Consider the following 72089-nt stretch of genomic DNA (forward strand, 5'->3'; position numbering starts at 1 on the left):
GGTCTGAGTGCCAAAGGATATAGTTCAGTAAAATCCTACATTGCCGTTTTTTCTCAGCCAAACCACCAACTAATAAAAGAGGGAAAAGAAATATTTGTTGTGTGCTACTATGTGTCAAACACTTTATGTACACTGGATTATTTAATACATAGAACATTCCTGGGAATAAGGAGGTACTATCATTTTACAGATGAGGAAGCTGACTGAGGTGCAAGCATGTAACTTACCCAGGGCCACACCATAAAAGAGAGAGTAGAGTCAATCCATTTCAGCCTGTTTTGAAAAACAGTAATATTTTTTTTCACTAATCTATAACTGAAAGTGAAAAAAATATGTAACATATTAAAAAAACAGAAAGATAACTTGCCCTGCTTTGTTCCCAATCCTCTGGTTCTTTGTTTGCCACCACTTAGAGTCAGAAGGGATACTTCAAATAAACACTCTGGATTGCTCTTCACATGAAAGTGCTTTATAGCTAAATCTGCCTCAAGTACAAGAGACAAGAGAAGGGAAGGAGAGTTAAGGGTATATGCAAGGAAGTGATTATGATTGATCATGCAATTTAAGGTGGATAAGAATAGAAGTTAAGGTATGAGGGGGTGAGAGACAATGAAAAGATTTTAGAATCAATGAATTGTAGCTTCTCATGGGGTCAGAGACTTGTTGGAATGCTGCAAATATAGGTTATTAAGCTAGAAAGATAGGAGATAGTGGTCAGAAAGTGGGATGCCTCAAATTGAGATGACTGAGAAGCTGTAGTTGTTAGGGATGACAAAGGTAGAGGTATGGTCATGTGAGTAAATAACTAGAGTAAGATGGAGGATAAAATCATTGGAAGAGAGGAGGTCAAGGCACTGAATTACAATGTATTGGGTGGATCATCTATGTAGACACTGAAGTCAACTGAAAATTATGACAGGAATAGGGCCTGAAAAAGTGTTGGGGAGTTAGGAACTAAAATCTCCAAGGAATAGGGTAGAGAAAGATAAGATTGTTCAAGTACCTACCTACCTGCAACTGCTGTCTTATAACTGAGTGAACTTGTTCATGATCCTGGCAAAGAGAAACCCCTCCATTTGTATACTACATCTTTTCCCATCTAGTCCAGGGAATTGTCTTGGCAATTCTTCCTTCTTTCTCCAATACCAATATTTTTCCCTCTTTCCTAGATTTTTTTTCCATTTGCTAACAAGCATGCTTTTTCTCTTTTCTTAAAACTTTTGCTTGATCTTGCTTCACTTTATAGCTACCACCCCATTTTTTCCCCTTCTCTTTGGCAAATCTCCTTGAAAAAGTTGTTAAAAATTGCTGTCACCACTTTCTTTCCCATTTTCTCTTGAGTCTACTATCAAGCTTTAATACTCACCACTCCATCCAACCATTCATCTTAATGTTATTAAATCCAGTAGTCAGGTCTCAATCCTCATCATATTAGACCATTTAGCAATATGTGATGCAGCTAATTGTTTTCTTCACATGGTTTCCAGGATACCATATTCTCTTGGTTTTCCTTCTATATGCTGTAGGTTCTTCAGAGTCTCTTTTGTTGTTTCCTTCTAGTCTTTTCCTTCTAGTCTTAATGTTGGAGTATACAGCTTAGAATGCTTTCTCTTCTAACCACACTAATTACTTTAGCAATCTCAATTACCCCACAGTGAGCAAATTAGAAATGCCAAACCTGGGGCGCCTGGGTGGCTCAGTTGTTAAGCATCTGCCTTTGGCTCAGGTCATGATCCTGAAGTCCTGGGATCAAGCCCCACATCAGGCTCCGTGCTCAGTGGGTTGCCTGCTTCTCCTTCTCCCACTCTCCCTGCCTGTGTTCCCTCTTTCACTGTTTCTCTGACAGAGACAAATGAATAAATAAAATCTTAAAAAAAGAAAGAAAGAAAGAAATGCCAAACCTGCCTTGCTTTAATGCAGAAGAAGAGATTCAAAGGCTTAGGGAGATTGGAATGTTAAAGTGGACTTGTCATTTAGTATCTACTTGCCCATACTGAGAGAGTCCATAGAACATATTTTTTACTACGGTGAGAAATAAATTTGAAAGGGGAGCCCCAACATCTTTGAAATGTTCAGTGATTGCTCTTCTCTATAGGCCAAACCTTACAATGTGCACTGTAGTCAGCAAATTAGAAAACCTAAATGCAATGAGAGTAATTGGATCCCAACGTAGCAGGAGTCAAGTGGCAGCCCTTAACTGCCAAAGTCAAGGTGTGGTTACCATAATGGATAGCAGAGTCAAAGCAGCAATCTGAATAGTCTGATTTGTGTAGACATATGGCATTGGCTAGTCAATCATAGTGTTCCTGGAAGTGAAATAGAGAAATAGATAGGAAGCCTACTAAATTCTTACTTGATCTATAAACAGGAAGATTCTAGGTCAGGTAAACAAAAGTCTAACTTGAGTCATAAAAATAGTCATGGTCCCTCAACTAGTTCTCAGATTTGAGCCAGTTTACAGACCCAAAACCCCTTGAAAGAACGGGAGGCTGGGTACCCTTGAGGAAGAACCCCAGCACACTGGCAAAAATTTATAGTTAATCTTTCTCTGAACCTTCCTCAAAGTGATTTACAGGCTTTTGCCATGGTTAACTGCATTGTGGGAAAAATAAATAATCAGTTTTCAGAGACTACTGGACACTGACTTAGAAGTGACACTAATTCCAGGAGATCCAAAACATCATTATGATCTACCAGAGTAGGAGTTTATGAAGGTCAAGTGATTAATGGAATTTTATCTCAAGTCTGTCTCACATTGGGCCCAATGAGTCTCCTAGCCCATTCTGTGGTTATTTATCCAGTTCTAGAATTCATAATTGGAATATATATACTCAACAACTAGCAGAATCCTCACATTGGTTCCCTGGCCTGTGAAGTGAGGGCTATTAGGGTGGAAAAGGCCAAATGAAATCCATTAGAACTGCCTTCTACCTGGGAAAACAGTAAACCAAAAGCAGTATCATATTCCTGAAAAGACTACAGAATCAGTGCCACAACCAAGGATTTGAAAGTTAACAGGAGTGTGATTCCCACCACATCCCCATTCAACTCACTTATTTAACCCATGCAGAAGACAGATGATCTTAGAGAACAACAGATTATCATAAGCTTAACCAGGTGGAGACTCCAATTGCTATTGCTCTACTAGATGTGGTTTCATTGCTTGAGCAAATTAACTCATCCCCTGGTCTCTGGTACGCAGCTTTTGATCTGGCAAATGTTTTTTTTTTTTTTTTTTCTCCGTACCGTTATTAAAGATCACCAAAAGTAGTTTGCTTCCATTAGCAAGGCCAGTAATACATTTCACTTTCCTACCTTGGGAGACTATTAACTCTCCAGTCCTAACTTAGAGGTCATAATGCAGTTCACAGGTATCTTGATCACCTTCCCCTTCCACAAGATACCACACTGGTCTATTACAATGATGACATTATGCTGATTGGACCTAGTGAGCAAAATGGACTTATTGGTAAGACATTTGCATGTCAGAGAGTGAGAAATAAATATGCCAAATATTCACTTCTACCTCAGTGAGTTCTAAGGATCCAGTGGTATGGGGCATGTTTAAATATCCCTTCTAAGGTAAAGGATGAGTTGTTGCATCTGGCCCCTTGGGCAAACAAAAAAGAGGCAGAACCCCTGGTGGGCCTCTTTGGTTTTGGGAGGCAACATATTCTTCATTTGGGCATTTTAGTCCACCCTATTTACTGAGTGACCTGAAAAACTGCTAGTTTTGACTGGGGTCTAGAACAGAAGGCTCTGCAAAGTCTAGGTGGCTGTGCAAGCAGCTCTGCTACTTGCGCCATATGATCCACCATATCCAATGAGCTTGAAAGCTTGAAATGTCAGTGGCAGATAGAGATGCTATTTGGAGCCTTTGGCAAGTCCTTAGAAGTGAACAACACAAGACCCTAGGATTTTTTTTTAATTTTTTATTGTTATGTTAATCACCGTACAGCATTAGTTTTTGATGTAGTGTTCCATGATTCATTGTTTGTGCATAACACCCAGGGCTCCATGCAGAACGTGCCCTCTTTAATACCCATCACCAGGCTAACCCATCCCCCCAGCCCCCTCCCCTCTAGAATCCTCAGTTTGTTTCTCAGAGTCCATAGTCTCATGGTTCATCTCCCCCTTCGATTTCCCCACATTCATTCTTCCCCTCCTGCTATCTTCTTTTTTCTTAACATATACTGCATTGTTTCAGAGATACAGATCTGTGATTCAACAGTCTTGCACAATTCACAGCTTTCACCATAGCACATACCCTCCCCAATGTCTATCACCCAGCCACCCCATCCCTCCCACCCACCCCCACTCCAGCTACCCTCAGTTTGTTTCCTGAGATTAAGAATTCCTCATATCTGTGAGGTCATATGATACATCTTTCTCTGATTGACTTATCTCACTCAGCATAACACCCTCCAGTTCCATCCATGTTGTTGCAAATGGCAAGATCTCATTCCTTTTGACAGCTGCATAATATTCCATTGTGGGTGTATATATATCTCACATCTTCTTTATCCATTCATCAGTCAAAGGCCCCTAGGATTCTAAAGCAAAATTCTGCCATCTTCTGTAGACATTCACTCTGAAAAACAGCTCCTGGCCTGCAACTGGGCCTTAGTAGAAATTGAATGTACAATCATGAGCCACCAGGATAACATGTGACCAGGGTTGCTCATCATGAACTAACTGGGTGTTATCTGACCCACCAAGGCACAAATGTGGCAGGCAAAGTAGGACCCTATTATCAAGTGAAAATGGTATATATGTGATTAGGCTCAAGTAGGCCCTGAGGGCACAAGTTACCTGTAAAAGTGGCCCAAATGCCCCTGGTCCTCACTCCTGCCACACTATCTTCTCTCTCCTAGCCTGCACCTATGGCCTCATGGGGAGCTCCCTACAATCAGTTGACAGAGGAAGATTCTGGACTGGTTTACCGATGATTTTGGACAATATGCAGACATCATCCAAAAATGGACAGCTGGAGCACTACATTCCCTTTTTCTGGGACATCCCTGAAGGACAGTGGTGAAGGGAAACCCTCCCAGTGGACAGAACTTTGAGCAGTGCACCTGACTGTTCACTTTGCTTGGAAGGAGAGATGGCCAGACATATTATTACATACTGATTCATAGACTGTGGCCAATCACTTTTTTCCCAGCCACTCCTGGCATCACCCAATGGGCTCATGAACAAAGTGGCCATGGTGACAAGGATGGAGGTTAACATGAGCTCAGCAACACAGATTTGCACTTACCAAGACTGACCTAGCTATGGCCACTGCTGTGTCCAATCTGTCAGTAGAAAAGACAATATTAATCCCTGATATGACACCATTCCCTGAGGTGGTAGCCAGCTACCAGGTGGCAGAATGATTACATTGGACTGCTTCCATCATGGAAGGGGCAATATTTTGTTCTTACTGGGAACAGACATTTTCTCTGGATATGGGTTTTCCTTCTCTGCATAAAATGCTTCTGCCTAAACTACCACCGTGAACTTAAAGAAACTTTACCCACCATCATAGTATTCTACATAGCATTATTTCTGATCAAGGAACTCATTTCACAGCAAACAAAGTGTAGCAATGCGCCCATACTCATGGAATTCATTGGTCTTATTTTGTTCCCCACCCCCCATCCTGAAGCAGCTGGCTTGACAGAACAGTGGAACAGCCTTTTGAAGACTCAGTTACAGTGCCAACTAGGTGACAACTTGCAGGGCCAAAGCAAAGTTCTCCAGAAGGTTGTGTATTCTCTGAATCAACATCTGATATATGATGCTATTTCTCTCACAACCAGGATTCACAGGTCCCAAAATCAAGGGGTAGAAGTAGGAGTGGCATCATTCATTACCCCTGGTGACCTACTAGCAAAATTTTTGTTCCCTCTTACTGAGATCTTATGCTCTGCTAGTTTAGAAGTCTTGGATCCAAACAGAGGAATGCTTCCACAAGGAAACACAACAATGATTCCAATGAACTAAGAGTTAAGAATGCCACTAGGCCACATTGGACAACTCATACCTATGAATCAACAGGCAAAAAAAAGGGTTGCTCTGCTGGATATGGTGACTGATCCTGGCCATCAGTGACAAATCAGACTGCTAGTCTACCCTAGAGATAAGGAATGTACTCTGTCCAGAATATAAGAGATACTTTAAGGCATCTCTCACTACATGCCCTAAGTGATTGAAGTCAGTCTATAAGAATCCAATCAAAACAGGACTACAAATGGACCAAGACTCTTCGGGAATAAAGGTTTGAGTCACTCTACCAAGCAAAAAACCACAACCAGCTAAAGTGCTTGCTGAAGGCAAAAGGAATAAAGATAGTGAGAAAAAGGTTCTTATAAATACCAGCTATTTATAACATATTTATAACATGACCAGTTACAGAAATAAGGACCATAAAAATCCTAAGTATTTTTTCCTGATTTTGTTATATGTTTGTGTATGTAATATACTTGCATGGTATGTATAACAAAAGTATTTGCTTAGTATATATATTAATATATGCAGCAAATATTTTCTTTCCTCTTATTCCCTTAAGTAACATAAGATGGAACATCTAGTATGCAAGTATTATTAATTTTACATCATTTGGTATTTAAGTTATAAAGTTATTAAGATATAAAGAAGAGAGAACATCATTCAAAACTTTATCTTCTCTTCTGGGGAAGCAGGGAAACCGTATTTCAGGATATTTGGTAAAATTATGATCTTGTCATTGTCTTTATTTGGAGATTAAATATGGTTTAAGGAGATGTGTGTGGGTGCCAAATGGACAAAGGATAGACCTGTGTAGTTAATTTTGTATCACCTTGATGGAGCCACAGATTGCCCAGATATTTGGTCAAATAGTATTCTCTGGTGTGTCTGTAAAGACATTTCTGAATGCTATTAACATCTGATTCACTAGACTGTGTAAAGCAAATTGCTCTACCCAGTGTGGGTGAGCCTCATCCAATCCAGTAAAGGCCTGAATAGAAGAAAAAGGCAGAGTAAGAGAAAATTCATTTTCTCTGCCTGCCTTCAGATTTAGACTAGAACTATAGCATTGACTCTCCTGGAACGCTAGCTTATCAACTTTAGATCCTAGTACTTCTGTTTCCATAACTGTGTGAGAAAATTCCTTATAATAAATCTCAATAGAGTTCTGTTTCTATTCGTTCTGTTTCTCTGGAGAACCCACACTAATACACTACAAAACTATTTCACCACCACGAAAATCACCCTCAAGCTATCCCTTTATATTCATACCCACCCTCCTCTTCCCCAACCCTACCATCCCTAACTTCTGGCAACCACTAATCCATTCTTCATCTCTAAATTTTGTTTTCATTTTGAGAATGTTATATAAATAGAATCACATTTATCACAGCAGGGTCCTGGGATCGAGCCCCCTAACAGGCTCCCTGCTCAGGCAGGAAGCCTGCTTCTCCCTCTCCCACTCCCCCTGCCTGTGTTCCCTCTTTCACTGTGTCTGTCTCTGTCAAATAAATAAATAAAATCTTTAAAAAAATTTTTTTTAATGGAATCACATTATATAACTTTTGAAATTGGCTTTTTTCACTTAACATAATGTCCTTAAGACCCATCCAAGTGGTATGTCTATCAAGAGTTTGTTCCTTTCTACTTTGATTAGTATTCCATGGTATGGATGTACCACAATTTGATTAGTCATTCACCTACTGACAAACATTTTGGTTGTTTCTAGTTATTGCCTATTAGAAATAAAGCTGCTCTGAACATTTGTGTATATGTTTTTCTATGAACATAGTTCTCATTTCTCTGGAATAAAAACCCAGTTTGATGACTCAGTCATATGGTAGTTGCATACTTAATTTCTAAAAAACTGCCAAATAATTTTCCAGAGTAGCTGAATGATTTTGCATTCCTACCAGCATGTATGAGAGATCCAGTTTCTCTGCATCCTTGCCAACATTAGTATAGTCACTATTTTTTACTCTAGCTGTTCTAAGAGGTGTGTAATGATACCTCATGGTCTTAATTTGTATTTCCCTAGCGACTACTGATGTTGAACATCTTTTCCTGTGCTTATTTCCCATCTGTGTATACTCTTCAGTGCAATGTCTGCATGTTTTCTTGCTTTTCAATTGGATTGCTTAATTTTTTTACTGCCCATTTTTTTAATAATTTTTTATTGTTATGTTAATCACCATACATTACATCATTAGTTTGTGATGTAGTGTTCCATGATTCATTGTTTGTGCGTAACACCCAATGCTCCACGCAGAATGTGCCCTCTTTAATACCCATCACCAGCTACTGCCCATTTTCTAAAACCTTTTTACTATGGTGAAACATACATAAAACTTACCATTTTAACCATTTGTAAGTGTACAGTTCAATATTAAGTACATGTTGTGAAATCATCACCACTATCCAATTCCAAACACTTTTGTCCTCCCAAACAGAAATTCTGTACCCATTAAGCAGTAACTCCCAAATTCCTCTTTCCCCTAACCTCTGGTAACTTCTATTCAACTGTCTCTGAATTTGACTTTTCTAGGTACCTCACGTAAGTGGAATCATTTAATTTTTGTTCTTTTGTGTCTGGTTTATTTCATTTAGCATAATGTTTTCAAGGTCGATCCGTGTTGTAGTATTTCACTCCCTTTTAAGGCTGAATAATATTGTGTAGATATACCTTGTTTATCCACTCATCTATTAATGAATATTTAGGTTCTTTCCACCTTTTGGATATTGTGAATAATGCTGCTACAAACACCGGTGTTCAAGTATCCATTTGAGTCCCTGCTTTCAATTCTTTTGGGCATATAACTCCAAGTGGAATTGCTGGACTGGATCACATGGTAATTCTATGTTTAACCTGAGGAATCATCGTTTCCCACAGCAGCTACACCATTTTACATTCTCATTAGCAATGCACAACTTCTACACATCCTCACCAACTCTGATTAGCCCCCCTTTTTAAATAATACCCATCCTAATGGGTATAAAGTGGTATCTCATTGTGGCTTTGATTTGCATCTCCCTACTGGCTATTGATGTTAAGCATCTTCTCATGTGCTTATTGGCCATTTGTATATCCGTAATATCTTCTTTGCAGACGTATCTATTCACATCCTTTGCCCATTTTTTTTTTTTTTAATTTGAGAGCTAGTGAGAGCACAAGCCTGGTGGGTAGAGGGTGAAGGAGAAGCAGACTCCTTGCTGAGCAGGGAGCCCTGACACAGAACACACAGGGCTGAATCCCAGGACCCTTGGGATCATGACCTCATGCTTAACTGACTGAGCCACCCAGGCACCCCTCCTTTGCCCATTTTTGAATTGTTTTGTTATTGTTGAGTTGCAGTTCTGTATATATTCTGGATATTATTCACTTATCAGATGTAAGCTTTGCAAATATTTTCTCCCATACCATGTTTAGTCTTTTCACTCTCTTGATAGTGTCACTGGATACACAAAAGCCTTTCACTGTTGAATTCTGAGAGTTCTTTATTCTAGATATGTCTTTGTCAGATACCTGGTTTACAAATACTTTCTCCCAGTCTGTAGCTTGTTTTTTCATTCTCTTAACAGGGTCTTTCGCTGGGGAAAAGTTTTTAATTTTGATGAAGTCCAATGTATTAATTTGCTTTTAAGTATTATGTCAAAGTACTCTTATCAAGCCCTAGGTCCCAAGTATTTTTTTCTATGTCTTCTTCTAAAAGTGTTATGATTTTATGTTTTACATTTAAATCTATGATCCATTTTGAATTAATTTTTATATAAGGTGTAATGCTTAAGTCAAGGTTTTTTCTTTGCCTATAAATATCCAGTTGCTCCAGCACCATTTGTTGAAAAGGCTATCCTTTCTCCACTGAATGGCTTTTGCATCTCTGCCAAAATTCAGTTGAGCATATTTGTGTGTGTCTATTTCTGGGTAGTCTAACCTGTTTAATTGATCTATGTGTCTATCCTTCTGCCAGTACCACATTGTGTTGATTATTGTAATATATAATAAGTGTTAAATTTGGATAGAGTGATTCCTCCCACTTAATTCTTCTTTTCCAAAATTATTGTTATTATTCCAGTTTGCCTTTCCATATAAATTTTAAAATACTCTTGTATCTACAAAAAAAAAATCTTGCTGGGATTATAAGAGGAATTATGTTAAACCTGTATGTCAGTTTGGTAATAATTAACATCTTTACTATGAGTTTCCCAATCCATGAACCCAATATGTATCTTCATATATTTATATTTTCTTTGATTTCTTTCATGAGTGTTTTGTCAATTTCAGTACAAGTCCTGCCCATGTTTTATAAGATTTATACCTAAGTTGTTTTGTTATGATTGTAAATAGTATTACATTTTTTATTTTGGTTTCCATGTGTTCATTGCTAGTATATAAAAGTATAATTGATTTTTGTCTATTATCTTGTATCCTGAGACCTTGCTGAACTCACTTTTCTAGAATTTATTTTGTTGATTTCTAGGAATTTCAAAACTAATTCCTTTATTTTGTTAAAAATAATAAGTTCATTTGTTCAATAAATTATTAGATTGTTTACTTTGTGCCAGATACTGTTCTAACTACTAGATATGGAGGTTACTAAGAAAATTAGGGTTTCTTGACCTCATGGAGCTTAGATTCTAGAGGAAAAAAAAAGGACTGCAATTAATTAACAAGTTAATTTCACATGATGCCTAAGTACTATAAAGAAATACACAGAATAACATAATAGAGTGGTAGATAATCTAGAACTGACCCTATGAGGAGATGACTTCTGAGCAGACTTAAATTATAGTAGCCAGAGAAGAAAGTTTCAATAAGTACAAAAGCCCAGAGACCTGGAAGAGTTTGACCTAAGGAAGAACCATAAGAAGGCCACTGTGGCTCACATAGTAAGGAGGAGAGTGGTAGGAAAAGCCTCAAGAGCTGCTTCAGGTAAAGTCTTGCAGTTAATGGTAGGCACTTGAATTTTATTCTAAATAAGATGGGAAGCACTGAAGGTTTTAAAACTAAGTTGTTAGGTAAGTGTGGTGTGCATTACTTCAACCATAAAAAATATTATCCCACCATACCATATTTCTTTCCATCTTTTTAAAATTTAAAAAATGTATACGAACATAAACTGCATGAAGTGATTATTAGCAACTATTCACAAAATGATTTATTAATCACAGCTCTTTCTAGTCTACACAATGAGTTTGCTTTTGATTCTATAAGGAAATATAAATATCCTGGGTAAAGATAACCTCATAGTAGTGCTGTTGCAGTTGGCCAACTCTAGCCACTGCCTTTGAAAATGTCTTTCCTCTTTGCCTATTACAAACATATAAACACAGATACATTTTTCACCTAATAGCTATTTATTTAATCTCTCGTGCTTTCATAACCTTATCTGTAAAATGTAGCCACTAATGTCTACTTCCAAAGTCTGTTCTGAGAACTAAGAATAAAGTATACTATATTGAGTTCCAGGCAAATAGAGGGTGTTTAATAAATGATAATTCCCTATCCTGAGCTTTTTCTCATTCACCCCCATCACTTAGCTCCTACTTCCAGATCTAAGATAGTTATAAAACCATTTAATTCATAACTGGGGCCTTAGAGCAAATTTTTATACAAAATTTTAAAGCCTGTAGCAATAGCACCTATTAATTCAATGATTAGTGGCATAACACCCTTCAACAAAATCTTTCCATAGACTTTTGGAAAATATTTTAAGATATTGAACAAGAACATGGTACTATATGTAACTTTTAGTTGTGGGATAAAATCAATTATGTAAAGCCAGCCACTTTTAACTGAAATCTTATAACAACAGAAGAGCATATTGTGTACATTCCTTTTTTTAACCAATGGCAAAACAGAAAAACATGCTTTGACTATTTTAGCATAAAAACCTACTAAATATGCTATTTCATGCATCTATCACTCAAGAAGTACTTTAAAAATACTGAGTCATGGGCTTTTGGAAGCCTGACAGTATGAAACTACGTTATCTGTATTAGGCAGACTGAGAACAACTTGCATTATGTTCTCTCAGACACCTTATTTTACAACATTCAATTTCTCAAGACAGAATATTAACAGAAAGAAAGGTTATTAATGATTTGTTAAGTTTTTAACTAACCAGTATTTTTTTCCTGCCTATTTTGGAGTAATTACTTCACTCCCGTTATTCAGCAATCTTCAATCATCTTCAAGTGGCTCCCTTAGCAAACACTCCACTAAGGCTAATTCCAAATCTCTGCTACTCCACAAATCCACAGTCCTACCATTCATTCCTCTTAATGTTTTACTTTCTACATTATTTTTGTCTTCCAATATGGCACCATTTCCAGTAAATTCCAACTTTTCTCTGTAGTTTTACCCTCTAGTTGAAAAGGAAAAGTTCCAAAGCTATTCCTGTGCTCTAGCATGATTGTCTTTTAGACTGATCGGTTGCCTTAGTTCTCTTTTATCTTCAATTTCTTCCTGCAAACTCAGTCTCAAGTTTCCTCTACTTGGCTCCTTTCTCATCTAAACTGCTATTCTTAAGATTACCCTAATTGACATGTTAAATATATTGGTATAATCATTTTGTAAATTGGTAGAAGCAAAACAATATTTAGCAAAGTAAAAAATGTACAATTTTGTTCATTTTTCTATTGGAAAATATTTCTATCTATTCTATTTCTATTCTATATTAAACCATTTCTTTTAAGTTTTGGCATTATTGGAGGCCGTTTATGCCTAATTTCACAACTATATTACCCAAACCTGAACGGGGCTATAATTACCCAATTTTTTCCAATTTAAAGGCCTCTGATTAAAGCCTATATTCTTATTGTAAATCTTTGGAATTTAACTTGAAAGAAGTACAAAGCATGATGACTGCAGCTGTTTACTGTAAATCGTCTTCAATGTCAGCATGCATGCATACAGGCAAACCTCAGAGATACTGCAGGTTCAGTTCCAGACCACTGTAGTATGAAGTGAATATCACAAGAGTCAAATGAATTCTGGGGTTTCCCAGGTCATATAAAAGCTACGTTTACACAATATTGTCTATTAAGTGTGCAAGAGCTTTATGACTAAAAAAATACATACCTTAATTTAAAAATACTGTATTGCTAAAAGATGCTAACCATCATCTGAGCTTCCAGTAAATCATAATCACTGCTCACAGATTACTGTAACAAGTAATGATTAAAAAGTTTAAAATATTACAATAACCAAAATGTGACAGAGCCACAAAGTTAGCAAATGCAGTTTGAAAAACAGCGCCAATAGACTTGCTTAACACAGGGTTGCCACAAGCCTTCAATTTATAAACCAGTATCTGCAAACCACCATTTACTCTAGTGCATGAAGTGCCACAAAATGAGGAACTAAACACTGTGCAATTTTCACCTGGTTTTCTATTTTTCAAAGTACACTTTAAGATGACATAGGCAAATATCTACCTGTCATTCTTTCTCACCTGCCACCTTTTCCTTACTCTTCCACCATTTGTTGGGCAGCTTTTAGTTTTTCAGCATGCCCCAAAAGCTCACTAAAAAGATACTTAGAGGCTGGATAAAACAAATCTCTACCAATACTGACCCTCACTAGATGCACGCAGCTGCCAGTACAGTTCTTATTTTAATAACCACAGGAGAAGGCACTCACATTTAGGAGTCCTAGCTCATTTCTCGATGAACGAGCCAAAACCTAAACCATTTCTCCTCAATCACAGTTTTGAGTTCTCTTCCTTACTTTCTCCCCGAATGTTTTTCTCTCGTTTCCAAAACTTTCTCATTCACAAAATTTTACATAAACAGCATTTCCTCAGGCTTTCACGAGTAACCTGACCTGCACAGAACCTACAGAGGTCGGAACGTGGGAATACTAAAGTCGTGGCCACTTCCTCAGCGTCCACTCCCGGCCGCGCCTCCCAGAAAACCGCCTGTGACTCGACACACGCTCCCCAATGACGCGAGCGTCGCCGCGCGACTCGACTGGAAGCGGCCGCACCTGCGCAGCAGCGGTGGAGAGGGGCGAGGCGGGGCGGGGAGGGGGCCAGAGCATAGCCTGGAGGGTGGCCGCGAGTTGGGGAGGAGAAGGGGGAGAGGGGGCGAGGTGGTTAAGAGAGTTGGAGGGCCGGAGGGCCGGAGGGCGGGTCTTTCCGGAGGGACCTCCGTCCTTCACTTCCTGTTTGCGGGAACTTCTGAATCCGGGTCAAGGGGGTTCACCTCCTTATCTTCTCCGGGGCTGACCCGGCACTTTCAGTGACAGCGGCTTCTGACTCAAGCCAGGGCTGGTTTCATCTTAACGACCTGCTGAGCCCGGACGTCCACACCTGCCTCGGGACACTAAGGCGCGCTTCCTCCAAGTACTGGCTGGCAGCCACGGGCCTTGAGTGACCGCCGCCGCCGGGGGTCCTCGCCGTCCCCTTCGCGCTGATGCTGAGAGGGAGCGCGGGCCCGGGGCGGCGGCGGAGTGCGAGCCTTTGGCTCCCTAGGCCCGCCGCGGGCGGTGCCGGTTCCGACGCTCCCCAAGCTTGCCACCTCCCGCCCGGGCTTGGATGGGCCCCTCTGCCCGATAAATGTGGCTGCTGAGACTGCGGTGGCGGTGGTCGGTGCCGCTGCTGCTGCTGCTCTCCAAGTTCACCTTTGCCGCGGGACTCTCCTGCCCCACGTCGGGACTGTCGCCCCCCGCTCCTAACCCCCTGGCCCTGGCCTTGCAGTTTGGCGACGATGGACAAGATCCTGGAGGGCCTGGTGAGTTCTTCGCACCCCCTGCCCCTAAAGCGGGTGATTGTGAGGAAGGTGGTGGAATCGGCGGAACATTGGCTAGACGAGGCGCAGTGTGAAGCCATGTTTGACCTGACCACCCGGCTCATCCTGGAGGGCCAAGACCCCTTTCAGCGGCAGGTGGGGCACCAAGTGCTGGAGGCCTATGCGCGTTACCACCGGCCAGAGTTCGAGTCCTTCTTCAACAAGACATTCGTGTTGGGCCTCCTTCAGCAGGGCTACCACTCGCTGGACAGGAAGGACGTAGCCATTCTGGACTACATTCACAACGGCCTGAAGCTGATCATGAGCTGCCCATCGGTGCTGGACCTCTTCAGCCTGCTGCAGGTGGAGGTGTTACGCATGGTGTGTGAGAGGCCGGAGCCGCAGCTCTGTGCCCGATTGAGCGACCTCCTGACCGACTTCGTGCAGTGCATCCCCAAGGGGAAATTGTCGATCACCTTCTGTCAACAGCTTGTTCGAACGATAGGCCATTTCCAGTGCGTGTCCACCCAGGAGAAGGAGCTGCGGGAATATGTCTCTCAGGTGACAAAAGTGAGTAACTTGCTGCAGAACATCTGGAAGGCCGAGCCCTCCACACTCCTGCCTTCCCTGCAAGAAGTTTTTGCAAGCATTTCTTCCACAGGTAAGTGTCATTATATTCCAGAAAAATCTCTCTTGGAAATTCAGTGTGTCTATTGGACACTCATCATATTTGCTTCTCTGCCCTGAAAACATCCTTAATGGAGAACAAATCTTAATACCCTCATCCAAAGTTTAATTCCCATCCACTTACGTATTTAGGCTGTCCCTTTGTACCTTTGGAAAAAAAAAAAAAGTAGTGTTCCTATTCTAAATGTTGAAAACTTTGAGGTCTAAGACCTTTGGCACTAAATAAGTTGCTTAATTACCCAGCCTCTGCTGAAGTTATGGAATGCTTTGAGGATGATAGCTACTAAATAAAGCTTCTATTCATTAGTGACTAATGAGAGCATAATAATGTTTACCATATTATTATTGTACTGTGACTCTGTCATTTTGTCATTATAATTTTCTCCCCTGTTTTTTAATTTTCCCACTTTTTTATTCATGGGCTGGGTGGTTTTATTACTGGATTATCACAGTTAACTATGTAGTTTTTGAATATTGACATTTTTTTCTACAATAGTTTACAGGTAGAGAGGGTACAGGAGAATGAGGGAAAGGAAAGAGTATGAGGACTTAAATAGGTGTTTTTGTGCTCAGTGTATAGCCCATGAACTACATCCTTAGAAAGTGGCAAGGAATCAAGTGATAATTGGCAAGAAAATATTTCTCACCCGGAATTTTACCTTGCATTTACATTCCTTGTTTGGACTTGGAGCTTTCAGCTCTGTAAATTGTGAAAGAATAGACCCAAAATTGTGTCCGCTTCCTCTCTACTTGGCACAACCATTCTCCTTTTCTATTGTTTGAAATTGAGCTTGTGAAGGAGGTGTCTTTTATCTTGGGAACCAGAAATAAGAACAGAGTTTTAACAAGCTCCATGTCTTCTGATGAATTAAATGTGTTTAGGAAAGAATTACCAACTATATATTTGCAGTATCTGAATTGTTTTAATTTTTTAATTGTAATTTTTCTTGTATTGCCTGTGTTGCTAGGACTGTTAGAATTCCCCACAGCTTGATTTCAACAGTGGTAGTAAAGGTGCTTACCTTGAATTTGCTTAATTATTATATAGTTTAAGCAAAGTCCCCTCAAAATTCACCTTAATTTTTACTTTTTTAAGAGATTTTTTTTTTAAATCTTCCTTAGAACAATGTAATGACTACTGTAATTAATAGTTACAAGTTACTTTGGAAGATCTAAAGTGGGCATTTAAATGATACCTTGAATTCTTCTCTGACTGCTGACTTACAGATGAATATTTTAACACAACAGTGACTTAATATTAATAATGCAGGAAAATAAGGTAACTTATGAACTAAATATGGTGTAGTGAACAGTAGTTTTTATATTGCAGTAGTTATCTCTATAATGAGCAATCATTGCTACTCACCCTTCATCTCTCATTTCTGTAATTTAACATTCCTTGTATGTTAGAGTTCTACCCATGAGGTAGAGCCTAACAACTGCTTCCAGAGTAACACCTTTGCCACAAGTACATTTTTTTGTAAATTGTTGTTTCTCTCTAAATACTTCACTTGAACCTTCTTGCCATATTCCTTTTTCTTTTTAATTAAAAAAATAGATACATCATTTGAACCTTCTGTAGCATTGGCAAGCCTTGTGCAGCATATTCCTCTTCAGATGATTACAGTTCTCATCAGGAGCCTAACTACGGATCCAAATGTAAAAGATGCAAGTATGACCCAAGCTCTTTGCAGGTACTTCTTCATGACACTGTAGACGGTGGTGTAGATTTGGGAGGAGGAGATATTTTGTTGTATTTTGTGGGTAATCAAAAACTTAGATGTTTAAAACTGAAATCATAGAATGAAATACATATTCTCCAAACTAATTGGAATGAATTATTTACCTTACTATATAGGTTTGACAGGCCTCCTGGTAATTCGAAGTCCATTTTCAGTTCAGCTTTTTTTAATTCCAAAAATATACACGTGTATATACTTACTGTACAGTAAGGAGTTGGTTGGATTATCAATATGTTTTACTAATTTCCTTACTCATTATGGTTTCCTGCAACCTGTTTCTTCTCCCTGGGTTTTTTAATTTTTGTTTTTTTTAAGCTAAGTACATACTTTTACTTTCTCTTTCAATCAGAATCTCTATATAATACACTCTATCTTTGTTTAAAATATGTTTTTTCTTCCTTATTCTTAAATAGATGATTTGGTAAGATGCAGAATTCTAATTTGCTAGTCATTTTCTCTGCATTTTGAAAATAATACTGCATTGTCTTCTGGCATTTATGGTTGCTGATATGGAGTCTGCTGTCAGTCCAATTGTCATTCCTTTGTGAGTAGTTAGGCTTTTTCTGGTACTGTTTATGTCTCTTTCTTCTTGATGTCTTTCAGTTTATTCTTATATTTCTAGGTGTAAACTTAATATTTAGACTCAGCATTTTCATGCTTTTATTAATTCATTCGTTCATTTATTCAAACCGTATTTACTGGACACTTACTTACCATGAGTGCTAGGCAGTGCTTCAAAACCTTGAACAAATGGATAAAAAAAAATCTGTATTCACGAACTTGCTTTCTAGATGGAGAGGAAGACAGTAAATTAGTAACATATAAGATGTATCTTGATTTCAGAGATGTCAAAATGTGGAAATACATAGTCACTTGATATTCTAGTTTAATTGGCATGACTTTTCCTTCCTTAGTGGTACATAAACTAATTATACAACCTAAAATTGATTTTGTTTTAGATTTTATTAAATATGATCATTAAAATTATAATTTAGTATTTGAATAGTGATGAGTGTTTTGGAAAAAAAGTAGATAGGAAGGACATAAAGTATGAGGGAGTGGTTTGCAATTTTAAATAAGATGGGTTAGGAAGACCTCAATGAGAACATGAAGATGAAGTAAAGACATAAAGGAAATGAGGGAGCAAAGCCTGTGGAGATCTAAGGGGAAGAACATCAATACTGTCTTACAACTCACTAATTTTTTCTTCAAAGGTACTCATTTGTAGAGCTTGTTCCAGCTATTGAGTTTCTTTATTTCAATGACTCTATTTTTCTAATTGAGCTTTTCCTCTCTACCTATTTTTGTTTCACATCTGCCTGGGTTTTTTTGTAATTTTTTTCTACAGTATGCACGCACATGTGTGTGTATGTATGTGGCACATCTAAATAAAATACAAGGATTTGGAACAAAATGGTTTCTGTGTACCTGTTATAAAATTGCAGTCATGACATATAAACTTAAGTATTTATGTTGGATTTTCTGAAAGCTACATGTATAAATTTTACTATCTGTAACACAAACTTTGGGAACTTGGATTTTTTCCACCTTTTCCCCCTTTTTATGTAGTGTTTGAAAAGACCCTTCTCTTCTAGCTTTCCTTCTTTTTTCCTTGCAGTCTTAAATTTAACTGAATCAATTTAGCTGTAACTATTACTTTCAGTTTCTTGTTGCTCATTCTCTCAAAGTTCCACAGATCTATATAAATATTGTTCCTGCTGTATGGCCTCTATCTCTACTACTTTCAATTTATGGTTATCTCCTTGCCATATTTAGTGGTCTGTATTTTTGTTTTCATCTTCTTGGTATCTTTGTATTCATAGTTAAAATTCTAGAAATCCTGTGATGCCATGCTGTTAGGATTTTCTTCATATTGTCTGTTCTTTTTATTTTTCCTTTTCCCTTTATTCTTACCACTTTTTCAATTCTCTTCTATATGTGGTTAATTTCCAAGTCTTTATGTAAAGTTCTCATTGTTCATTTACTTTTAATTTTAAGAAATGCTCTTACAGGGCACCTGGGTGGCTTAGTCACTTGAGCCTCTGACTCTTGATCTCAGCTTAGGTTTTCATCTCAGAGTTGTGAGTTCAAGCCCCACATTGGGCTCCACGCTGGGCATGGAGCCTACTTAAAAAAAAAAAAAAAGAAAGGGCACCTGGGTGGCTCCATCCGTTAAGCATCTGCCTTCACTCGGGTCATGATCTCAGGGTCCTGGGATCGAGCCCCACATTGGGCTCCCTGCTCGGCAGGGAGCCTGCTTCTCCCTCTGCCTCTGCTGCTCCCCCTACTTGTGCTCTCTCTCTAATAAAAAAAATAAAAATCGTTTGAAAAAAAGACTCATATCCCACCCATCTCTCCATAATGAAATTCCTTCTATGTCCTATTTAGCAGTAACACTCCTTTATCAGCATGACCTCAACAGCACTAAAATTTCTTTCTCTTTGAGATGAATATATCATAAATTATGTTGTCCTTAAACAAAATAGAAAGATTCAGAGAATTACATATTTCATAGCTGAAAGTGAAATTAGAAATCAGTTTGTCACCTTCATTGCCTAGGTAATAATATCTAACATTTTTCATTACATGCCATAAGTCATTGCAGCAGAGTCTTCTAGTTGGTCTTTTTGCCAGCATGACTTACACTTACTACTCTCTCTAAGTCATCCTGATCTATTCAATTTTCCCTTCTGATCAGCAAACTGCAGTGACTTCCACCCCTTATTAAAGCAAGTGCAAATTCCAATTCTTGGTATTTAGCAATCTTCATCTTAATTTTTCAACCTTTTCAAAACAGCCATGGTATCCAGCTTCTGAATTTGTTTTGTTTTTAAAATATATTTGGTAATTAATTTTTACCTATTTGTTTCTATGGGAAGTTGTGATCCAGTTTTTGTATTGCATTTCTAATTTATTCTGCATGATCCTGTTTCACCCATAGTCTATCTGGAGTAATTATTCTTATATTGCATATGTAACTGAACAGGATAGCAGTGTTTATTTTTATCATACTCCCACCTTCTATTTCCCCATAGTCTATATTTCCCCACACATAGTACTTACCATACTTGAACTGTTATTTTCTGTAAACCAAAGAAATGCAAATACCATACCAGGAACAAATAAATAACATTAAAGTATGAAATTGGCCAGATCTAACTGAAATAATAAGGAATGGGGTACACAAGCACCTTCTAAAAGAGAATGCTGATCCTCAACTCCAGTTTCAAAATTCAAAGAAATTTGAATTCAGTGTTGCTGATCTGATTTTTCAAAAGAAGCCTGTAATCCAGTTTTTCATGTGAAATTTCCCAATTTTTAAAACAATGGAACAAGGTAAACTGAGGCTGGATCTAGCCATGAAGGTGCCATCTAAAAGTGAAAATTGATTTTATTCTGTACAAATTAAGAATAAATCTATTTTTTTGTCTTTTATAATATTGCCAATTTTAATGTTAAGATTTTCAAGTTGTATTTTTTTGCAACTTGAATGGTTTCATTTATTCAACAAATTTGAACTCCTTCTCAGTGCCAAGCACTATGCTAAGTACTGGGGATCCACAGATTAAAGATTAAAAAAAAACAATAAGAAGAAGATCACTGCTCTTAAGCTCATGGTCTAATGGAGGAAAGAAGATTTTTTTTTTAAATTTTATTTATTTATTTGAGAGAATGAGAGAGAGAGAGAGAGAGCATGAGAGGGGGTTGGGTCAGAGGGAGAAGCAGACTCCCCACCGAGCAGGGAGCCCGATGCGGGACTCGATCCCAGGACTCCAGGATCATGACCTGAGCCGAAGGCAGTCGCTTAACCAACTGAGCCACCCAGGCGCCCGGAAAGAAGATTTCAAAGTACATAAATTACAACTATAGTTAAATGTTCTTTAGTAAGAAATTAACTCAGTATATCAGGGTTAAGTGTCCTTAAAATTCATGTAGTAACCAATACATGGTGGACAAGATTAGTGTAGTTAACCATAAAAATAACTCATCCTACAATGCCTGTGCCTGAAAGGATTTGGGTATATATATGCAAGTCCAATCAAATTGAAGCAGAACTGGAATATAATTAAAGTGTAGCTGAAAGCATTGCATTTATACACTAGCAGAGCTTAGTTCAAACACTAGTGCTTCTGTTTATTAATTGTGTAACTGTTGACAAATTTCCTAACTTTTCTTACCAATTTGAAAGCAGAAATTGTAACTATTATGTTTTCAGCACTTAACAGAGTAACTGTTATATAATTGGCACTCAAATATTTGTTGAGTGAATGGCTTCTAATTCATGTTACTTCTGACTTGAAGTTTCTTTAGGATGGTCAGGAGATGGTCAGCTAGAAATACGGAGGAGAGGAAAAAGCTGATTGGGTGATTAGGTATAATGAAGAACCATGGCCAAGTGGAATTTTCTACTCTGCTCTTAGACCTGAGCTAAGGGAGTTCTGGCCCAGGGCCCCGTGTTCTGGAGAGCCCAGTTTCCTTCTGCTCTGGAGGTACCATTCCCCATGGGGCAGAGTCCACAGAGCCAAGGAGATGTGCTCACATATATTTCTTCTCTTTGAACCACATCTTTATTTGTGTGCATATTTGTACTAAAAAAATATAAAATGTGTCCTAACATGATTTTTTTAAACAAGAACAGTTTTTAAAAGACTTATTGGCACTTTTTTTCTTCTTTAATTGAACAAAATCTCAGATCTTTCCATGTTAGATCCTCACGGATAGATTCATATAGATCCATCTCATTCTTTAAAACTCTGCATGATGTTCCATAGTATATTTTGCCATTCCCTTATTGATGCACATTTAGATTGTTAGCATTTTTCCATATCCTAAATACAGTGCTACAGTGAACTTACTCTTTATACACAAATGCAAGTGTCTCTCTACTTCCTGTATGTAGAGTGGCTACAAACTTTTATGAAAATCAACTTAACAACAGTTAGAATATGTGGAACAGCTGTCAGAGGCTATTTTAATGCTTTGTAACCATCATTATTTGCAGAAGATGGCCAGAAAAACAAAAGGAAATAAAATATGTGTAGGCAACATAAGGAACATACAGATAACTTGTAGTTAACATAAGCATTTGGACTTTGGGCCACTCTGGTTCCATCTGATGGAACATTTTAATCTTAAGAGCAAAAACTTTAAAAAAAGATAGCACTCTAGTGTTAATGTAGATAGTTATAGCATAGCTATTGTGAAAATAACTATCAATTTTGAAGTCAATTTTTTTAACATGTTAGTTGCTCTTTGGGGCATGTGCTTTTGTACTTAGCATTTATGTTTGACATTTTGTTCAATTATTTATTTATTGCCACATATGTTGATATTTGGTAGAAGAGAGGCATTCACAATGAGTATTTCCAGTGTCATATATTAACTCATGTAGTCTTCAAATCAACCCTGTAAAATAAACATGTTTATCTATAATCTACAGTTAAGGAAACTGAGACACAGAGTTTAAATAACTTACATAGGTATTAGGGCCCCCCAACTAATAAATGGTAAGTTGAGATTTTGAAACCAGATCACTCTGATTTTAAAAACCTTTTTTTTTCCCCACTACTATTTCTTATTGTGTAATCCCCAAAACTGGATTATTGGATCAAATACTATGAACATTTGACCCAAATGCTTTCCAAAAGGATTGTACCACTCTTCATTGTGATTGATATTTAACATTAAGGACAGTCTCCATCACATCCCATATTACTTTGTCTTTATTTCCATTAAACTGAGTTGATATTCAAGAAGAACACTCACTAATTCAGTATGAGGCCATTTGGTGTATTTACACATTCAGTGCCCTTTTATCTATGTAAAGCTTCCTTTCTTGTCTTGGTATAGTAGGATAATGAAAGGGATGAAAAGACCTGTTTCACAATTCAAAATAGTCATTTTTAACAGTGCATTTCATATTTGGACTGCAATCACCAGAAAGGAGAAATTTTATTTCCATGTATCTTAGCCCAATAGCTACATTTGAACTGTTCTTTTTTGAGTAAATTTGCCTAATAAATTCTAGATAGCACTGTGTAGAATCAACTTAAAAGTGCATGTATGTGAAATGACGCTTTATCAGAAATTCTTGTTATTGAAATATGTAAGAAACTGTCAGCTTACAAGATTGGAAACTCCTTGAGTACAAGCACCTTTATACTCATTTCTGCATCTTGAACAGTGCTTTTCACAAGCAAGCTCAGTAAATTTTGAGTCACAAAGGAAGGGGTTATCTACTGTAACTCTTGTTATTCCCAACTAAAAGACATTGAAAATATTTTCAAGACTGATAGTTTTGTTTTTGAATCTTCAGAATGATTGACTGGCTCTCCTGGCCATTGGCTCAGCATGTGGATACATGGGTGATTGCACTCCTAAAAGGACTGGCAGCTGTCCAGAAGTTTACTATTTTGATAGATGTTACTTTACTGAAAATAGAACTGGTAAGTGGGAGTATATAAATCTCTTAGAATGAATGGTCTCAATCTTTTAATCTTTGGGTAGTCCCCTATAAAGCATCTAATGTTGAATATGTTCTTGTTTTTGGTTTGGTTTTGAATCATAATTTTAAAATAGAAATTAAGAATGGTATTTAAGTATAGGTAATCAGAATAATTTTGCTGTTTTCAAGTGTCTAATATGAAAACCTATTCCTCCCCTTATCTCTTAAACCCAACTAATCAAGCTTTTACCACCATTAGTCTACCAAAACTATCTTTGACACCAGTGCTTTCCAGTACTGCTAACCTCAGGAGTTATTTCTCAGGCCTCCTCTCATTTGACCGATCAGCAGCATTTGACACAGCATTTGATCACTCCCTCTTGAAACACTTGCCTCACTTCGTTTTTGTCCTAGTTCTCTTGGCTTTTGTCCTAGTTTACTGGCACCTCAGTCTCCCATAATGGATCTTTCTAACTTTAGAGTGCTTTGGAGTTTCATTTTTGAGCCATTTTCTTCTCAGTCCATTCTCACAGCATATGTGTCCCATGGTTTTAAATAATGTTTCTAAGTTAATGACTGCCAGGTATATATTTCTTGTTCATTATTTTCCCATGAACTCCATAGTCATGTATCCAAGTGTCTATACTTGAATCTCAAATTCAACTTATCCATGATCTAATTTCTGATTTTTGCCTCCCAGACCTGGTCTTCCCCATCTTAATAGCGACTCCACTCAGGACAAAACCTGAAAGCTATCATTCTTTCTTTTCATTCTGTCTCAGCCCTTATCCTACAAATCCTATCAACTCCACCTTTAAAATGTCCGGAATCCTACCACTTTTAACCAGCTTCATCAATACCACCTTGGTCCAAAGCCCTCATCATCCCTAGCTGTACAGATTGCAGTAGTCTCCCTGCTCCTGCCCTTGGGCTCCTATAGGTGTCACACAAGACCTACAAGATCTTGCCCACTGCTGCTTCTCTCCTCGAGTCTCCCACTATTATTGCCTCAGTCTCTGTACTTTGCTTACACTGCTCTCTTTGCTCTGTCTCTAGTACACCAGGCTGGAGACCTCAGGGCCTTTGTAGTACTTGGCCTTTGCCTTGCTTATTATGCTCTTCTCCCAGGTATCTGCAGGCTTACTTTCATTTCCTTCAGTATTTTATAGTCAGATGTCACCTTTTAAATGACACATTTTTTTAATACCCTAATAAAATAACAGACCCCTTTGCTACTCAGCAGTCCCCATTCTTCATACCCTATTTTCATAGTACTTATCTCCATGTTACTTTTTATTGTCTACCCACCCTGGAGACAGTAAGCCCTATCAAATTAGAAATTTTTTTTAATCCACTGTTATATCCTCAGTGCCTAGAACAATGCCAAGCCATAGTAGGTACTGAATCAGTGTTGGTTGAATGAAATCAAATGAAGCGTGGGCCAAGGAACAGTCACTTTGTGGGTAAGGCTTGACAGATTTGTATTTGATCAAGGGGTTTTAAGAGTTGTTTAGGCCATTGTATTCCCTTGATCTCTGTCATGTTGTTATTTCCCAACTTTCTCTCCCAAAGTGACATGTTATGGTAGAACTTTCCAGGAAGGGGAATAGTCACATAAATATTTTTGGTCCAAGGATAATAACCACTGATTGGGTTAATGATTTCCCTACAAACTCATAAGGTGGATGTCTTATCTTTTTTGAAGGTTTTTAATCGACTTTGGTTTCCTCTTGTGAGACCTGGTGCTCTTGCAGTTCTTTCTCACATGCTGCTCAGTTTTCAGCATTCTCCAGAGGCATTCCATCTGGTAAGTTAGGACACAAGCTTTCTGCTCTGAAGAACTTTGCGTTAAAATTTAGTTTAATATGGAGTCACATTTGTATATAGTGAAAAAGATTGTAGGTTAGTCCTGAATCTATTTTCTTGTAGCTTTATGATTTCTTAGAAAATTGAGGTTGTGGGATTTCCCTCCAAAGAATGTATTTTCAGAATGTTTTGAGTCTCACCAAAACTGCTGCACTTGCAACCACTATCAGCAGTTGAATATTGCTCTACATGAGAGATGTCACGTGTCAGTGTCACTGATGGTTGTCTATTGCACGTAGAACAGTGTAGAAGAAAAATGCTTTAGAATTTCAGAGACGTGAAAACATCAGGTGTTGTTTTATTGCCCCAGAATTAAGACTTCATTCTCTTCCAACCCATAGTGTACAAATGCTATTAACTCTACCTTTAAAATATATCCAGAACCCTACCACTTTTAATGAGCTACATCACTGGTTTTGATCTGATTTGATTTGACTTCATTTCTTTGATTATCAGTCATTACATGTGGAAATGACAAAATGTTATTTTGAGAACCTGTCCATTTATCTATCTAGCGCATCACAGGAAAGCAGTGCTTTATGTGGTTATTTGCTTCTCCTAGGGTCTGATCCCCAGGTTTACAGGACTAAACTCTCATTATTAGTACACCTACAAGGTAAATACCTTAGGAATGCTGACCCAGTACAAGCAAATTCAAGGGAGACTGATGAAGAAGTGCGAACTCCAGTTGTTGATTATTAGCTAGAAGTAGAACTAGCCTCAAAGAACCATATACATACTTAGGCTGCTTAGTGCCTCACTACTACTGAAGGAAAATCTGCAGTCTTTATAGAAAGTAATCCTTATCAACAAGTAGTTATATTATACGTTGTCACTTAGAATAGGTTTTTCTGAGAATTTCTACAGTTAATTGCATAATTGATGATCTTGACCATCAACCAATAACCTTATATCTGTTACATAAACAAAACTCAAAACTTGAGCTAAGATAGCATGTGTACTAGCTAAGTCTAACAAGATATAGAACATCAATCATTTGTGTCTGTCTTCAGGCACAATCATGTGTGGGCCGTTTGAGAAAAGGTTTATTTTCAGATTTTCTGAGAAGGAGATTCTTAATATAACTTACTCATCCATTCTAATGTTTATTGCTCTCACACTGAGGACATTTCTTAATCTCTCTGATGAGCCGTTTATGCCATACTCTAAATCTTTTTCTTGGCTCCCAGTTTTTTAAAAGATGGAGGATATCTCCATATGTTGTATTGCTTCTTTTTCTGAAGAACATAGTTAAAATAAAAATGGTTGACTCTGAAATATTTGGCTTATTGAAATATTGATATGAAACCGTTTATTTAAGGATTAGTTAGATCTGAAATTGAAAATTGTCATCTGGCTCAGTAAATTCTAAAAACTAAGATCTAATTATTGCCTACATACTGTGCATAGCTTGACTGGCTACTCAACTAAGGTGAACTTGGGCATCTAGTGGTGTGTCATGTAGTAGTTAAGTCAACTATAACTCTAACTCAGTGAAGGACACAGGTTTAGAAGTTGTTAAATATGAGCAATAACCTGGAATCACCAACATCGTTACTCATAGCATTTTAGAGCAAACCAAGATTGATGTTATAATATATGTTATTATAGACCAAATTGCTTTTTATATGCTTCTTAAAAGTGGAAAGAAACTTATTTTAAACAAAAGGAAAACATCCAAGTTTCTAATAAGTTATACACATTTTGTCAAATAGTAACTTAAGTTTAGTGAGTATTACAGTAAATGTCCACAAATATTTAGATTTGCTCACTCAAAAAAAATCAACTTTCAAGCAGTTAGAAGGTAATAGCCTGCTTGGACATATATTTATATGCCTGTGAAGAACTTAGTCTCATTTCTATGTCAGTGATAATTCTGACCATATAGGATATAATAGTAGACAACTATATTACCTGATTGCAAAGACCAGATCTACACTAGGAAGGCTTTTGGAAGATTTGGAATTGTAAATTAAATAATCATTTTCTCTTCTCTTTCATTTCTCTCTCTCATTTCACCTGTGAGGAAACAAAATAACTTTGGATTTCTGCTACGTTAGCAAGAGTATCTGATAGATATGGCTTTATGGAGCAGAACTATAATTCAGCTTTGTTTAGAAATGAGAGATGAGAGTAGTAGAGTGAACTTATTAGGAACTGATGGTTTCATGGTCAAATTAATACCTTTGATGGAAGTAAGATCAAAGAAGGTAGTGCAAAAGTTAAAATGTGATTTTAAGACCTCAAGCATAAAATCAGAGCAAAATGAGAATAGCACTGTTAATTTAAGAATATGGTTGTTCCTTTTAGGAGGAAGGAAAGGGAGTCGATTATGATGCTACTATAATTGTTGTTCATTGCCATTTGGTGATAAGACAATAAGCCGTAACTTCACTTTTATCACAAGTTAGCAACCAAAAAAACGTTCTACAAATAAAACATAATATTATTAGAAGCCTTTTACATATGAAGTGTAAATGTGTATTATTAGATTGTGATTAATAATTAATTCGATACCACTGCACTAATGGAATGAGCCATTTCTGCAAAACCAAGTTTATCTTGTTAATAACCTCTTGAATATGTGATGACTCTGTATTGACTTTAGTCTAATTTTATAAAGAAAGGACACTGTTATGTTTATTATCAATACTAAGTTTTCTACATGTTTTGAACAATGAGCATTTTAAATGTCCCTTTTATTTTTAACTCCAGTTTCTTAAAAATAATAGAAATTTCTGATCCCATTTATTTTAGAACCATCTCCTTTTGGAGGTGGAGAATTGGAGGCTTTAATAAGGATAACCATGCTAACATAAGACATCTTCCCTATACTTACCTAAAAGAAGAGCCTGAGCTGTAATTTTAGTGACTTTCTTGAAGTAGACTTTAATGTGCAATGTACAGTGTTTAATTCTTTCAAGTGAAAAATCTAAAATTCACACTAGATGGAGCTCTTAAGCTAATTTTAGGTTTATATTTTAAAAGTTTGTTCCTACTGAACAATCTGGTAAATATAAAATAGTCCTAACATTTTTCAGAATGGCAGAGGTGACTAAGACTTCTATTTTGTACCTTAGTTTGTGTTTTAGATGGAGTATAAGGGTAAGGAGAGGGGTCTTATATGGAATTAAAATTATATGTGACTTTGAAACTCAATTTACCTTGATATTCTAGAAATTTTAACTTCATAACTTTTTTAGAAAAAGACTGTGACTGAACGTACAGAAAAGTACTTGCTGATCATGTAACATTTGCATTCCATTTGTAGGCTAGGGAATTTGTTGCCATTTGTATAAATAGAGGAACGTTTGTCTTTTTTCTCTTCAGATTATTCCTTACATAGTTAATTTGGTTCACTCCTTCAAAAGTGATGGTCTGCCTTCCAGTACAGCTTTCTTAGTGCAGTTAACAGAACTGATACACTGTATGATGTATCATTATTCTGGATTTCCAGATCTCTACGAACCTATTTTGGAAGCAATAAAGGTATGATGGTAGTTGTACCAATATTTGCACAGCTGCAGACCATAATGTGATAGATTAATGTAGTGGAAGATTTCTATAACTATTCAATTTACTATTCTATGGTAATATGCTTTTTATTTGAAAAAAAATCAGGGTTCATTAATATTTAGGGAGTAATCTCTTTCTTATTATAATTAATCTAAATAACCATATTTCTTCAGTTCTACAATGCCATCAATTATAAGGCAGTATCTTTAAATTTATAACAGCTGTTGGGGAAATTTATTTAAAAAGAAATGCCACATTAAGTGAATACACACAATGTCAGAATTGTTAAGATATTTTCTTTAAAGATATTTATTTATCTTAGAGAGAGAGAGAGAGAAGGAGCAGCAGACTCCCCACTAAGCAGGAAGCCCAACATGGAGCTTGATCCCAGGACTCCTGGATCATGACCTGAGCAGACGCTTAACAGACTGAGCCACCCAGGCTCCTATAGTAGTGTTAAAATATTTAAAAACATCTTAGAATCAAGAAAAGGCAATTCAATAAAAGATTTGACTTTGTTTCCATTCCATTTTTGCTATGGACTGTTCATGAAGATCCATATTTTATAGAATCTTTACTTGAGTTCTTTGTGAACTTACCCTGTTTTTCAACTTTGTATAGATAGTAGACCTAAAAAGCACTGATTCTGTTTGTCTTAAAGAATGGGTCACAATATACATACTTCACTCTTAAATTTACTGCATAATCAGGGTGTCGCAAAAGAATTGGAAAATTTGCCTCAGGCAGACCTAATCAGAAGTTATTAGAAATCAATTCTATTAATAGTGTTCCTTTTTGAGATCTGAAATACAAGATAAGTCTTATTATCTTTATTACCTCTTCTGTATCTGAAATGAATACAAAGCTTATTCTTTTTACTATGTAGCTAGCTAAATCAAACTGATTTTGGTTGAACCCAAAACAAGACTGTTGAGCAATTAATGTATTCCAGTAGTGTGACATTTGACCCTCCAGAAATAAATGTTTTTATGTATAGGAGCATTTTATCATGGACTTAATAGTAATGTTAATATCTTTCTACGGTGTCTCTCTGTGAAGATAGATGAAATAGTATGTTAATCTCTTTCTATGGTTAATCTCTGTCTCTCTGTGAAGATAGATGAAATAGTATGTTAATCTCTTTCTACGGTGTCTCTCTGTGAAGATAGATGAAACCTCTTCCTGTTAATTGCCGTTTTTCAGTGCTTTACATGTTGAGAACTCTGATAACTGAAATAGGCTCAGAAGAAGCAAGGTTCTCACTCCTAGTCCAAGAGCAACACTTTTCTATTAGCTGCCAACATCAAGAAAATTAAGAGATTAAAATTCCTTCAGAAAATATTTTCTGAGGTCTAAGTACCAGTAGTAGCAGTCAAAAAAAAGACTTAATGATGTTACCAACTTTCATTATTCTCCATTGCTCTATTCATGCTTGAAATCACTTAGATTTAAAATTATATCTCAGGGCACCTGGGTGGTTCAGTCCATTAAGCTTCTGCCTTTGGTTCAGGTCATGATCCCAGAGTCCAGGGATCGAGCCCTGCGTCAGGCTCCCTGCTCACTGGGGAGCCTGCTTCTCCCTCTCCCTCTGCCGTTCCCCCTGCTTTTGCCTGCTCTCTCTCTCTCTCTCAAATAAATAAATAAAATCTTTAAAATAAATTATAAAATAAAATTGTATCTCAAATATCATAGAGCAGATAAAAGAATCTCTATCTTTTAATAATTTTCTATATTGTTAAACATGAGACTGAGTTTTATTTTTCGAAGTCAGAGGTCATTGTGCTTAGGTGCTTCCATTTTTCATCCCCTGATTACTTTGAGCTTTTATTTCTAAGGGTTAATATTGAGTAAATAGTAGTAGTGAATGAAAAGGAGATTTTCTTACTTTCACTAGAGAATTTGAAAGCAAATTATCTAGGTTATTCAGTTGTGTGCTAATTTAAGTCCTCATTCTAGTCCCTTTGAGTAGCACTGCAGTATACTCTATGACCTCAAAGTTTTATTCTGAAACATTTTCCTGGCACATTGGAAACATAAATAGTTCAAGTGTGACTTGAATTCCTCGTTCTTGAATATTTCTTAACTTGATAAACTCGACTTTTAGGATGTACTTACTAATTTTAGGACATAATTTATTTTTTCCATGTAATATAATGTAACTTTTTCTGATGACTGGTCAAGTATTAGGGGTGATTTCAAAACCAAGTGGAAGAAAAGAAAAGTTAAATGTCAGTGGAAGAATCTTTATGGTGTTAATTAATTTAATAACAAAAATAGTTTAAATTTTTTAAGCTATTTCTGTTCTTGATGATCTACAGGATTTTCCTAAGCCCAGTGAAGAGAAGATTAAATTGATTCTCAATCAAAGTGCCTGGACTTCTCAATCCAATTCTTTGGCCTCTTGCTTGTCTAGACTTTCTGGAAAATCTGAAACTGGGAAAACTGGTCTTATTAATCTAGGAAATACATGTTATATGAACAGTGTTATACAAGCATTGTTTATGGCTACAGAGTAAGTTTAAAATTGAACCTTTTTTGTTAACTGTAGAAATTGATGCATACTGATGAAATGTAAGATGGTGGGATTGTCTTCACATTATTTCTTATAAATGGCAGAAATATTAATATTTGTATATAATTGCCTTATTTAGAAATGAAATTGCTTTCAGTGCTCAGGAACTATTAAAATGTTAACTTACATAAATTCTACTTTATGTTTATATTATATATTGCATTGAGACTCTTGAATTATTCTGGCTGGATATTTATTAGTTTAACAGAAGGATTAAGTGGGCTTATTCCAAAGAGTTTAAGTGTCCTCAAATACTAATTTATTATTATCCTATAAGACAGTGTATTTTTTTTAACCTATATATCTTTTAAGGGAGTTACAGTTTTTTCTGCTTGTAGGTATTTTGCTGTTTATCAGATTGATAACTTCTTTGTTACTGTGAAAGAAGCTTAAGCTCTGTTTCCCTCCACAAGTCATAGACACTGAACAAATTTATAAACATATGTTCCTTTGTCCTCTTACAGATTTACTTTCAAATTCATTTTCTTTTGCAGCCAAGCAAATATAAAATCAGAAGTTGTTAGCTATGTGATTGCTGTCTGTAAAAGTACAAAATAATGATAAACTTTTCCTAAGGACAACAACATGGTTGGATTTTTCTCTTCATCGCCAGTAGAGTATTTATGGAACTTGACCAAAGGTCTTTACAAATTGAGTTCCATGCCTTTGTAAGTTTTTATGCCTACCTAGAAGAATCATAAACTAAAAGATGAAGAGTTAGGTTTATTTTATTTTTTGGACCCAGAATATACTATCAACACTAAGGTGTTTTTTGTTTGGCACGGTGTTTTATTTTTTTTTTATTTGTATTTGAGATTTTTAATTTTTTTTAAAAAATGTGTACACTTAGACACAAGTGATACTAAGCATGAAACTAAATTCAGATCTGTATGTCACCACCAGATGTCATCTAGTCCAGCCAGATGATAGTGAAAGGAGAGACCCAAAGCAATTTTATCCAGCAACAGCAATTCAAAGAGTCATCTTATTGAATAAGCCAACGATACTATCTAAGAAAACGCACAGAGCATATTTTATTTCTTTGGTAATATGTGAATTCTTTGTGGTTTAAAAAAACAAATTTAGAAATATACGACATAAAAATCAGACATAAAAAATTTTTTTAATCAGACATCCCCATTCACAAAAGTAATTTGTTAACAGTTTTGCGTGCCTTGTTTCAGATCATTTTTTTGACAGGTATAAGATTTTATCTAGAACAAGAAAAAATACATTGTTTTAAAAAAATATTTATAGTCTTATTTATATGTTTTTTTCCAGCACTTGCTTTTATCTTTTAATGATTCATGTTGGAAGTATTCCCATGATAGGGTAGTGACAGAACTGTCATTCTGAATAAATAGATGTACTATATTTTATTTAACCATATACCTGTTGATGAACATTAGGTTATTTTGCTCATAATTAACATCTCTGCCCCTATGCGGATGTAGAGGTTTTGCTTTGAAAGGGGTATGCCAAATTGCTCTCCAGAAAGACTGTAGCATTTGAACTTGTGTACTAATATATAATTGTACCTGTGACCCCATACCTTTAGCAGTCTTGAAAATTTTTTCTAATTGGGGGAAAAACATCTTTTTGCTTTAATTTGCAATATTGCTGACCATTACAGTTTTCTATGTTTTTCTTTGTTCATTTGTGTTTGTTTTCTAAATAACCTATTCTTTCTTTTGTGCACCTTTCTATTGAGTTTTTTTCTTTTTCATACTGATTTTATATACTCTGGATGATAATCCTTCATTACATGCTCTCTTCCTGTTAGTGTGATTCAAATTTGTAGAGTGTTTCATTTGTAATTTTTTATTTTATGTAGTGAAATCTGCTATTTCTCATTTGTAGTGTCTGAATTGTAGGAAGGCTTCCCCCCTCGACATTTCCCCCCTCTTTTTTCTTTTAAATACTTCAGTAGTTTTCTATTTTACATTATCTCATTACTCCTCTGTGGCATTTGTAATAATGTAAAATTTTATTTAATTCCATATTTTTCCAAGTGGATACTGAATTGTTCCTATTCTCTTATTTGAATAATTTATCCTTTTCCCATCCTGTACTTGTACCATAGTCTTTAAATCACTCTAACGTTATAGTATGTTTTGTTGACAATATATTTTTTATTTCATGCAGGTGTGTGAAAGAATTTAAAAGTTGCTTATTTAAGTCATTAATTAATAGCTTAATCCATTTCTGTTTGCTAATCCAGAAAATAGGAATAATATGTGACAGCACATAGGCCATTACCTGGTCCCATAGTAACTGTTTTGTTTATCGTCATTCTTCCCTTCCTTCTTCACTACGTTGTAAGTAGTAACTCTGCTAGGTAAAGGGCCATCAGGTGAGTGACATTTTGCTTTGAAGATAAGTTCTTGAACTAACTTCCTTTTAGCTTTTAAAAAATGCTTGTGTGTATGTATGTACATGTATACAAGACTCACTGTTTTATTCTCTTTCAGTTTCAGGAGACAAGTATTATCTTTAAATCTAAATGGGTGCAATTCATTAATGAAAAAATTACAGCATCTCTTTGCCTTTTTGGCTCATACACAGGTGAGTGTAAGTGTGTGTAGTATGTATATGTTAAGTTCATTGATAATATTCTTTAAACTTCACATTATACCAAACTTGGTGAATCTTTTTTAAATAATACATATTTGACGCAGCACAACAAATCCATTTAGATATGCTTAAAGAGATCCTGCCTAAAATCAGGATATGCGCTAAGTTTTTATTTCTTCCCCGTTTTCCATTCTTGTAGATGAATATTATGCTGACCCTTTGTTCTAATTATTATAGATAAAAGCTGATTTTCTCCCCCGATAAATAAGTGCATCTTTAATAGCTTATAGATAGTAAATTGATAGATTTTTCACAATAATAATAAAATAATCTTGTGGCACATTGGCTTCTTTTTTCTCCTATTTCTTATATATGTGCCCTCTCATTCTCATTGTGACCAAAATTTTAAGCTCTAGAACTTAATAAACAACTTATCTGTTAAGTTCTAAGGCTTAAAATTTTATGATGATCTTTTATGTCCACAAATTAATCCAAGAAAATGAATTTGTGCTGCTGGCAAGAAAGTCATATATAGTAAATATTCATTTAAGAGACATTTATTGAGAGATACAATATGGAGTCTGATAAACATTCAAAGGGGAAGGGAATTCTTATGCTCAAGGAACTCTTAAGTTTTGAGCAGTACATATGAATAATATAAATATCACTTATAAATAATGTATGTTACTATTTTCTGGTTTTACTCTGATTGTCTTACTTTTACAGAGTTCTAAAGGAGTAGGTGGGAGAGTCAGAAGAGAAGATAGCTTTAATGGGATTGAGTTGATAAGAATGCCTTGTTTCTATCTATAAGCTGTGAAATAGCTCAAGTATAACTTCTTAAATGGAAAAAATTAACATGAGTGATAGCCTATAAGTAGTAATATACTCAACGATATAATTTTCTCTTTCTGAAGATAAATTAAAAAGAGATAATTATTCTCTTTCTGAGGAAAATATGTTTACAAATTAAATTTAACATCTCAGGACCAAGGGAGATGAAATCTTTTCCCTCCAACTGCCAAACATTATTTTCCTAGTAAATTGATTTCTGTACTTGCTTTATCACTAGTCTATATTTACCATACACTGTATAAAATGTATATGTATCTATGTGTGTATATGTAGATATAAATACATTATATATACTATATTACCTTACTGAATCAGAACTGTTAGAAAAAAACTATAGGAGGGTTCCATGCTCCCAAGGAAAGAAGAAAGGAATTCACAAGAGAACCTAATGAAAGTTATGTCACAGTAGAGACCTTGTCTGATAGCAAGCCAACAAGGATTGTTTTAGGTAGATAGATTTCCCTATGTAATTGAAAAGGCTTTTCTTATAATTGAGAAAGCTAACACTTCCTGAGCATTTAAATTTGCCTAGCTTCTATCCTAAGTAGTTTACATGTATTATTTCTTAATCCTCAAAAACAATCTATGAACTAATAAGGTAGTATCCCCATTTTACAGATGAAGAAACTGGGTTTACATTACCTGCTTTTCAGGGTCATGCAAACAAGTGGCAAATTGGGGTATGAACCAAATGACTCTAGAGCTCATGCTCAACTGGTATGTTAAAGTTCCTTCCTTCAGAATGCTATCAACACCCCTATTTTGATGATATTTTTCTTAACTGAGGACTCTGTTATATACCAAAAATATTCAAAATGTCAGGAGAATTCTAAGTTTTCAAGTTATAATCACATCTTTTCAGATGCCTTTTCAGTTCCTTTTTGTTGTTGCAAAATCTAGGATTTGAACCAAGATTGCTTCGAAGTCAGTGAGCAACCACTTCACTAAGCGTCCTCCACACCAAAAAAAAAATCAGCAAGGACCCTAAACAATATACTTACATTCTGTGCATTTATGAAATGTGTACCTAGTCAAAGAAATTTTCACTTAAAGTAGATAGGCATGGCCCTATACAGTACTCCCCCTTATCATTTTATCTAAAATATATATTCTTCAGTTTGTCTTTTTCTTATAATTTCCAAAATATTATGGATGCAAGCATATGACTGTCATAGAGAGATAATGCCAGTAGCATTATATTAAGTGTTCAAGAGACCTAGGTTCTAATGTGGACTCCCTCTGGCACTACTTCAGCTGTCTAACCTCGGGCAAGTCACATGTTTCTCTAGATGTTAATTCTTACCTGCAGAATGAGAAGTTATGACTGAAGATTACCTAAATTTATTTCTAATTTTATCTGTCCCCATTTCTGGCACTCTGTAGTAGGGTTAAGTGCAATGTAATTTTAATTAATCTTTACTAAACACTGTAAATGAAGATTTCAGTTATTTGATTCATGGTGTGAGAATCACTTCCTTGTATTTTCTCTACTGATACCAAGAGAGAAGCATATGCACCTCGGGTATTCTTTGAAGCTTCTAGACCTCCATGGTTTACCCCCAGATCACAGCAAGACTGTTCTGAATACCTCAGGTTTCTGCTAGACAGGTAAAAAGTATTTTGAAAGTTATGATTTGAATTGTTTTCTTTCATAACACTGTGGCATATTGTTTTTGCCTTTAAAAACATATTTCAAATGTTAATCTTTAAAGTACCTTGCATTTACTGTATATATTTAAGTGTTCTTTGTTTTTAATTTGGTGTCTTTTTTTTTTATTTTTTTACTTTGGACCAGCTGTTCTCAGAGTGTGGTACAAAGACCCCCTAGGAGTTCCAAAAACATTTTCAGGGGTCTTCCCTTTTCTAACTATATATCTGTGTATATGTAATCAAAGCCAGATTTTCTTCATATGCTTCATCCAGAACAACATATCACAATAGATTGAATGGAGAACAGCTATGAGGATCCAGCTGTCTTCCGTTAAGCCAGATACTTGAAATATTTGCAAAATGTAAAACAATACCATTCTTCTCACTAAATTTTTTGGTTTTAGAAAATATAACTTTTTCATAATGAATATTATTAATATTAACACATAGTGGGTTTATTATTGTTTTCAAATGTATTATTTTATTCTCAGTTTTTGAATACAGTAAATATGCGTGGATATAACCACATGAATGAAAGCTGTTGGGTTCCTCAATTTTCCTCAGTTACTTTTTTTTTTCTTTGAGAAAGAAGTTATCTTATTGGTAGAGTTCATTTGCCAACTTTAAAAGCTTAAGGTTTTAGGTTGGGGTGGAAGCCAGACTGTGAAGGCACAAGAAATGGGAAAGAAGTGGAACACCACCCACAGCTCATTCTTTCAAGAAGCTAGATCTCAAAGAAGTTATGTAGAAGTTAAAGGCCATGAGATAGATGAAGACAGTTTGCTGTAAGTTATAACTTACACAATTTGCTGCTATTGATCATGCATTAAATCTACTCTCTTCTTAAAGCATTAAACTCCCAGTTACTGTCTCAGTACATGTGTACTGGTCCAAACTCTGTAAACAAAGATGAAGGCAGAACCTAGAGTCCTAGGAGCTTCACAGGTTCCTTGAATTATTTTTCGTCAGGGAACTTTTGCTTTTCCTGGTCTTTTTTATTAGCTGGTTTCTTCATCGTGAGAGTGATTTTTCTTTTTGTTTTCACAAGGCACTCCATTCTTTTTGATCACAATTTTTTTTTTTTGACAGATTTTTCATTGGATCCAAATTTGCAGCCCAGGCCCTGAGGATCTAATTTATGTGTTTATTGTAGCAGTTCTCAAAGATTTTAGTCTCAGGGCTGCTCTATACTATTTGTTTTGTTTTCTTTTCTTTTTCCTTTAAATTTTTTTGTTATGTTAATCACCATACATTACATCATTGGTTTTTGATGTAGTGTTCCATGATTCATTGTATGTGCACAACACCCAGTGCTCCACGCAGAACGTGCCCTCCTCAATACCCATCACCAGGCTAACCCATCCCCCCACCCCCCTCCCCTCTAGAACCCTCAGTTTCTTTTTCAGAGTCCATCATCTCTCATGGTTCGTCTCCCCCTCCGATTTCCCTCCCTTCATTCTTCCGCTCCTGATATCTTCTTTTTTTTTTCTTAACATATATTGCATTGTTTGTTTCAGAGGCACAGATCTGTGATTCAACAGTCTTGCACAATTCACAGCGCTCACCATAGCACATACCCTCCCCAATGTCTATCACCCAGCCACCCCATCCCTCCCACCCCACCCCCACTCCAGCAACCCTCAGTTTGTTTCCTGAGATTAAGAATTCCTCATGTCTTTCTCCAGTTGACTTATTTCACTCAGCATAACAACCTCCAGTTCCATCCACGTTGTTGCAAATGGCAAGATCTCATTCCTTTTGATGGCTGCATAATATTCCATTGTATATATATACCACATCTTCTTTGTCCATTCATCTGTCAATGGACATCTTGGCTCTTTCCACAATTTGGCTATTGTGGACATTGCAGTTAAAAACATTGGGGTATACATACCGCTTCGAATCCCTACATTTGTATCTTTGGGGTAAATACCCAGCAGTGCAATTGCTGGATCGTATGGCAGCTCTATTTTCAACTTTTTGAGGAACGTCCATACTGTTTTCCAAAGTGGTTGCACCAGCTTGCATTCCCACCAACAGTGTAGGAGGGTTCCCCTTTCTCCACATCCCCGCCAACATCTGTCGTTCCCTGACTTGTTAATTTTAGCCATTCTGACGGGTGTGAGGTGGTATCTCATTGAGGTTTTGATTTGGATTTCCCTGATGCCGAGCGATGTTGAGCACTTTTTCATGTGTCTGTTGGCCATTTGGATGTCTTCTTTGGAAAAATGTCTATTCATGTCTTCTGCCCATTTCTTGATTGGATTATTTGTTCTTTGGGTGTTGAGTTTGATAAGTTCTTTATAGATTTTGGATACTAGCCCTTTATCGATATGTCATTTGCAAATATCTTCTCCCATTCGGTTGGTTGTCTTTTGGTTTTGTGGAGTGTTTCTTTTGCTGTGCAAAAGCTTTTTCTCTTGATGAAATCCCAATAGTTGATTTTTGCCCTTGCTTCCCTTGCATTTGGCGATGTTTCTAGAAAGAAGTTGCTGCAGCTGAGATCGAAGAGGTTGCTGCCTGTGTTCTCTTTTAGGATTTTGATGGACTCCTGTCTCACGTTTAGATCTTTCAGCCATTTGGAGTCTATTTTTGTGTGTGGTGTAAGGAAATGGTCCAGTTTCATTCTTCTGCATTTGGCTGTCCAATTTTCCCAACATCATTTGTTGAAGAGACTGTCTTTTTTCCATTGGACATTCTTTCCTGCTTTGTCAAAGATGAGTTGACCATAGAGTTGAGGGTCCATTTCTGGGCTCTCTATTCTGTTCCATTGCTCTGTGTGTCTGTTTTTGTGCCAGTACCATACCGTCTTGATGATGACAGCTTTGTAATAGAGCTGGAAGTCCGGAATTCTGATGCTGCCAGCTTTGCTTTCCTTTCCTTTTGAACATTCCTCTGGCTATTCGGGGTCTTTTCTGGTTCCATACAACTGTTAGGATTATTTGTTCCATTTCTTTAAAAAAGGGGATGGTATTTTGATGGGGGTTGCATTGAATGTGTAGATTGCTCTAGGTAGCATTGACATCTTCACAATATTTGTTCTTCCAATCCATGAGCATGGAACGTTTTTCCATTTCTTTGTGTCTTCCTCAGTTTCTTTCATGAGTAGTTTACAGTTTTCTGAGTACAGATCCTTTGCCTCTTTGGTTAGATTTATTCCTAGGTATCTTATGGTTTTGTGTGCGGTTGTAAATGGGATAGACTCCTTGATTTGTCTCTCTTCTGTCTTGTTGTTGCTGTATAGGAATGCCACTGATTTCTGTGCATTGATTTTATATCCTGCCACTTTACTGAATTTCTGTATGAGTTCTAGCAGTTTCGGGGTGGAGTCTTGGGTTTTCTACACAAAGTATCATATCATCTGTAAACAGAGTTTGACTTCTTCTTTGCCGATTTGGATGCCTTTGATTTCTTTTTGTTGTCTGATTGCTGTGGCTAGGACTTCTAATACTGTGTTGAATACAGTGGTGATAGTGGACATCCCTGATGCGTTCCTGACCTTAGGGGGAAAATTTTCCCCATTGAGAATGATATTCGCTGTAGGTTTTTCATAGATGGCTTTTATGATATTGAGGTATGTACCCTTTATCCCAATACTGTGAAGAGTTTTGATCAAGAAAGGATGCTGTACTTTGTCAAATGCTTTTTCTGCATCTATTGAGAGGATCTTATGGTTCTTGTTCTTTCTTTTGTTAATGTATTGTATCACGTTGATTGATTTGCGGATGTTGAACCAGCCTTGCAGCCCAGGGATAAATCCCACTTGGTCTTGGTGAATAATCCTTTTAATGTACTGTTGGATCCTGTTGGCTAGTATGTTGGTGAGTATTTTTGCATCCGTGTTCATCAAGGATATTGGTCTGTAATTCTCCTTTTTGATGGGGTCTTTGTCTGGTTTTGGGATCAAGGTAATGCTGGCCTCATAAAATGAGTTTGGAAGTTTTCCTTCCATTTCTATTTTTTGGAACAGTTTCAGGAGAATAGGTATTAATTCTTCTTTAAATGTCTGATAGAATTCCCCTGGGAAGCCATCTGGCCCTGGGCTTTTGTTTGTTGGGAGATTTTTGATGACTGCTTCAATTTCCTTAGTGGTTATAGGTCTGTTCAGGTTTTCTATTTCTTCCTGGTTCAGTTTTGGTAGTTGATATATCTCTAGGAATGTATCCATTTCTTCCAGGTTAACTAATTTGCTGGCATAGAGTTGCTCATAATACGTTCTTATAATTGTTTGTATTTCTTTGGTGTTGCTTGTGATCTCTCCTCTTTCATTCATGATTTTGTTGATTTGGGTCATTTCTCTTTTCTTTTTGATCAGTCTGGCCAGGGGTTTATCAATCTTGTTCATTCTTTCAAAGAACCAGCTCCTAGTTTCGTTGATCTGTTCTACTGTTCTTTTGGTTTCTAGTTCATTGATTTCTGCTCTAATCTTTATTATTTCTTTTCTCTTGCTGGGTTTAGGCTTTATTTGCTGTTCTTTCTCCAGCTCCTTTAGGTGTAGGGTTAGGTTGTGTATTTGAGACCTTTCTTGTTTCTTGAGAAAGGCTTGTATTGCTATAGACTTTCCTCTCAGGACTGCCTTTGCTGTATCCCAAAGATTTTGAACAGTTGTGTTTTCATTTTCATTGGTTTCCATGAATTTTTTAAAATTCTTCTTTAATTTCCTGGTTGACCCATTCATTCTTTAGTAGGATGCTCTTTAGCCTCCATGTATTTGAGTTCTTTCCGACTTTCCTCTTGTGATTGAGTTCTAGTTTCAAAGCATTGTGGTCTGAAAATATGCAGGGAATAATCCCAGTCTTTTGGTACCGGTTGAGACCTGATTTGTGACCTAGTATGTGATCTATTCTGGAGAATGTTTCATGGGCACTAGAGAAGAATGTGTATTCTGTTGCTGTGGGATGGAATGTTCTGAATATGTCTGTGAAGTCCATTTGGTCCAGTGTGTCATTTAAAGTCTTTATTTCTTTGTTGATTTTTTGCTTAGATGATCTGTCCATTTCAGTCAGGGGGCTGTTAAAGTCCCCCACTATTATTGTATTGTTGTCAATGTGTTTCTTTGTTTTTGTTATTAATTGCCTTATATAATTGGCTGCTCCCATGTTAGGGGCATAGATATTTACAATTGTTAGATCTTCTTGTTGGATCGACCCTTTAAGTAGGATATAGTGTCCTTCCTTATCTCTTATTACACTCTTTAGTTTAAAATCTAATTTGTCTGATATAAGGATTGCCACCCCAGCTTTCTTTTGGTGTCCATTAGCATGGTAAATGGTTTTCCACCCCCTCACTTTCAATCTGGGGGTATCTTCAGGTCTAAAATGAGTCTCTTGCAGACAGCATATGGATGGGTCTTGTTTTTTAATCCAATCTGATAGCCTGTGTCTTTTGATTGGGGCATTAGGCCATTTACATTTAGGGTAACTATTGAAAGGTATGAATTTAGTGCCATTGTATTGCCTGTAAGGTGACTGTTACTGTATATTTTCTCTGTTCCTTTCTGATCTATGCTGCTTTTAGGCTCTCTCTTTGCTTAGAGGACCCCTTTCAATATTTCTTGGAGGGCTGGTTTCGTGTTTGCAAATTCCTTTAGTTTTTGTTTATCCTGGAAGCTTTTTATCTCTCCTATTTTCAATGACAGCCTAGCTGGATATAGTATTCTTGGCTGCATATTTTTCTCGTTTAGTCCTCTGAATATATCATGCCAGTCCTTTCTGGCCTGCCAGGTCTCTGTGGATAGGTCTGTTGCCAGTCTAATGTTTCTACCATTATAGGTTACAGAGCTGCTTGCAGGATTTTTCTCTTTGTCTCTGAGACTCATAAGTTTTACTATTAGATGTCAGGGTGTTGACCTATTTTTATTGATTTTGAGAGGGGTTCTCTGTGCCTCCTGGATTTTGATGCCTGTTTCCTTCCCCACATTAGGGAAGTTCTCTGCTATAATTTGCTCCAGTATACCTTCTGCCCCTCTCTCTCTTTCTTCTTCTTCTGGGATTCCAATTATTCTAATGTTGTTTCGTCTTATCGTATTGCTTATCTCTCGAATTCTGCCCTCGTGATCCAGTAGTTGTTTCTCTCTCTTTTTCTCAGCTTCTTTATTGTCCATCATTTGGTCTTCTATATCGCTGATTCTCTCTTCTGCCTCATTTATCCTAGCAGTTAGTGCCCCCATTTTTTATTGCACCTCATTAATAGCCTTTTTGATTTTGATTTGGTTAGATTTTAGTTCTTTTATTTCTCCAGAAAGGGTTTCTCTAATAACTTCCATGCTTTTTTCAAGCCCAGCTAGTATATTTAAAATCATGATTCTGAACTCTATGTCCAACATCGTACTAACGTCCGTATTGAGTAAGTCCCTGGCAAACGGTACTACCTCTTGTTCTTTTTGTTGAGGTGATTTTTTTCTGTCTTGTCATTTTGTCCAGAGGAGAATAGATGAATGAGAGAACAAAATGCTAACAGGGTAACAACGTCCCCAGAAAATATACTCTAAACAAATCAGAAAATACTTGAAACCAGGGGAAAAGAAAGGGAAAGAAAGAAAAAGAAAGAGAGAAAAAAAAAAGAAAAAGATAAAAATAAACAAAAACAGAACAAAACAAAACAAAAAAAAACAGAATATGATCAAGAACGATCAGGCTGGTGCATAGATCAGTGCCACACACTAGATTTTGGGTATATTTTGGTCTGTTAGAAGAAAGTGCCTCCCAAAATTTTAAAGAAAGAAAGACTTATATATGTACAAAATAAGGGTTGATACGATGAAGGGATGGAATATGACTGTAAAGATGAAAGTTATAAAAAATTTTATAAAAGGAACCGATAAGGTAAGTTATTTGAAAAAAGAAAGAAGAGGATTAAAAAAAAAGAAAGAAAGAAAAAAAAGGGGGGAGAGAATGTGATCAGGCAGGAGACTAGAACAAAGCCATACACTAGAGATTTAGGGTATATTTTGATCTGTTAGAAGAAACTGTATCTCAAAATTTTAAAGAGAGAACAACTTATATATATATGCCAAAATAAGGGTAACTACTATGAAGGGATAGAATATGAAAATGAAAAATAAAAATGTTTTTTTTTAAAAAGGGATTGATAAGATGTTGGTTGAAAAAGGGAAAAAGAAAAATTAAAAAAAAGTTAAAAAATTAACTTTGAAAGACTAAAGAATCATGGTAAAAAAGCCATGAATTTTATGTGCAGTATTCCCTAGTGCTGGAGTTCTGCAGTTCTCATTGATGGGTAAACTTGGTCTTGGCTGGCTGTTCTTGCTGATCTTCTGGGGGAGGGGCCTGTTGCCGTGGTTCCCACATGTCTTTGCGGGAGGTGGAATTGCCCCACCCTTGTCAGTCCGGCTAAGTAATCTGCTTGGGTTTGCTCTCGGGAGCTTTTGTTCCCTGCAAGCCTTCAGTACAGCTTTGGAGGACAAGAGTGAAAATGGCGGTCTCCTAATATCCGCCCGGGAGGAGCCGAGAAGTCGGGGCCCCGCTCCTCAGTGCGCCCCCAGAGAAAAGCAGTCAATCACTCCCGTGTCCCCGGTCTCCGGCCGCACTCCACGCTCACCCGGCCTGTGACCAAGCGTTGCTATCTCTGGCTCCCGACCTCGTGTGGAGTCTCCAAACCCAGCAGATCCCTGCGGTGCGTTCCCGCGCCGCTCCCCCCCGGGAAGGAAGGGGAGTCTCCCGGATCTGCCGCCTGTTGGGTCCCTGCTGGAGGAGCAGTGGCCCGACTGTGCCGCAGATCACAGTTTATGGCAACCTGGAGCTGAGAGCCCGTGCCTAGGCTCTGTCTCTGTAGCCGGCTTCCCTGCTCCGATACCTGGGAGCTCTGCCTCACTCAGGCTCCCCCGGTCTTTCTGTGACCCCGAGGGTCCTGAGACCACACTGTCCCGTGAGGGTTCCACCCCCCGCTTAGCCATTGGAGCGACGTCCCTCAGCGGAGCAGACTTCTCAAGTTCTGATTTTGTGCTCCGCGGCTCTATCACTTGCCAGAAGCGGCGGACAGAGGCCCCCTCCCCCGCCGTCTATCCTCCCGAATATCGCCTTGGATTCACTTCTCCGCAGGTCTTACCTTCCAGAAAGTGGTCGCTTTTCTGTTCAGAGTTGTTGCTATTCTTTTCTTCGATCTCCTGTTGAGTTCGTAGGTGTTCAGAATGGTTTGATCCCTATCCCTCTGAATTCCTGACACCAGACTAAATCCAGGTCTCCTACTCCTCCGCCATCTTGCTCCGCCCCCTCCTCAGTTACTGTTAAAGAGTATAACGGGGTCCAGAGACCAAAAAATTTAATAGTTTCTCCTTTAGATCAGTGCATAATTAGATGAGTTTCATATATTTTATTGTGTCCTTACCACTTAATTAATAAAACCTGTATCTTCTCCAGATCGTTGCCTCCCTTCTTTTACATGGATGACTAGTAAAGTTAGTTGAACTTAACATGTGCAATCAGCTAAGGACATGTCGAGTAGCTTCTTTGTACCAGTCTTTCTATGAGATGTCTTTGTACCAGGCTTTCTATGAGAAAATAAAAAGATATATAAGATTATTAGCAGACATAAGATAATCACTTAGTATCATGTAGTAAGTGCTATAAAATAGCAGTATGAAGAAGGAATGAGTCTATAGAGTCGTGATAGCCCCTCACTTCTAATTTACATTCTCAAATTGTTCGATATTCCTCTTATTTTAAAAGAGGAAAAACTGGGTGCCTGGGTGGCTCAGATGGTTAAGCGTCTGCCTTCGGCTCAGGTCATGATCCCAGGGTCCTGGGATCGAGTCCCGCATCGGGCTCCCTGCTCAGTGGGAAGCCTGCTTCTCCCTCTGCCTCTCTCTCTCTCTCTCTCTCTGTCTCTCATGAATAAATAAAAATTTAAAAAATAAATAAATAAAAGAGGAAAAACTGGATTTTTTAAAATTAAGTCATATTTGATAAAAATAATTTGGCTGTTTATATAAGCCACCAGTATTTTTAAATAGCAGTGACATTGAAGCTTAAGTGAAGTAGCGATATAATGGTATATATACTCTCCTGCAGGCTACATGAAGAAGAAAAGATCTTGAAAGTTCAGTCCGCACACAAGCCTTCTGAAAGTCTGGGGTGCAATGAAACTTCTTTGCAGGAAGTAGCCAGTAAGGCAGCTGTACTAACAGAGAGCCCTTGCACAAGTGATGGTGAGAAGACTTTAATAGAAAAAATGTTTGGAGGAAAACTACGAACTCACATATGTTGTCTGAACTGCAGGAGTACCTCACAAAAAGTGGAAGCCTTTACTGATCTTTCACTGGCCTTTTGTCCTTCCTCTTCTATCGAAAACTTGTCCTTTCAAGATCCAGCATCATCACCCAATACACAAGATGGTGGTCTAATGCAAGCCGATGAACCCGGTCCTTCAGAAGAACCAGGAGTTTATAATCCAGCAAGAGGTGCATTTGTTTGTGACTCAGCTATGAATGAAAGAATGTTAGGCAGTCCTTCTGATGAGTTTTGCTGTACTGAAAACACCTGTGTCCCCAGTGAATCTAGCAGGATTCTTGTTAATAAAGATGTACCTCAGAAACCAGGAGGTGGAAGCACGCCTTCAGTAACTGACTTACTAAATTATTTTTTGGCTCCAGAGATTCTTACTGGCGACAACCAGTATTATTGTGAAAACTGTGCCTCTTTGCAGAATGCAGAGAAAACTATGCAAATCACGGAGGAGCCTGAGTACCTTATTCTTACTCTCCTGAGATTTTCATATGATCAAAAGTATCACGTGAGAAGAAAAATTTTAGACAACGTGTCACTGCCACTGGTTTTGGAGTTGCCAGTTAAAAGAACTACTTCTTTCTCTTCATTGTCAGAAAGCTGGTCTATAGATGTTGACTTCACTGATATTAGTGAGAACCTAGCTAAAAAATTAAAGCCTTCTGGAACTGAAGAAACTTGCTGCTCCAGATTGGTGCCATATCTATTAAGTTCTGTTGTCGTTCACTCTGGTATATCCTCTGAAAGTGGGCATTACTATTCTTATGCCAGAAACATCACAGGTACAGAGTCCTCATACCAGATGTGCCATCAGTCTGAAACTCTGGCGTTAGCATCCTCCCAGAGTCATTTACTGGGGAGAAATAGTCCCGGTGCAGTTATTGAACAGGATTTAGAAAATAAGGAAATGTCAAAAGAATGGTTTTTATTTAATGACAGCAGAGTGACATTTACTTCATTTCAGTCAGTCCAGAAAATTACGAGTAGGTTTCCAAAGGACACAGCTTATGTGCTTTTATATAAAAAACAGAATAGCACCAACAGTTTAAGTGGTAACAGTTCAACCAGTGGACTCTGGGTAAATGGAGACCCTCCTCTACAGAAAGAACTTATGGATGCTATAACAAAAGACAATAAACTATATTTACAGGTAAGTTGGAAATAAAAACTTCATCATTTGTGGAAAATATTTAAACAATTGGTTTAATGGTTAAATGAATACCCTAATTTTGAAATCCAACTTTCTGCATTTTGAAGGAATTTACAGAGTGGCAGTTCTGAAATTTGAGTCTGGGTTTATATGAAATGGGTTCAGCCTATATAAATTATCTTACTTTCTAGTGTTATGAATTAATTATGAAAAGTTGCAATTAGATGTAGTATAAAAGACCTCACTTGTTTTTGTTTTAGATTTTATTTATTTATTTGAGAGAGAGAATGAGAGAGCATGAGGGGGGGAGGGTCAGAGGGAGAAGCAGACTCACTACTGAGCAGGGAGCCCGATGCGGGACTCGATCCTGGGACTCCAGGATCATGACCTGAGCCGAAGGCAGTCACCTAACCAACTGAGCCACCCAGGCGCCCCAAGACCTCACTTGTTTTTAATTACAAAAGATGTGATCATTATCAAATCATTCCATACAGAAATATAGGAATCTTAGTAAAATGGAAAGTATCTTCCCTCTCTTTAGTCCCACCTACCAGGGGAAACAGCTGCTAAATTTGGTGTTTATTCCATTCTAGACTATTTTACAGATATTTTCAGGGCACTTACTAACATTCAGGTGGATAAGATAAAGGACATTGAAAGGTAGAATATATTTAAAAAAGCATATTTGTGGGTGCCTGGGTGGCTCAGTTGGTTAGGCGACTGCCTTCGGCTCAGGTCATGATCCTGGAGTCCCTGGATCGAGTCCCGCCTCGAGCTCCCTGCTAGGCAGGGAGACTGCTTCTCCCTCTGACCCTCCCCCCTCTCATGTGCTTTCTCTCTCTCTCATTCTCTCTTTCTCAAATAAATAAATAAAATCTTTAAAAAAAAAACACATATTTGTATTCTTTAAGGAACTGAGCAATAAAACCAAGAAGCTAATAGAACAATTAGTAAATAAAAGCCATGGAACAAAGGTGTTTCATATGAGCTAGATCTTGCTGCAAGTATTTTTCTCTGAAACCTGCCAACTTGCTAATGGCATAAAAACCAACACTAAATTATCAGTGAAATTGTAGTTGTATTAACTGTATAGTCCAAGTGACTTTATGAGTTTACATAAGTAAGTTCTAAAAATTTTGTGTTTGAAAATCACAAAGCTGAAAGATACAGATTAAGAAATGGGTCACTATAGTACTGATTTTTAGAAGGAAATTTTCTCAAAAGTTTTCAAATTTACTATACTATAAAATACTCAAATAATGATACATTGTTGTTTTTTTTTAAAGATTTTTATTTATTTATTTGACAGAGACACAGTGAGAGAAGGAACACAAGCAGGGGGAGTGGGAGAGGGAGAAGCAGGCTTCCTGCGGAGCAGGGAGCCCAATGCGGGGCTCGATCCCAGGACCCTGGCATCACCACCTGAGCGGAAGGCAGACGCTTAACGACTGAGCCACCCAGGCGCCCCTACATGATACATTGTTAAAGGAGTGTAGTGTGGCAATGTTCTAGAGTAACACAAAAATAATGTATTTTTCAGAAAAAAAAATTTAGAAACAATATTTATTAAACCAGATTCACCACCAAAGATTCTTACATCCAGTCAGAAGGCTTATGATTTAGGTAACAGGATGTATTCAACCATATCCTTCTTGCTAGATATTAAATATGCACCAGATATTAATCATCATGATTTTTGAAGATTAGAAAAGAGGAGTAAGGGCAAGAGGATTAGGTTGAAATAGAAAACTTCTGTGATATAAGATACAGATAATAAGGCCTAGTACAATCTTGACTTGTGAAAATATGCAGATTATATATCAGTGATTGGGTAAAACAGTATATTTATCAAAGGAGAGAGACATGGGTTTTAAAAAGATGAGGAACTGCTTTATTTCTGTGATTGGATTGCCAAAAGCTCTTGTAACCATAACAACTACTTTATTACAGCCTTTCCCCAAATGATTTTCTCTTTCTTAACTATTTACCTCCTTACAATATTTACAATATCTGAATGTGATAAGCCATTCTTTTCATTATTGTTTTAAGGCCCATTGTCACTATAAAGGAAAGCATTATATACTTTGTTAATTCAGTTTTTCAGTGCTTGCAGCTCTGAATTCTGTCTGAAGTCTTAGATTGGCAAGTTATTTAATGTAAAAAAGATAACTGCCAAATTTTACAATAACACATTTATGTTCCTGTATTAAGACCAGCTATTAAATCAATGCTTATTACCAAACTACCTTTTTGAAGCAAATTATGATAATAAATACTCAACTCTTACTTAAAAACTTAAGTACATTTATACTTTGTATTATTGACTTTTAAATACAATAATGTAATTGATTCATGTTGAGGTTTGAATTGTAATGGCTCTCATACAATTTAACTGAATCATTCTGGTATTTTAAGTTTGTGTTAAGAGACTATATTGTTTTGAATACATGGAGCATATATATATACACACACACATATATGTATACATACATGTTTTCGTTCCTATTTTCGTTTTTGTTTTTACATTTTTGAGGTATAGTTCAAAATTTGTGCTCATTTCATAGTAATGCTTTAAAATAGATTGCTATGTCAAGAATACAACTTTAGGGGCACCTGGGTGGCTCAGTAGTTAAGTGTCTGCCTTCGGCTCAGGTCGTGATCCCGGGGTCCTGGGATCAAGCCCTGCATCGGGCTCCCTGCTCAGTGGGAAGCCTGCTTCTCCCTCTCCCACTCCCCCTGCTCGTGTTCCCTCTCTTGCTGTGTCTCTCTCTGTCAAATAAATAAATAAAATCTTAAAAAAAAAAATACAACTTTAGTTTTAAGATATAACTTTATACCTATTTATAAAACAATTGCAAAAACTTAATCAAATCTTAGTAAAAGTAAGGATGTGGAGTGAACATTTTGAGTTCCTTTGCTCTTGAGTAGTACTGCAAATGAATTTACCATCATAGTACATATCAGGGTAGCTACTTTCTTTTTTAATTCTTCATAATCACATTAGAAATTCATCTTGTATAATTTTAAAAAGCTGTTTTGGGGATTCCATTTTTAAATTTTACTAAAATCATATCTAGATTGACATGTGTTACAAAGAAACTCTTGCTCTTTCTGGTACTGGTGAGATTAGTGATTTTGAAAAGTGGGCAAAAAATCCCATGTGACCAGACCATTTTCTGCTGTGTATCATAGCCTGACACATAGGACAGTAATGCAGATTGTGGATCTCAAGTAAATTTTGGGAAGGGCTTTTTCTTCATCTCTTTCTTTCCCTTCAGTCCAACTTGCATAAGGAATGTCTGTATTATTTTAGTGTCTGGACACCAAAATTATGCTTTGGGTAGGATCCAGAGAGAGAAAGTTTGTGTGAGTAGCACCAGCACTGCACTGTGAAGATCTGCACCTGTCCCCACGTGTCCCACATCAGCTACAGACAGAGCTTCTGTCCTTTCTTGTTTGGTTTCTTTCCTTTGTTTCTTTGGAGGAGGTGATAGTTTAATGTCTTAATATTTTTCTTCATCGTACATACAGAAAAGTATACATAATATATCTGTGTAGTTTAAAGAAAAATAAAAGATGGATTAATTTAATGTTAACATATTTACTTAAATGAGAGATCTAAATATTTTGCAAGTTATTTGTCCCAAAGCAACAGTAACTCCAGGCCTATAGTCCACTACTGAAATAAGAATTAATTTTAATACTTGATATAAAATTGGGATATAAATTATATATACTATGAGAATCATAATTTTTGACATTATACATCTGTATTAAAAGAAGTAAAATGAGAAGCAGTTTTCCCTGCTTCAATCCATTAAGCTTGTCTTCTGAAAACAGGATATCATACATTTTTCTCTGTCAGCCATATATTTATATAAGTAGATAAAAAGCCAAAAAGGAATATTCCTTTCTTGGGAAGCTGTCTTGAAATACAATGTAGCTTTCATGCGTCTTAGAAGCAATAGACTTAATTTTGTATTGTGTGTGTCCTTTAACACTGCTTCTGAGGGGGAGTTCCTTTCTAACAAAATTTGCCATCTCTTTTGGTAGCAGAACTTCTTGAACTCTACCTTGCATATTCAGTTTTATTTATTTCATTAGGGAACATGATCTATATCTGAAACCAGTCTTAGATACAGAGTCATTTTCATTGTTTGTTTGGATAGTTTAATAGGTTATAGAGCTAGAGCAATGAGGATTTTGTTTCTCATTTTTGTGTCTATTTCTTATATACATACCTATAGCTTTTATTTTCTATCTATAAAACTAAAAATTTTAGTTCTATTTTAATTCTTACTTTAATTTTACAGATTAAAAAATAGATTATATCTTAAAAAACATTGTACAAAGGAACCAGCACAGTATATTAAGAAGTTTTTGGAGAAGTATCTTGCAAATTAAGTTTTAAACCTGCCTGAGACTGGTTAATTAGGCCATTCTGTTACAAGGATTTCTTATCTAAGGTTACATTCAGCTATAAAAATATGTGATTCTTGATCATTTTTTTTGTATTAGCAATTGCGCAACTGTCACTGTATGTTACTGAGAAATAAGGTATTCATAATGTGAGAAATAGATGTCCAAGTAAGCCTGGCTTTTTATTCCATAATAAAAAATTGGGCACCTTGTGAAGAAGGGAGAATAGTTAACTAGAAAAATTTAGCTAGAAATTATAAAATAACACTACCTTGTCAGTTGGAACAAAGTAACTGGGCTTTTAGTTGAAAATTGGAAAAAGTATAGTTTTTATGATTACTGTTAAGTGTATTTTTAAAGTTTTAAAGCCATCAGGATGATTATGCCTAACAAATTAAGAGTAGCTTTTAGACCTAATTGGCACGTCATTTGAAAGTTATAGAACCTTTCCCAGAAAAACGGGTGTGTGCCAGAATATTTTACATTTTCTTCCAAGGAGTTTGTACCAGTTTTAGAATGCAGTTTGACACCTTGCCAAATGAATTCACCATTATTTATTTACATTTGCTCCTTCTGAAGCTAAGTAGCTAATAGTGTTCTAATCTGAGCTCATTAATATTTATTGAGCACCTAATATGTGTCTGGCAAGTATTACCAGTATGACTGGTTCCTGATAAAAGTTCTGATAATCTGGTAAGGAAGCGCTGTAAGTAATACTGTAAGGAGATAGGCACCATTTTCCTTAGCAATGTTACTGAAATCCTACCTTTATTTACTGAGAAGTATTCTAAGGAAAGGCTAGGCAGCATTCAGCCTTCTTTCATTATTTATACCTTTTACTGTATCACCCACATACAAAATAGCCCCACTGGATAAAGAGTAGATAACCCATTGTCATAACCTTTAAATTCTACATTCTGTGTATTAGAAAGGAAATCTATTCCTCTGTGTGTTGTTGAGTATTTACAAGAACTATAGTGTTCCTGTATAGGATTTTAGGATGTGGGACTTCAGTTTTCTCTTCTGCAAACTGAAGTATTGAAAAAGAATGGGCTTTAGGATCTGTCATTCTGTAGAGTTACACCAGGATTTTGCTCTCTGTATTACTTGTTCCATCTGTGATTATGTACTTTAGTAAGATTCGGTAAGGATTAGTGTAGTCAATACTTTTTAAATTACTGAGATTTGAGGGATGCTTATTAAGAATTAAGTCAGTTTTGAAATATTTATATAGATGATATACTCATCCATTGCATTTAGGGTTTTAATTTTATAAAAATTCTTTTTTATTTTAGGAACAAGAGTTGAACGCTCGAGCCCGGGCCCTACAAGCTGCATCTGCCTCCTGTTCATTTCGGCCCAATGGATTTGATGACAATGACCCACCAGGAAGCTGTGGACCAACTGGTGGAGGGGGTGGAGGAGGATTTAATACAGTTGGCAGACTCGTATTTTGATCCTGAGAGAATCCAAAATGCACTGGTCACAAAACATCTAATACTATGACTGTTAAAATGTCAGACTGTAACAAATATCATACCTATCTTTTATTTTTCTTTTCATTAGACCCTGTACTTAAAGAAAACACACTCAGTGCTTGTTTTTATTTTCTTGACAGTACATTTATTAACAAATGCATCATGGGAAAAAAATCTACCTCTTAAAATTCCATTTGCTTTTATGGTTAGACATGCTTGACCAAAAATTTTCAGAGGAAAATGTGTACCCAGTCCCTAATTAAGCTGCATTAAATTTAGCAGAGGCATTTAAATGGTCTCGTCCTCCGTTTACTAAACAGAAAAATATAATTCATTTAGCATCTTTTATAAAAGAATTGATGCTAGAAATGATAGAAATACTGGTTAAAAAGAAAGAAAAAAATCCTTTATTTCATGCATAGTACCCCATTATTAAATTCAAATCTTTTAAAATGCTGAAGATAATACAGTCTCTAATGAAGGCAATAACATAAAATTTATTAGGCTATAGTACTTTTCAGGTTTTTGTTTAGTGCTATCTTCAGCACCACTGTATCCGCATTTCAAGTACAAATGTTTTAAAAAAGGATTATTTATACATATATGCTGAACTGATTTTAAGAAAGGTGCATGATCCTGTAGGAACAACATTTTTACCTAAAAAATTGCTAACTTTGTAGTATTTCTAATTGTTTAAGGATTTTTAAATTCTATTTCAGGGAGTATATCTTCTGTGTGTTTTGAAGGTGAGTTCTGTATGTGCCTTGCAGTACTGTAATTCAAAAATAGGAATCTTTGGCTGCGGAAAAGTTTTTTAAAAATGAAATGTTAGGAAGTAATTTTTTTGTGCTAACATTAAAATTATAACTTTTTGAAAGATATTAGATTTTCCTGAAGTAAAATCCAATGGTTCTAAATCAATAAGTGTGATAGATTATTTTTAAATCATAGAAGAATTCAGAGGAAATGAGCCTAGGCAAGTAAAAAATCTTTTTTGAGTTTGTTACTTAATCCTCAGATTATTAAACATCAATTGCATATTTTTAGAGTTGGACATTTGTTTTTTTTTTTAATTTGAATCTTGTGCTTTGCACAGTTGTTTCTATTTCATAGTTTCAGATAAAATGGTGCAATGTCAGACCCTGCCATCCTGCATTTTCTTTTACCAGGGAGTGGGAAACAAGTCAGTTCTCCCGGGTCTTGATTATACGTATTCTAGGAGTTATTATCCCAGTTGTCCCTTTTCCTGAAAGTTTTAACTTATCCATGGTTGTACATTGTTCTGAAATTGGTCTCATATTTATTTTGAAAACATTTTAAGGAAAGAGTGTTCTCTGGTGATTTGGAGTTTATCTTTTTCCCAAGCTTTTAACAGTCATAGTTAAAAACAGAACTCCTCATCTTCATTCCACTGTGTCCCACTCCTAACTCGTTTCCAGTCACCGGGAAGATTAGGAAAACTGATTGGATTAAAACTGGAAATTCCTTGCAGAATTGATTGAGACTTGTCTTTTCTATAAATGAATGAAACAAATTTTTATCACACTGTCTTTCCTGTGTGCTTCCTCTTGTCTTAATAGTGTATTGCTAAGCTACTCTAGGTATTCAGTTATCCACTGGCTAATTAATGATTTATCATCAGATTATATCAGTGTTAGCATTTATTGAAATTGGTAAAGTCATTTAATAGCTGGTACATTAATATTGGGCTCAGGTGTTCCTGGGAACTTTGTTAAAGACAGACCTACACATGGGTTTATCTATGAATACCAAATCATTCAAGGATTTTTATCTGTCAAAGTAATACATACTGAATTTTCAAAATGATAAAAAGATGGAATTCTAGTTATAGAATAATACTGGAACTATTCAGATAATAATTTCATACAGTAGCAAAGACTTAAAGACTTCCTTTTCAGATTAAAACTATAATTACATTAATCATTTGCTGAATTTAAAGTATTTATATCGATATAAATGAACTTGAAACTTGAAACTAGAATAACCAGAGGCTCCATTTCTCACATTCCTAACCTCTTATAGAGAGGTTTTTCCTCTTGCAAATTTTGTAAGGTCTGACTCTGCTAGGGTACTATTGCTGCTTCTCTTTAGTTCATTCCAAGGTAATCAGTTCAAATGAAGCTGCTCAGTGCTCCTCAAAAGAGCACATTAGGCCCCACCACCAACAAAAATGAAAAATTGGAAATCTAAGTCTGTTCCTTTCAAAGATCTTTATTGACACATTGATAAAAATAGAATTTTTCTTCAGAGAGATATGCAAAGAAGAAAATATATATAATGTGGTCAGTCATGCAAGCCCTTATAATCCATTCACAAGCAGGTGCCTATGCAACTCTTACTAATGACATTTACATAGCTCAAGTTGGAGAACGGAATCTAATTCAATCTTTGTTCAAGCTTCTTCCCACCACCTCTCTACCAGCTGAAGAATCAAGAGAAAGAGCAGCATTGGGCTTAAGATCCCTGATTTTTGTCTCCATACCTTAAGACTCCAGAAGAATCCTTTGGATGTAGAAATAAAGATTCCTCATGATGTCTAGCGGTATTGGGGATCCTTATAACAGATTCAAAAAAGACTACTATTAAATCTAGAAAGACCAAAAAATATTTTAAAACTTAGTTTTAAGCTGAAATCTGTAATGTTCCTTCTCAATTAGTTCTACTCTCTTTATGATAATGTTATTTACAAAAGTAGTTGTCTTTTCATATACTACCTCTTTAAAAACTTTTGCTACCCTCCTATAAGAAGGGGTTGAATGCTTCTTGTGTGTGCAACACAGTTGAAGAAAAAATTGGCATAGTCTGTCCAGTACACAGATGATAATGGAAATCACCATTTTGATGTTGTGTACTTTGTTCCAGTTCTTAATTCCCAGTATATCTTTTTCCTGTGATTGTGCACTTCACATAATATACTCAATACAAAGAGAGCTTTTTAAGTGACTGGTTCAGAGGAAATAATACCGTACATTTATGTATAGTATCTTTATCATATGAATGCTATACTTTCTATATCCTTTCATCCTCTGCTTTTTTCTAATGAGTTTAGATTTCTAAAACTATTGCTGAAGTAAAGAAGGATAAGTTATTTACATTTTATAAGAACATAAGTGTTAACTGACTTCTATTAACAACTCAGTAACGTCATCTGAGGGAGTAAGGCTAAACCTTAGATAATGTAATATGAGAGCTTAAAGTGCAACAGCTAGCAAATTTAAATTAAAAATTGTCTCAAGGAAGCTTAAAAAATAAATCTAAAATATAAGTTGCTCCATATATACATTCTTAAGCATTTACCAAACTGTCACATACCATCATAGTGTTAGCCTTATTTTGTTATTACTAAGTTAATTTTCTTAAAGAGTTCTTTATAGGAGCGAGTGAATCTCAAAATGAATGGGGGATTTAAAAAAAAAGATTTAAAATAAACTGCTTTAAAAAAAAAGCCATCTTGTAAAGAAACTGCAGCTTCCCCTTATAAAAAGAAATCACTATAGAACTAATTTTTAAAGACATGAAATAAAGATTTTTATAAAATCAACAACCTGGGTTTTACAGATTCAAAGGGATTTGTTATATAAAACCTTTAGCCCCAATGTTATATAACCAGTGTGGATTTGACATTAAAAATAGACTCTAAGAAAGTCAGCCAAATGTGTTGCCAGCACTCATCAGTGTCAGTTATGGCCTGCAGTTGTTTTTCTTTTAATCTCATGTTTTCACATTTTGCTTTGTGTGCTAGACACACACACACACACAATGTACACACGTACACACACACCTTGATTTCAGAGAGATGAAAAAGCCTTCCCTAGCTAGATGAGCAGTTTTCAACTTTGCATTCATGTTAAAATCACTCGGAGAGTTTATAAAAAATAAAAGCATATCCAGGCCTCACCCCAGACCAATTAAATTATGTGGGGACCAGGCATCAATATTTTTTGAAGTTCCTCATGTGATTTTGATGTGCAGCATTGGTTGAGAACTTCTGGGCTGGAAAAGGAGTTTTTTCCTAGGGCTTTTTTATCCAAGATAACTAGTATATTGACTGTCTACCATGTGCAGGAGACTGGTTGATATTTCTATGTCTTTTTGCTCATAACTTTGTTCTCTCTAACCCCATTACAGATCAGTAAAGTCTTACTAAGGAACTTCCTCAAAATCCTGCAGCTAAAAAATAAATGAGATTTTTAAAACTAAAACTTGAGATTTTAACCAAAGTCTTAAGAACTCCAGAGTCAGGGTGCCTGGGTGGCTCAGTTGGTTAGGCGACTGCCTTCGGCTCAGGTCATGATCCTGGAGTCCCGGGATCGAGTCTCGCATCAGGCTCCCTGCTCAGCGGGGAGTCTGCTTCTCCCTCTGACCCTCTTCCCTCTCGTGCTCTCTATCTCTCATTCTCTCTCTCTCAAATAAATAAATAAAATCTTTAAAAAAAAAAAAAAAAACTCCAGAGTCAGTATTCTAATGGAAAGATAATAACAAGTGGGAGAAAAATGTGAGCCAAAGACTTATGCAAATTACATATTAATAAAGCCTTGCCCAATAAATTTTTTGAAACAAAATTTCTATAATGTTTCACTTTTCCTTGTGCCCTTCAAATATGATTCCAAAAAAATAAAGTGAGATCTGCTTTGTTAAAACCTGTAAGTAATGATCTAAATGGTTGAGAAACATGGTTCTTAGCAAACTCATTTGCTAGGCCAGTTTAATTCTGCTTACTTGCCTAACTTCTTCCATTTTTCCCCTTCTGGCCTCCCTCAGTCATATTGGATCTTGCATAGTTCTTATTCAAACATTATGTACTTGCCATCTCTAGGCTTTTGTACATACAAGTCTCAGTAGAGCATACCATTCCCCTTACTCTACTTTCCCCTCCCTGCTTTCTGTTGACTAATTTCTGCTAACCTTTTACTATGCTTAAGTCTTCTCATACTACACTCCCAAACCTATTAGTCTCCCATTTTATCCTGGATTGTGTCTTACTGCTTTTGCCTTGAAAAGGCCATGGCCTAGTAGTGGAGAGTGAAATTAGTCATAGAGTAAAGGCTGATCATTTACACCCAACAAAGATTAAAAGCAGGACTTGAAACGATCAAACTCATCTGTGAGTAATTTAATTGTCGTACAAACTCCAACACTTTTTAAAGGAGTACAATAAACCTAGCGTTTAAGAAAGTAAAATTCCAGCATCTGTTAAAAACTTATCAGGCATTCAAAGGAGGAAAATATATCCAGGGGGGAAAAGACAATACAAACAGATTCAGAAATTATGAAAGGGAATTGGCAAACTAAGAGCTTAAAAGAATGTAAAGAAAAATTATGAACACAATGAAGAAGTGGAAAATTCAAGAAGCTCAACCCTAGCAGAATAACATGGAATCACATGATGACATCATAATCAAATTACTTAAATACAATGACAAAGAAATTCTTAAAAGAAGCCAAAGAAAAAGAACACATTACATACAAAAAAGTCAGCAAACTATATACAACCCTCAAGCCAAATCTATCCTGCCTCCATATTTTTCATAAATAAAGTTTTATAGGAACACTGCCACACCTACTTGTTTACCTATTGTCTGTGGCTGTTTTCACACGACAAAGGCAGAGTTGAGTAGTTGTGACAGAATATATGGCCTGCAAAGCCAAAAATATTTACTAGAACGCTTTATTAAAAAAAAAAATAGTGACCTCTGATAAAAACAGAGGAAAAACAATCTTAAAATAAGCAAGCTAAAAGGCAATAGAATGACTTACATCTAAAAAGTGCAGAAAGAAAAAAAACTGAACCTGTGAATATTCACTGTATCTGTGAAAATGTCATTCAAAATGAAGATGAAATAAATACTTAGAGACAAAAGAATTTTTCCTTGAAGTTTGCACTAGATGATATGTTAAAAATCTTCGGGCTGAGGGAAAATGATACCAGATGAAAACTTGGATCTACATAAATGAATGAAGAATAGTGGGAATAGATTTTGCACCAGTGACTCAATTTACAGAACATCCGGGAATGGAGGAACAGCTTTGGAAAAGCTCAAGACTCACACTGTGCCCATGAGCAGCAATTTAGATCTCCTGCTGCATCCACCATGCATCTAGCACACACCGTAAAGACAAGAGACTCCCTTCCAGGAAAAGAAGTATAAACATGGACTAAAGTAGGGTTTGGCAAGCTATACCCTGTGAGAGCCAGTCACTTATCTACATAGAAAATCCAAAATAATATAAGAATGTTACATATAACTTACATATAAACTTTTAGAATTAATGTTTAACAACTTCCCTGAATACAAAGCCAATATATAAAATTTAAGTGTATATCTATACATTAGGAACAAGTATTAGAATATAAAATTTAATAATGATAACATATACACTAACATTAAAAAGTCCATTTTTTAGAAACCTAACAATAGATGTATAAAGACCTCCACACAGAATACTACAAAACATTTAGAAAATTAAAGAAGACCCAAATAAATCATGGCTTAGAAAGCTCGATAGTATAAATATCTAAATTTTCTTAAACTGACATATAGAATCGATGCATTCCCAACCTTGGGATTCTTTTTTTTTCAGAGATTTTACTTATTTATTTGACAGAGAGAGAGACAGCAAAAGAGGGAACACAAACAGGGTGAGCGGAAGGGGGAGAAGCAGGCTTCCTGCTGAGCAGGGAGCCCAATGCGGGACTCGATCCCAGGACCCTGGGATCATGACCTGAGCCAAAGGCAGACGCTTAACGAGCCACCCAGGTACCCTGGGATTATTTTTTGTTTGTTTTTTCTTTTTTGTATTAATTGAGAAGCTGATTCTAAAATGGAAAATTTATAAAAAATAGCCAAGATTCTTGAAAATGAAGAACAAGTTAGGATGAGCTTCTTTACAGGATAACAAGGCTTTTATAAAGCTAAAATCAATACAGAGTGGGCTAATTATTTCTGTTCAGAAGAAAGAATCCAGAAATAGACCCAAAATTACATGCATATATGACTTATGACAAAAATGAGATGACCATACATCCTGGTTTGCCTGAGACAGGCCGTTCCCAGGTCACAGAACTTTCAGAGCTAAAATTAGGAAAGTTCTAGGCAAACTGGGATGAGTTGATCACCGTAAGCAACAGTGGCACTTTAGAGCTGTAAGGAAAAGATGGTCTTTGTAATAAATTATAAAGTTATAAATTTATAGTGGGGCAATTGGATAATCATGTAAAATTAAAGAAACTTAGCCCTCACCTCCGCTATATACAAAATATACTTCAGGTGGATTATAAATCTAAAAGGCAAGATAACACTTCTAAAAGATTACTTAGAATATCTTCAAAACCTAGGAATATGGAAAGATTTCTTAAATAGAACTCAAAAAGCCTTGGTCATGAAGGAAAACAATGATAAAATGGATAACATAAAATGAAAAACTTATGTTCATCAAATACACCATGAAGAATGGGAAAGAAAACCACGGAATGGAAGATATTTGCAACTCATAAGTGAATATATAAATAACTACTGCAAATCAATAAAAAATAGACAATTCATAGAAAAACGGGAAAAAGACTTGAGGCACTTCAAAAGGCAACAAATTTCTAATACAAAAAGATGCTGAACTTTATGAAACATCAAGAAATGTAAATAAAAGCACTTGGTAATCCTTTAAATGCTCACAGAATAAATGTAAAAAAGGTTAACAAATCAAACATTGATGAAGATGTAGGATGTAAGCTCTCGTATACTATTTATAGGAATGTGAATTGATAAAAATTACTTTGGAAAACCGTTTGGCAGTATCTTCCAAAACAAGGCATAAGCATACTCTGTCACCCACTAACTCACTTCTAGGAATAGATCATACAGAAATGTGTGCACAAAACAAAATTTTAAATGTTCTAAGTAGTCTTATTCATAATAGCCTAAAACTTGAAATAACCCAAGGGTCTATGAAGAGTAGGGTAGGTAAATAAATTGTGGCATATTCATGTATTAAAGTCCTAGACAGCAGCGAAAATGAATAAAGTCCAGATGCACATCATAATATGGACAAATTGCACAAGCATAATATCGAGGAAAACAAACCAGACACAAAGGAATGCATAATCTTATAGTTCCATTCATATAAAACAGGTCATTTTACGTAAGGATGTAAGAAGTAAGGTTATGACCTTTGGAAAAAAGGAAGAGGGAAGTGATCAGAAAGGACCATGAAAGGGGAACTTCTGCAGTGTGATTAATTAATGTTAATTAATGTTCTGTTTTTTACCTGCTTGTTCATGTATCAGTCATGTTCATTTTATGATATAACATCTCAAACTGTATACTTACAATTTTGTACTTTTCTGTATGTCTTGTATACCTCGAGAAAAGTTTGAAAATTTAATTATAACAGGAATTTCTTTGAAGACTGGCCTAGCAGAGTTTAAGACGAGAGGCCAGAAAGCAGTTCAGAAGCTACTGCAAGAGCCCCAGGGATGAATAATGGGTCAGTCTAAGAGTTGCAGAAAATTGGAGAGGATGAAAATGAATTGTTTACATACATCTAAACTGAATATGTTTAAATTTAAATTAAATTAAAATGTCAGTTTCTGAGGTGCATTAACCACATTTTAAGTGGTCATTGGCCTCATGTGGCCATGGCTACCATAATGGACATGATTGAGTGGTGATAAACTACATTTTGTAATTGTGTGCCTCGTTCCCAACCTGGATACCCATTATCTGGGTACCCTTTTAAAAAATTAAATACCTATCTAGTCTCTAATTCTGAAATAAATGAAAATACTTAAAATAACTCTGGGTACCCATCTTCCTGGAAATTTCAGGCTCAGTCCTTCTTAGAGAATGAACCATACATGACTTTTAAAAGAGGAACCTAATGACAATATTAATGACTTGCCAGTTACTAAGGCTACAGAGCAATAGACTTATTTTAATTCTGCTTCCGTTGACCATTTATTAACCAACCATTCTGCCCATGGCTATAAGAAAAGAAATAGCTCATAATGCTTGCTTGCCTATTAGAACATCTTGTCCTCTTTTTAATTTTATTTTTATTTCTTGAGCTTGGGGTTATACTGTCTTCCACTTGCTAGCACTGATCCTAGTTTCTTTAAGCGGACAATAACAGATGTGGTATGTGCTCTTGATATCAAAATCACAATATTCCAGTAGAGAGCACCGCTGCCGTTCAGTCTCTCTAGGGTGATCTCTATGCACTTGGCCAAGTCCAAGGCACATGTTTAAAAATACTACTCAGGATGTATTTTTGACAGCTTATATTTCCAGAGAACTTCATCATTTTCAGGTGTGAAAGGCAGGCTTGACCTTCATTTGGTTCCATTTGGAGCAGTTTGTTTTCAAACACTGTCCAGAGTTAATGAGGAAAATATTGAAATCTAGGTTCAAAACATGGAAAAGTAATTTGCTATGGTAATTGATGGTACACTTCTATATGTCTCAGCTGAATAAGTTCTTGCATTGGATAATGCCCACCCTCTTGGTTTTCAGTAATAGCAGAAGCAACAACTAATCAAATTAGCCAATGATCAGAGACAAGTTTATTACTTTCCTCACCAATGGCTAACTAAGATGAGCACAAAACTAAAAGTAAAGCAATAATGATAATAATACAAAACTTGCCTCTCAGTCTTCACTGGCCTCCCTTAAATCCTGCCAAAATAATAGTAAAATATTCCTATCTAAACTAAGAATCTTGCTTTGGAAAATGATTGCCCAGAGTATTCTATTTTGTCGTCAGCAAGGACACTGGCTGCCAATATAAACGTCAGCAGTTTTCTGAAACAGTTACAGAATACTCACTATCCCTTATTGGAATATCATGGTTAGATACTTGTAAGTATATAAAGTATGTAAGGGCGAAGTTTGTATTAAGTACTAGAGACAAAATAATAGCTTGGTTGCCATCTGGCAAATAAATTATCTTCCCAGATCTATTATTGACTCAAAATAAGTGCTTTAATCCATATCTCCATTTTCTAGGCAACCCAGTGTCAATTAACAACACCTAGTATATTGGAGACTTGGTTTGAAGGAAGAACAAGAGAGTTAATGATGTTTTTTGTAAAGAGGATCTTCATAAAAAACACAAATGATCACAATTGGCAAAACTTCAGTGATAACCCTGTAGTCAGTGGCTTACCTTACTCTCTCCACAGAAATTGAACAGAGCTGCTAGCAAGGAGTTACATGACTAGCCTAAGTATACTTGAGCATTGCTTTAACCTTCATTTCCTGTCTCCTCCTACTCATTTTAAGGAGAGATTTTAATTAAAAAATAAAGTCCCCCAAAAATAGGCAACAGAAAAGTGGAAAAATTAAGGATCTGAATCATCTATAGATGCAATAACCAGGCACTTAGAAGAGTGAGTTGGTTTTCCTTCATCACTAGGAAAATCTGTAACAGATGGAGGACTGTTTTTATGGTTGTCAAATAACTTTAAACATCAATCATTAATGTATTGAGTTATTTGTAAACATTCTCCTCTGATTTTTTAAGTTGGGAGTTTGTTTTTAATTTTCAGACTTCAAATAAATTGATTAATGTGAAATTTTTTGCCATTACAGGTTTAAATATATATATATTTAACACAATCCCCATTAAAGTGATGAGTACATGAAGACAGTTGATTGCTAACTCTTTTTGAAAATATGACTGTAACTAGATTGAATTCCCTCCGAAGGAATGCCTTCTTCATCTTTGCATCCCAATGTCTACCATATACCTGATATTTAGTGGGTTTTTCAAAACCAAAGAAAAATATAAATGTGAGGTAAATATTTTTTCAGAACTGTTTCTTCTGATCTGGTGATAGTCCAGAAATAAAAAGAAGTGCTAAAAAATCAGATTGGGTAAAGTTAAAAACTATTCAATAATTATATTTAATTTTTTACCATTTGTGATATATAATTATATTTTCTGCAAATATATTTAGAATATCCCTGGAAATATACACAATAAACTGTTAGTATTAATGCTTCCAGGGAGAAAATTGGGGGACTAGAGGTAGAAAGGAGACTTGTTTTTACAGTATATTTTTTGTACTTTTTGAATTTTCTATCATGTGTATATAATTCCATTTTTTCAATTTGTTCTTTAAAAATCACCATTTACCGGGTCCTGGGTGGCTCAGTTGGTTAAGCGACTGCCTTCGGCTCAGGTCATGGTCCCAGGGTTCTGGGATCGAGCCCCACATCGGGCTCCCTGCTCCACGGGAAGGCTGCTTCTCCCTCTCCCACTCCCCCTGCTTGTGTTCCCTCTCTCTCTGTCTCTGTCTCTCTCTCTCTCTGTCAATTAAATAAATAAAATCTTAAATAAATAAATAAATAAATAAATAAAAATAAAAATCACCATTTACCTGACAATACAGTAAACCTAAATAAATTCTGTTCATTGGTGCAAAGTGTTTTTAATCGATAGTGCCTCTCCATTCAATGACTTTTTGGTTAGACCCTTTTTTAAACATTTATGTTTAGAGAGGTCTTAAGTGTGTTACTAAATAGAGATGATTCTATTCTATTAGCCTTATGCTATAGAAAAAAATAATAAGGTAGTGACTATAATTATTTAAGCATGAATTAGCAAAAGGATAGAATTAGGCTGGTGGCAGCAGCAAAAAAAAAAAAAAAAAGACGAATGAAAGAAGCAAACTGTGGGGCCATTTTAAAATCAGCAGACCCCATGAACCTCTGAATTCTGATCTCCTAAAGCCTTCATTTTTCTCTTGTGGCCTGAAAAAGTACATTATCTCTAGGGGTTTGAATCTCACAGGAGGGAACACAGATACTCAAATCTAACTAAAGACCTCAATTGTGTGAAGAAAACTTTACTCATAAAACTTGCAAATGTACCATTCAATGAGAATTTTCTCTCCTGCTGGCCATATATGATTTATTTTTTAGACTGGAAAATTTCAAAGATATAAAAAGATAAGATGTATAATGAGCCTCGGTATACTATCACCACTTCCCCTCTCCCAGGATTTTGAAGAAATCCCAGGCTTCATTTTGTCTTCAAATAGTTCTATTTATATCACTAAGTCCTAAGAATTCTTTTTAAAATAAAATTTAACCAATAAAGATTTCATATATGAAAAATTAACAATTGTTTCTTAACATCATAAAATTTCCAGTCAATGTCATTTTCCCTATTGTCTTAGAATGTTTTGTCTTATACATTACTTGGAAATGTTTTGTCTTAGAATGTTTGTTTTTGTTTGAATCAGAATCCACATGTGATCAATACATTGCAATGGATTTAGATATGCCCTCTCAGACTTCTTAAGTCTATAGGTTTCCCTCTCCTTCTCTCTTTTATTTTCCTTGGAAATTATTTGTTGTTGTCATTGTTGGATAAAACAGTTTCCCTGTTTTATAGTTTCCCATAGAAAATATCCCTCTAGGATTACAATCAAATTACTGCTATAAAGAATCACTTAGAGGGACGCCTGGGTGGCTCAGTTGGTTAAACGTCTGCCTTCGGCTCAGGTCATGATCCCGGGATCCTAGAATCGAGTCCCGCATCGGGCTCCTTGCTCAGCAGGGAGCCTGCTTCTCCCTCTGCTTGTGCTCTCTCTCTCTCTGACAAATGAATAAATAAAAAATCTTAAAAAAAAAAAGAATCACTTAGAATAGTTCCTTACTAAATGGTATGCCTCTAACTTGATTCAGAGTTAAATTCACTTGTCTTTTTCTTAATTTCTGTTTTTGGGAATTGATTTTTAATTTATTTTCTTATTTTATAATTATGTAAAACTTACATGATTCCAAAATCAAAACTATAAAATAAGGTATATTCCAAAGATCAATTTCTACCCCTTTCCCTATTCTACTCCCTCCCCCATTAGTAATCCATTTTGTTTAATTTTATAGTTTATCCTCCTGTTTTTTTATTTTATTTTATTTTATTTTTAAAAGATTTTATTTATTTATTTGACAGAGAGAGACACAGCGAGAGAGGGAACACAAGCAGGGGCAGTGGGAGAGGGAGAAGCAGGCCTTCCATGGAGCAGGGAGCCCAATGATGCGGGGCTTGATCCCAGGACCCTGGGATCATGACCTGAGCTGAAGGCAGACGCTTAACAACTGAGCCACCCAGGCACCCTATCCTCCCGTTGTTTTTAAAGCAAATATATGTATACATTAGATAAAGATAGATAGATGATAGATGATGATAGATAGATAGATGATAGATAGATGACAGATAGATATAGATAGATAGATAGATAGATAGATAGATAGATAGATAGATAGATAGAGATAGAAACACACTTAGATAAATGGAATTTCACTATCCATGATTTTATCCACCTTACTTTTTAAAAAGCATATCCTGGAGATCACTCTATAATAGTACAGAGAAATAGTGTTCCCTCCCTTTTGGAACTGGAATCATCCCATCATGTGGATAGACAATGGTTCATTAGACTAGTCCTCATTGATGGACATTGTGTTGTTTGCCTCTATTCCTCTTTTGGAAGTGTTAACTCCTTGTGCTCATAAGGAATGCAGAGGGTTCAGGCCCCACCACATTACCACAAAGACCAGATGGCAGTTCTTCTGACTCCTGTCATTCCTTCTTAGAGGCCCTCCATTTCTCAGCTTTCTCCTTCTTCTGTTTGGAGGAGGCCTTTATGTCCTCTCTTTTCTCCTATCCTTGCCTATTTTCCCGCATCATCTTCACCTCCACTTGGTGGGTGGGGGGGGGCACACAACTGTACTCTGCAACATTCTCAAGAATCTCATCTTTTTGTCTCCTTTCTCTCTTGGTGGAAGGTTGAAAGAGGTCTTTATTTTTCTTCAGAAACCTTGTTATTTTGATAAAATAAGTGGGTTGTGGGCAGCATCACCAGAAAGAAAACCTCCTCAAAAAATGAAACTCATGTCCAGCACTTCCCGGTTTCTGAGACCATAAATCATTAAGCATTCTCACGTCAAACATTTCTAGCCGCAGCTCCCCAACACGCTATGCAGTGTGATCTTCTCTCATGATGCTGGGCAGCAACAACGAGCTGCAGCTCCCCGTCAGCACCGCACTCCCAGGGGTGAACAACAGATACACTTACAGCCATTCTGTACACATGCAACCCATTCTGTTTTTCACTCTAGTACAGTATTCAGTAAATTACATGAGAACTTCAACACTACTATAAAATAGGCTGTGTGTGAGAGGATTTTGCCCAACTTTACACAAATGTATGTGTTCTGAGCACGTTTAAGGTAGGCTAGGCTAAGCTATAAAGTTGGGTAGGTTGGGTGTATTGAATACATTTTTGACTTTGACTTATTCTCAACTTATGATGGTTTTAGCAGGACATAACCCCATCTTAAGTCAAGAGAGATCTGTATTGTTGGGAGCAGCTTACCTCAGTCTGTTCACAGGGCCTGGGGGTCTTCCCTTGATTCTCACTCTTGTTAGAATCTATTCACATGCAAGACAAGAAAGCAAGGCTGTTGAGAATCCAAAAAACAGGACATGGTGGCTGAGCTATCACATCAGGCCCATGTCTCAGTGAACAAAATAAAGGTAAGTCTATAGAAGGAGACTGAGGTATGGCTTCTACATCAGAGGTGATGTGACTTGGAAATAAATACTCAGGAGAATGACTTACAGTATTGAGCTGGCATTTGTTTCTCTTTAATCTTCCATCATCTCCTCCTCTCAGTTGGCTCAACCTAAATCCAGGGGGATTAGGAAGGGGCAAAATAAGAACATAAATAGGCCACAGTGAAGGTGAGGCACAGACCAAGCCCTCACTCGCCTCTTTCCCTCTATTGCTAGTATTCCTAAGTTATTTTTAAATTATTATGAGTCACTCTTTATATATGCATATATGAAGAGTACAAAGGAGTATAGAGTGAAAAGTAAAATTACTCTCCTGCCCCCACCTCACAGCCTACACAGGTTCAACTCCCCAGAGAAAACTATTAAGGGAAAAACTCCCCATTCCTGATTTTTCCTTCCATGTGGGGATGTGTCAGTCCTGGTCTCTCTCCATTCCACCATGAAATTTGTTTTTTAAATGGCTTAATCTGAGTGGTCAATTTGAGAAAGAGAAACTGGGGGCTGGAGCTTCAGGGGGAAGCTGTGCTCTGCTGCTCGTCCAGATGTGGGCTCTGCCTGCAATGGAGGAAGGGCTACCCTGGTCCAGAACTTTTATCACTGCATGGATCAAGTTCCTCCTCCTGACATGCATTAAACGAGGCTTTTAGCTCTCACAGCCATCATATACTCCAGCTTAGCCTTTATGAATAATAAAGTAGCATTGGAATCTCCCATCAACCCTACTCCTAGCCTTATTCCCCAATTTGTTCAGAAACTGGTTGGGAAAGAGGAGTTCCATTGATTAGTTCTCTTCAGAGTCTCCAACACCAATTACTTATGATTCTACTATTCATAATCTTTGTAATATTAAAGAACTGTATCTTCTATTTCTCTATCCCCCCACTTCAGATAGTATTTCTCAACTCCCCAATTTATAAAATGAAAAATCAGTTCCCTACATTCTCGCTCCAACTTTCCTTCTACATCATCTTCCAGCTTATCAGCTCTACATTTAATGTATACACTATTGAAGTTTATGGTATTTTTCCTTTATGTGGATTTACATACATGTACATACATACAATTACAATTCAATGTTCTAAACTTTGTCTAAAAGCCAAATTATGAAAACTGAAAAACAATTATAAATATTTAAAACGTGATTAAGGAAATGCTATTCTCATCAGAACAAATGAAAGAGTGAAACAGAAGCTTATGTCAATAAACATGTGCTGCTTGAAGGAAACTTTTCCAGTGTTGAGATCAAATGAATATTCTTTTCTTATATTCCATCAATCATTATCATGCCACGTTTTTTGTTTGCTTCATATTTAGACAATGAGTTTTATACAGTTTTTTACAGTTGTAAAGTTTCCAGGCCAAATTACTCTTGCCCTTGGAGAAACACAAATTCTTATCTAAATCCTAGAGCTCCCCATTGAATGATCTAGGACCAGACAGTTGTTCTTGAGGACACCGAGGACTATGCCCTCCGCCCTAATCTACTTTCTCCACCTCTCTCACATCCTAGTAAAGTTATTTATAGATACCAGGACCTACATCCAGGAATGAAGACGCAATGACCCAGGCAATCACTCTCTTCATAAAATCATACAGTGAAAGGCATCTTAGATATCCGCTTGTCCAAAGTCTCCATTTTATAGTTGAGTAAACTGGAACCCAGAGAATTTGATTGATGTTTTATGCCCAATTTACAGAGCAAGGTATATTAGCCTATGTTGACTTGTCGCAATAGAATCATAAAGAGGTAAAATACTAAAAGGCATTGGCTCCCTCAGTGTTCTGTTTTTGCCTGTAGGTCAGCTCTAGGTGAGAGCTAGATGTACTGGCACAGATGAGGAGATTGTCTCACTATTTGGGAAGCTCTAGATGGGGAGGAAGACAAGAGTGGAAAAGTACTAAACACTGAGCCAGAGTGTAGAAAAGGGTCTTGAAGTCCCCTTGAGAAGGAGGCCTCCGAATGGAGGCCTTTGGACTAGGAATGTCGATATGTGCAACAGCACAACTGGCCTGTGAGGGAACTGAGTGTCTGAAATGCCCTCCAGACTGCACCACTGGTGGCAAGGGCAGCTTTCCCCCAAGAGGTCTACCAGATAAAGCCTTTCTAATTGCCTATGATTGGGCTTGAAAGATGGGTCACACATAGGATTTGGGTCTGGAGCCAAAGCTTTACCTTATTATGATTTTATTTATATGACATACAGTAAAATTAATTTCTCAGTTGGTGTACTGTCCTGCAAAGTTTGTTTGAGGTGTTTTTGTTTGTTTAAAGCTAATTATCGCCAAATTTTCTCCAGGGTGAAGAAACCAAAGATAATATAATTGGACATTATTATGTATTATTATGAGTGCTTTTCTGTGTTCAAATACAGAGCTGGGCACATTGCAAAATCTCAATAAATACATGCATATTTTTTTTCTTTTCTTGTTGTGGTTACTCTAAAGATCTAAATATAAGCAATAGTCCATTATATTTTCATTTCCTGCACTATATGGCCTTTAAATTTGCTTTCTAATCTTATTATTCCACTCATTGTATACGGTTTTAATTATAATCTCACATCTTTCTTAGTAGAAATAATCTTGGTAGAAATAAAGAAGATATTAAAGATAATGTTGATTGGTATGTAAAAAGTTGTGGATACTGCCTAAGGAGATTGCATCCTAAGAAAAGATACCCCAGATAGTATATAGGAACCACCCTTCCCTATTCTTGCCTCTAGACCCCACCTGCTTCCCTGCCTCAACACAGCCCCTAAATCAGGACAGGAAAATCTGGAGAAAAAAGAGGTGGGAAAGAGAAGAAATTCACAGCCTAAAACAAGCCAAAGCATGTTCCCACCCATTTCATAGGACTTTTCAAAACTTGCTAAAGTAAATTTAGCTCTGTAAATGTTTATTTTTAAAGGTTGGATATTAAGTATGGAAGGGAAGTTGAACTGCAGAGCAAGATGGAAGTGTTGTGTGAAATTTCAGTAATTGTTCCCATTAACTGAAAAAATATTTGCTTAGGATTTCTTTGCACTACCGCCCTTTGGTTAGCCAAGGGAACTGGAATGTGCTGGCCAGGGGAGCTCCACTGCCATTTTACCTACCACTTTTTCAAAGCTAGAACATCTCCAGCTGTGCCTTCCTATATTTAGTATATTGTTATACCTCCCTCGGTTTGAATACGTACCACGCAGAATGTTAATAGATTGAATTAAAATGGAACTACACTACAAAAGAGAGAGCAATCATTAAGCCTCATCTTTCTGCTTCTTCCAGCTCTGCCTCAGGCTTGGAACACTTTTTTTTCCTGAGTTTTAAAAAACTTTATTATGATTTTATTTATATGACATACAGTAAAATTAATTTCTCAGTTGGTGTACTGTCCTACAAAGTTTGTTTGAGGTGTTTTTGTTTGTTTCTTTTTGGCTTGGGTTCCTTTGTTGGTTTAAGACAATTCATAAGCATTATTAAAAGTAAGCCTCTAGTATTTCCTTTCCTTGTATTTTTTTTTAAGGATTTATTTATTTGAGAGAGAGAGAGAGCAGGGGGCAGGGCAGAGGGAGAGACAGAATCTCAAGCAGACTCCCCGCTGAGCACAGAGCTCTACGCTGGCTAGATCTCAGGAGCCTGAGATCATGACCTGAGCCAAAATCAAGAGTTGGACGCTTAACCAACTGAGCCACCCAGGTGCCACCCAGGCGCCCCATCCTTGTATTTTTTTTTTTTTATAACTGATTTGTAAGTCTTCCCCACTGCCTTGCTCTTTTTTTGCTGCCTACTCCCTTCATAATTTATTGGTCTTTTCTTCTACCTAGCTCAGTCTGTTTCTATATGCAGCTAGGCAACATGATATACACACTGTAAAATACAGTTGTCCTGACTTGCTGTTTTCTACCTTTATGTCTGGACAAAGAGTAAAAATCTGGAAGTGACTATTTCCCATCTTCTGGGGGGGAAAAAATGCATGCTGTACTAATTGGCCTAAATTGTTAAAATCCAAGTTCGGTTGGCCTATGTTATGACTTTAATCACAGGTTCTTTTGAATAGAGCCAAATCCCAGCTGCCCAAACCAAACATCATTTAGGCTGGAAATAAGCAGTGCTATTGCCTCAATCCCCATTGCTCTTCTGGCCCAGATCAGCAGATCTCACCTCGCCCACTGCCAGCCCTGCCCTTCTCAGCCCTGGTCAGAGTATCACACCTTTGGTGCAAGGCAGGAGCTACAGACTGAATAAGGAAATAAAGGCAAAGGCATTATCCCCAGGGCTCTATCAACCAGAAACACCATCAGTCCCTGGTTTCCTTCTGGCCACTCTTTGAGACCACCAGTGCTTCAGCCTCCTTTATTCATGAATAGCAGTAAAATTAACCTAAATGATGTTTGGGTGAATTCTCCTCCTCATGTATTAAATTTACTAAGAAGGGGGGCGCCTGGGTGGCTCAGTCGTTAAGCATCTGCCTTCGGCTCAGGTCATAATCCCAGGATCCTGGGATCGAGCCCCATATCCGGCTCCTTGCTCGGCGGGAAGCCTGCTTCTCCCTCTCCCACCCTCCCTGCTTGTGTTCCCTCTCTCACTGT

General features: G+C 36.6%; 1 protein-coding gene across 2 annotated transcripts; it reads left to right on the forward strand.

The window, feature by feature from the left end:
- Positions 1–14120: 14120 nt before the first annotated feature.
- USP38 (ubiquitin specific peptidase 38) lies at positions 14121–54456 on the forward strand. Of its 2 annotated transcripts, XM_025874247.2 has the most exons (10): positions 14121–15385; positions 16970–17105; positions 23470–23599; positions 25304–25405; positions 28795–28953; positions 31299–31492; positions 34024–34117; positions 36483–36589; positions 45658–47020; positions 52735–54456. In XM_025874247.2, the coding sequence occupies exons 1-10, from the start codon at positions 14704–14706 to the stop codon at positions 52894–52896; spliced, it is 3129 nt and encodes a 1042-aa protein (XP_025730032.1). In that variant the 5' UTR covers positions 14121–14703; the 3' UTR covers positions 52897–54456. The 2 variants fall into 2 exon arrangements, with proteins under 2 accessions (XP_025730032.1, XP_073748395.1); XM_073892294.1 differs by lacking the exon at positions 25304–25405.
- Positions 54457–72089: the final 17633 nt, after the last annotated feature.

This window comes from Callorhinus ursinus, unplaced genomic scaffold (genome assembly GCF_003265705.2).
Source record: "Callorhinus ursinus isolate GAN/ISIS: 27379988/994484 unplaced genomic scaffold, GSC_fseal_2.0 scaffold4, whole genome shotgun sequence".
NCBI classification, from domain to species: Eukaryota; Metazoa; Chordata; class Mammalia; order Carnivora; family Otariidae; genus Callorhinus; species Callorhinus ursinus.

Bases quoted from the DNA above. Each gene is read 5' to 3' on its own strand.
- USP38 (XM_025874247.2), top strand. From the start codon at position 14,704: ATGGACAAGATCCTGGAGGGCCTGGTGAGTTCTTCGCACCCCCTGCCC. The intron at 34,118-36,482 runs GTGAGTGTAAGT...ACTGATACCAAG, and splicing joins CCTTTTTGGCTCATACACAG to AGAGAAGCATATGCACCTCG. The intron at 36,590-45,657 runs GTAAAAAGTATT...ACTCTCCTGCAG, and splicing joins CTCAGGTTTCTGCTAGACAG to GCTACATGAAGAAGAAAAGA.